Source organism: Meleagris gallopavo, chromosome 2 (genome assembly GCF_000146605.3).
Source record: "Meleagris gallopavo isolate NT-WF06-2002-E0010 breed Aviagen turkey brand Nicholas breeding stock chromosome 2, Turkey_5.1, whole genome shotgun sequence".
NCBI lineage: Eukaryota > Metazoa > Chordata > Aves > Galliformes > Phasianidae > Meleagris > Meleagris gallopavo.
The window spans coordinates 109,345,346-109,398,997 of NC_015012.2; the positions used below are offsets into that span (position 1 = coordinate 109,345,346).

Here is a 53,652-nt window from a genome sequence, read left to right on the forward strand (position 1 = left end):
CGCTGCCGTCAGAGCGCGGCTCCGGTGGGCCGGGAGGCCGGCATCCGCCTCCCGGCTGCTGTTTGCAGAGAAAATAAAGGCACGTTCGGAAAAAAAGGAAAAGGCTCCGTGGTATCGGCAGGGTTGGGCCTTGCTGTCCCTACCCGTGCTGCTTTCTCCCTCTTCTGCTCCCGTGGCAGGGTGTGCAATCACCGTTTTGTTTCCCACAAACTGGCACTCACGACAGCGCCCACAAAACACGTGTGGGCTTCTTCCAGCAGTCGCAGTGCAGGTGCCCGAACCTGCTGCTGCATTGAGGGTTATTTCTTTGTATTGGCCTTTGTTCATTAGCACACCAGTCAGGAGCACGATACAACACAAGGAGAGCCAGTGCAGATGTTGAAATGATGTGCTTTTTGTCCCATCCTCTGCCGTTTCCTCCATCTGCATCATAAATACAGAATAAAGACTGCATTTGGATGTCTGTTTTTCTCTCTCTAATTTCCACAGCTGAAACTGATATATTTTGCATGGATTGTACAGATAAAGTCCGAGCAATTAACTTCCTTTTTCCCTTGATTTACTGTGCAACCTGCTCACTACCTGTGCATCCTCAGAGTTTTCCAGAGGGAATTCTGTCCCTGGGGACACAAGGGGAGTATTTCCATTTCAGGAAGAAGTTTACTAAGTGTCTTCCTCACATTTGGGAAATTCTAGTTGCATTTAAGTCAGTATGAAAAATGCATTCACTCCTACGTGGCCAGAACTTTACCTGCAAAGAAAGCAAGCTGTGCTCATCTCACTGAATCAAAGGTTGGCTAATTTGGGTGTTAGCTTTATCTTCAGAGTCCTGTTCACAGTCTTTAGCTTTGTGCATGTGGATGGGTAGTAATCTGTATTAATATGCAATAATAACATATGAGAGAAGACATATAATCATTTCTTCTGCACTGAAATAGTGATAACCTCCATCAAAGCAAATAGCAGCTCCAAAAGGGACCATTTATTAACATGTCAGGAGTGCACAGAAGAAAGATGGGATTAGTTCACGTTCACAGCCTGATTCTGCAAACTCAAACTATATGCATGCAGATCGTAAAAACTCACTTATCCTCAGTTTGCTTTCCTTCTGATTGTTTGGCTTCTCCTGAACTCCCTGCCTCGTATTTCCCATTTTATAGGGCGTTTCCCAGCATACTCTTCTGGCAAGCAACCAGAGGTCAGCTATGAAATAGAATCATAGAATCATAGAATGTTTTGAGTTGGAACGGACCCTTATCGGTCGTCTAGTTCAACTCCCCTACAGTCAACAGGGACATAGTTGTTTTGTGTGAGATTCCCATTTACTTTCACTGGACTGAAATACCTAACTTAAATACCTGAGTAGTCTTAGCAAGTAACCCTCTATTTGAGAAGACAATAACAAGACCTAGCTCATAGCTTCTACGACACTAATAACTCCTGTGCCAGTGCTTTCCTCCTTCTATCACCTAGATTGGACTAGCTGACTTTTAGATAGTTGCAGCTGAGTTAGATTAATCCCAATGTTTTGACACTTGAGGCTTTATAAATCTTCTTTCTGTACAGCCGATATATGTGACAGTTTACATCTTTTTGCTCATTTTGCAAGCAAAGTGAGATCAGTCAGCTTTGAACTCAGCGTGGCTAATGAAGATTCATATCCACCAGGGGAATACCAGAAGTCCTAATTGTCCCACCAAAACTGTACCCAGAAAACACTTTTAAGAAACAAAGTGAAGCCTGGTGGAATAGAGCCTATGCAGAACAGGGAACATGATATGGAACTGCAGATACTTAAATACATCGTGAGCTTTTTAATTATTTCAGCCAACAGAACCAAACACCAATCTGGGTAACTTAAATTCCCATCCTCATCACTAGATACCCAAAAATCACATGAAAAAGTATTTTGAGTTTTCAGTAATTCCTGCAAAAAAAAAACAAAGAAGAAAGTGCTTATAGCAGAGGTGAAGTTGCAAGATGATCCAAAAGGCCTAAGGCTGGTGGGAAGAGTACCAGGCCAGGAGAAGTAAAGCGGGCAGCTGGGGGAGACCTCACTCATCTGCCTTCCACAGTGCCACCATTTTCACAGTACAGCGAATCCTCTGGAAACTGCATCTTTCTACTGTGTGTCAACAGGAAAGTTACAGAGCGTTTTTATCAGCAGTATGTCTCAGTGGTGCACTCAGGGAGCAGCTAAAAGCTTCTCTGAACAGTACAGATGCAAAGTTGAGCACCAGGTGCAGACTTCTTCCTGCAGCACAGGGCTTTTCTGCAAACCAAAGCCCAAAGCCGAACTCTAATGGTGCCTCGTGCCAAGTCGTGAGCACACACACATGCACTGCAATAAAAACTGGGGCACAACTACCACTGCTATCTCTGCAACCTTTACTGAAGTTTTACAAATTTGTGGCTAAGTGATTTTTGGAATAGTTGTTGGAACAAGCCCTGAAGATTAATTCCAGTCAAAGGTTGCCTGTTTGAATATAAGCAGGTTTCCATTACCCTGATGCTGAAGAACACAAGCAGGACGAAGAGGCAGACAGGCTGAGTGAGATGTCTTCGCTTTGCTAATGGTGAAAAGTAAACTTGTTTGTCTCTTGCAAGCCCTTGCTCCTGTCTAAAATCTCCCTAGAGCAAAGACAAGCTGAAATATATTGGAATTAAAGGGAACAACCTTCTCTAAGCAGGAAACATTGTGCTGAAGGCTCTTGCAGAGTCCTTAGGAGAATCACAGGATGACTGAGGTTGAAAATGACTTCTGTGTCCATCTGGTCCAACGCCATTACTCAGTCGTGGATACCCAGGGCTGGTTGCTCAGGATCGTGTCCAGACAGTGCTAGAAGATCTCAGACAAGGGAGACTCCACAACAGCTCTGAAGAGGGGATGCTCTGAAAACCGGGGCTGGTGATCTTTGACTCACATGGATTGTACTTTTCCCACCCAAACTCTGCAATCTAAGTGACACCTCTCAATTAGTGGTGTGGCTGTCTTTACTCAGCACTGCTTCATGATCTCAGACATGGGCTCTACATATGATCAGTGAGGAGGAAAAGCACTTTAGAGCATGGTTCAGCCTGAATCAAGTGTGGTTTACTCTCTGGAAGTACCTCTGTGTCCCCACTGACATGGAGCTGAAGAAAACTGTTTCCTTCTGAAGTTTCTCATTTCAGTCTACAGTAGGATAAGACAAAGACTGGTAAATGCATGACCTTCTCTGGCAATATGATCCAATGTCTCATCACTGTCTGTGCTGGGAAGCGATGTCCAAGTTCAAGGTAAAATTTGGCCAGCTTTCTTTTTCCCCCAGCAAAAACTTTACTTTTTCAGGTGTGCCTACATCAAGTGGTCAAATTACCTTCTAAAACCCAACAATAAACTAAGTAATCTCAATGGTCTTGTCTGATTAGAGCCTTTCATTCTCTGAGGCTCAGTAGCATTTATTTCAAAACTAGTAAAAAGATTTGTCTTAATTTCCAGAGTAATTTGGTCAAATAATGGTCCCCATCCTTCTCCAACAGAACACAAGACCTTTTTTGCTGACTGCAAGTAGAACAAATTTAGACTGTGCTGTTTAAAGACTTTGAAGTCGAAAAATGATGCTGTGCAGCTCAGCATCTATTATTGTTTTGAAGCACAGACCATGAGAATTGTTCACAGCTTGTCCAAAGCCAACATCCTGACTCAAACAGTTGCTCAGAGTGAATTCTGAGGCAAGAAAGTTTGGCTGTAATCATCTGTGCTTTACATTCATCTTAATGCCTTAGATCTAGAGCTGAGGAACTGCAGCATAATCTTTTCTATTCCAAATTGTTGCATTAGAGTGGGTAAATTCCAATCTTCTCCAGCCTCACTGACATGACTAGTTGAGGAATTGGTGGATTGATCAAGAAAGCCTTGTTTTCTTCTCTTTTACAACTTCCAGCAGTACTGATTACCTCACGCAAACTTTAAATACTGTCCTTGATGAAAACTGCTAAATACCAGGTGTTAAGATTTTATTTATCTTCTTCCTGGCCAACTTTTATCACATCTAAAGCAGTTTTTCAGTCTGTTGCTAAATGTGGTTGAACACACGATCAATCTCTCTTATTTCCAAGTCTTTGATATTAAAAGTTATCAGCTTTCACTATGGGTGGGGATCTTCCCTGATAAATTTAGATTCCAAAAGCAGACATCTAATGTGGACAAGGCATATGAGCTTTTTAAAGACCGAGAGAAATGGGCATCTCTGGAAAGTGTTTTCCATGTTGAGCTGGTCAGCCAGAACTTCTCTTTGAATCCCCCTCCTAATTTGCCCTTGTCACCTACCGTAAATTTACCCTTTTCACTCTCCAGAAGTTCAGTTCTGACCCATGTGTAAGTGTTCTTATTGTTCAAAGCCCTGCCTGGCAGCAGTTATCATCCTGAATGGACTCATGACTGATAAAAAAAATCCTGCATGGCGATGCTAAGAGATGAGAGATTTGTGGTGAACGGGGACATTGTTTAGCACAGGACCGTTTGGAAACTCTGAAGTGATTTCCATACACGTGCAGGAGAAACCCATTCTAGACACTGCATCTGTTATTTTCAGAAACTGAAATAGAAAGAGGTTGCTTGTCTAGATGGAACTGATTTTGAGGATTTTAAATCTCAAGAAGAGATGCTAGAAGTAAGTGTGTGGCTCTCAGAACAGACTTAAGATTTAGACTGGAAGTTAAAGCCTTTAAACGAAAAGCTCATGAATTCAGTTTTTATGGATAATAAGGCACTGAGCCAAATAAGAGAGAAGAAATCTCTGCATTTCTTAAAATGACTTTGTGGAATTGATAATCCAATAAATACGTAGCCCAATTCACTGACCTCCCAGGCCCTTATCTGCTGATCTAGGAAACCAAGTGTCTTTCCTTGTGTTTCTGGAACAGAACAAATGAATGCTGAAGCCAGAAGTATGAAATCTGTGCTGCTGAGACTTAACATTAGGATATTAAGACAGTAAGCAGTGACATTGCGGACCTAACAGTTCCAGTATAAGGTAATTGTTCTGATCTTGTATCTTATCAATTATATTTAACAATTCAGTGGAATTCTGTGTCCATGGCAGGCTCCAACATTAGCTAAGGTAACAACAGTTCTTATTTTCATATAAATTTGATTATCTTTTTCTTTGCTGATTCAGAATTGAACTTCATATTGCTCACAAGGGCCAAACTGAAGATATGAAGATAGCGGTCTACTGTTTGAGTGCAAGGTCTTATGCACTAAGGGCTGTGATTGCAAAAGATTCCCCCACTGTATCTTGGCTACGAGTCTTAAACACAGCACTGAAACATTTCTGTTGTAGAAGAAGCACCTTAGGTCTGACAAGCTAAAAAGGAGACAATTTTCTTGTAAACAAAACAATCTTTTGTTTTTCAACTCAATAGAAATGAGTTCTGTTGTCTGGTTGCCATTCCCAGTAGAACCTAGATCGAATTAATTTACATACATTATGGCTTCATGAAGGGCTCAGACAGCTGGGGGGAGGAATGTGCAGGATTTGCTGTGAAATAAGTCGCTCACACACATACGTGTTCTTACATTCTTATAAACAGGGGACAACAACTTTGAAGCATCCAGAGGGGAATTTCGTGTGCCTGGATTAAGGGTTTTAACTTGCACAGATTACCACTATGGAGATGTCGAAGTCAGCCAAGGTTTATATCCCCTCATTTTCTTGCCATTGCTTGATGCATCGCAGCTCTTGGAAGTTCAGACATTTCATGCTCTGTGTGCCACCACATGCACACCCCCTCTGCTCGTGCCTTGCAGCACCTCTCTGCTGCGGAGGATGAGGACGAAACCACACTTCTGGACAGACTTCACTGAGCCTAAATAACTCAGAACGTGTTTCTGTGAGATATGGTTGTAGCTGAGTGGGTAGTAATGGTGAGAGGAGGACAGTTGGACCGGATGATCTGGTAGTCCTTTCCAACCTTGCAATTCTATGATTCTGTGCTACAGTGTGTAACAGACTTGGGAAGTGGAAGAGCATGGAAGAGCACGTCTGCTTGTGTCTTAATGCTATTTATCAAGTCGGCCTTTTGTAGGGTTTTCAGTTCAACTGATAACAGTAACACTCAGCTACTATTCTAAATCTCATTCCTATTGTACCTAATTCTCTTGAAACTCGCAGTTGGAGGAAGATACACCAACATCTTAAAAAATACATTCAACAAGCAAGGATGAGAGGTTGTCATTGCTCATACGAGCGTTATTTTCATTTAACTTGTTTCTCATCTTTCCTCAGAAACCTCACCTGCTTCTGCTGATATGTACCAGCAAAGCTCCAGCAAATGCCAAGCAACGGGCGAGTGGAAAGAATGTACGTTGTGAAGGAACATCTAAAATGAGTGGAAAATGCCAACCCCATGCACTGAAATGGGGGAGTTCCAGCTGTTCTCCACAGTGAACGGGCTCGTTACCTGGCTCCTAGCCTCTGTTTTTGATTGCACATCACAGGTTGAATGGCCAGGAAGTACACTGAACAGCCTTAGAAGCAATAGCACACCTGTGTTCCTAAGCACTCAATCCTGTGAGTTAAATAATCCTTTTGAAAGGGAAAAAAAAAATGGTGAATTGAAGGTTTAAAGATTTAAAAATACATATTCTGATATATTACATTCTGATCGATTATTACTTGCTGCGAGCAGTAAATTCTTTCTTTGGAACTCTGCTCCTCCTGTAGAGGTCAAATCAGATCTGGAAATTGGAATTGCAGTATTTGGGTTTGTTGCTGACCAAACCACAGGAATTGTAAGAAATTAGTGGAAGTTTTAATGTGAAAAGTTTAATAAACTGAAAAAAAACCCCACCATAGATTGGATGAGATTTATTAAGAATTTTTTGTTTGATTTGCAGCAAAATTTTCATTTGTATTTCGTATGGTGCAGGGAATTGGATGTGAACAAAATGGGGACCTGGCAGAGTGACAGCGTGGGGCGGTTTCCCAATCCGTGGCAGCAGCCAACTTCTTTTTAAACAGAAGTATCCTGCATTCACACTGACAGTGGTGCCTTTGGATGCAACAGTTCAGGGCTGATTGAAAACAGGGACCTGCTCTCTTATGGCCTTTACAGCACTGGCGTCCCCAGCTGTGTCCTTATTCACTTGCAGGGCCCTCAAGGACACTGGCATCTTGGCCATAGAAAAATCAGCCTTGCTGGCCATGGGAACGGCCTTCTTTCCAAGGCATTTGTTTTGTTTCTCTGAAGCCCATCTTGGTGTTTTTGGTCAGATGCTAAAGCAAAATGGAGATGGCCATGCTGGAGGGGTCACATTTGTACCTGGGGGTGTGAATAACATCTAACAGAGCTTTGCAGTGCCAGGGGGGCGGTCAGTGCACTCCTTCCACTTGAATGCATTCTCCTCCTGAGTTTTACTTACATATTTAGACTATTACTTACCTTATTCCTTACCTTCATTGGGAACAACCTGAAGGTGTCCCACAGGAAACCTTTCAGAGCTCACAGTTTCTGTTACAGGAATACTTATGGCTCAATAACACAGCACTTTAAAAATTAACTACTAAACCAACCCCAGAGGCACCAGTTAATATATACTTAAAACGTCCTTCAAGAATCTGTGCACAGTAATCACAAACAGAAGAGTTTATTTTAAAAGTAGGTTTTATATGCCTTGGAATGAACTTTATGTGCCTTTATATGTCTTGGAATGAACACAAAACAAGCAGACAGGTGAAATTAGTGTTAAAAAAAGTGCAACGTATTTCATGTTAAATATCATTTCTTGCAGAAGCCCATGTAAAAAGCATCTTGTAATAACCTTTCATGGAAGTGAAGAAATTCTTTGGCTGTTCCAAAATTCTATGGCAATCCTGAAGCTGGGTGCTCCCTGCTAATATTAAGTCAATTGTTGCTTTAATGCTTTGTAATGGTAGTCATGGAGACCTGTGAAATACTAAAGGTATACCCATACATAACTGCTATATATAGATATTTCTTCTATATCTATCAGCCTAGAAACATCCCCCGCTTCCAAAATTGCATTATGGAACTCACAGGCAAACACTGCATAAAAGCCACCAGCTCCAATTGAGACAGACAATAGAGATGAAGAGTTCTTTTCATTCAGACAAGCTTTGGATTGCGACTACTCAGAGGAGAAGAGGCTCTTACAGTGTTTGTGTATTTCAGGCTGAGTCCTTTGAGCAGCCCTCCGAATTTGCTCTAATGCAGACCATGTATGAAAACACAGCACATCACCCACCAAAACCAGAGCGTGGATTCTGATTGTTGCTGCTCTTCAGCAGCCCAGACTGTGACCTCTAGGACTCCTGTAGGTCCTACAAATATAAAGCAAGCGTTGTTCTCCAGACAACATCTGCTCATGGACAGCTTATTTTTTTGCAAGCAGAATTGCTGGAGAGAGATTTTTTGGGAAGCGAGGTGGGTTATGCGGCCTTTGGAAGCTGTCTGCTGCAGTGCTGATGTCAACGTGGAACTGCAAGGAGCAGAATCATATCTGAGTTTTCCTGAGGCACTGCATGAACTGACATAAATACGAGTTGTCTGCTAATATTGCTGCTATTGCTGCCTGGCCTAACGATGATGCTGTCTGTCTGCAAAGCTGGCCAAAATGTTCCACCAAAGGCTCAATGCTTTACCCCTTTGGACAACCAGAGGGGTAGGTAACTGTTCTGTAAGTCCATTCATTCATTTTTATTGCTTTTGGGTGACTCTGTGTGCTGATATTTCTGGAACATTTCATTGATTCCAGAAAAATGATCTCTACGAAATTAATATCTTTCGATTTTTTCCTTGTGAAAATCATATTGCAACTCCAATTTCAAAACGAATTTTCAAAATTTAGGAGAGTCTCTTTGAATCTGTTCCCAATGGCTTTTTGCTAATAGAGGATTTCTTAAGTATATTTTACAGTTGATTCACAATCACAAACATGTATATTCTTTATTTGTTTCCTGTTGTAGTCTCAGATGTAGGACTTTTAATTTTCTTACAGAAAAGCATCTGCTTTGGATATAGGTAAGTTTTTAAAAGATTGTTAAATGATTTTCTGTTGCTAGTGTTAAAAATGGAGGAGAAAATGTAAATGATTCTTAACAGATATTTCCTTCATTTTTTACTTTCATTTATTTTATTTTTAAGTTCAGTGAAATAACTGATTTTCCACTGCACCAATATTCTGCATTAGAGTTGCACATCCTAAAACTGATCTCATTTCTCCCTTCTGGTTTATTGGGATTTCTTTTTTCTACTACCGTCAGCTGAGAGATGCCTGCTGAGACCACAGCCCATCATAGGTGGTGTATTGGCAAAGCTAAATCACAGCATGAAGCACTGATGGAGCACCTGGTGAAAAGGCAGAGCCATCCCTGAGGAGCTCAGGTGCCTGCAGTGCCACTGAGTGGGGAAGGGGTGCAGCCAGGATCCACACCTCCCCAGCCCTCATTTAGGGGCTGACAGTGAAGGTGAGAATCCCTTGCTGGAGATCCCTGCATTCCTGAGGCCTTCCATGGGTAAGCAGAACTTTTCCTTCACTTCTGTGGCTCTGCTGCATTTGGTCTTGTTCTCATTTGCTGTAATTAAAGGCTTTGCCACCCTGCTACTGTTACGGTACTTTCCATCCCATTATAGCATTGCAGGTGGGATGCAGCTTTACTAATAGAAGACACAAGCATTTACGTTGTCCATCTCTGTGATGAGGTCAGGTATAGCTACGCTGACTTATTTTGATATAAGAAAGGCTTTTGCTTACTTGATCAGTCAGAACACAGAGGAGTAAAGCCTGGGATTGCAGAGCAGATGAAGGTGGCTGAGCAGATCTGAGTCCATCTGGCCCAAGCCCTGTTCCAGCAGTGATGTACCCAGCAAGGTGCCCAGGCCTGTGTGCAGGCAGCCTTGGAAAGCTATCTCCAAAGGGGAGAGCGCACAGCCTCAGCCTTTCTCTGGCTCAGAAAGCTATCAACCCCCTGCAAGCAGAGTCAGCAGCTGCTGTTTTACCTGCTGTACGTGAAATCAGGCAGTATATATTTAGCTATGTTTGCAGTGAAGAAGCCCCAGTACAGCTTTTGATGAACCATCTCAGGGAGAGGCAGCAACCCAGCTGTGCCATCCTGGAGCTCAGGGAGGTTAATCTACCCCAAACCTCTTTTTGTGTCTTCAATATTCCTAATTTGCTTTGCAGCAGTTAGTACAGTCCCACCTCAACTTGCACGAGTTAATTAGTGTGTGATATCCTCCAGGTGTGAGAAACTTACCTGTGCTTATCAAATAAATGCATTTATTTCATCAATTTCTGACAAGGATTAGACAGTGTTTTTGTTTTCAGTACAATACCTGCATTGTTTTATTTTTCTCACTTTTTTTGTGATTATCCTGCTCTTACAGTGAACACTGCAGTAATGTTCCAGCCGTTCCTGCAGGTTACCTGACATTTCTTCTTGAGCTTGAACGTTTGAACTCCTGCAGTGTTTGCATGGGAGAGGTGGGTATTTCTGCACAGTTTACAGACTCAGTAGTATCTGGGCTTCCTGATTTTAATCCCTTTGGATGCTGGAGTGTAAGATTTGCTGAGCAGGAGGGAAAGGAGATGATTGATCACTTTGTGTGCTCGCTTTACTGTGAGCACTTACATAGTCCTGCTGAGAGCAGAAGGGAGAAGGAAGCATGTGACATTTCAGGAGCTGAATGGTTTTATTCCCAACCTGCAAATTAGTGATGGTGCATCAGTTTCCTTGAGGCCTTAATATTCTCATGATCCAAAGGAAGATGATAACCCATTTAGTGGTGCTAGGATTTAACCTGAGGGCCAGGCAGTTCTGCTGATTGCACAGACAAAATGTTTGTAACAGTGGCTGCAGGCACTGCTGGAGTGTGCCCTCTGGAGCACCCAGAACTTACAGCAACTGCACTGCAGAAAGCTTTCCAGGCTTGCTCAGCCAGGCAGCACGCAGTGGTCCGCAAGCTGGTTCTGAGATATGCATGTATACTGAAAGGGGTGGAAGATGGAGTGAGTCCACATACAGTACCTCTTTTGTCTGTTTTTTGCTCTGGAAACCAGGCCCTGGGGGTTAGAGATGCTTCTGCTCTTGCAAGTTGCAATTGTGCATCTACCTGCCAATGATGCAGTCAACTCCGATGATTAAATCTAGGAGGGAACATAACTTCATATTTCTGAAAGTCCTTCCTTTCATTATATTAAACATTAGACTCACTATTGTATTAATTTTATATATTGTACTCTGCACTTAGTTACTAACCTTGCTGGGCTCTTACTGTTTCATCCAGGGATTTCAAGTCTCCTTTCCAACTTGTTTTGAACCTCTTGCTGCTGTGAAAAGCTTTTAGGGACTGGTGCTCTTGGGATTGTTGCTCCAGGATTGCTTCCCTCTGCCATTTAGAAAGGAATAGCAATGCAGCTGATTCAGCTTTAAAAATAGCCTGGGAGTTCACTTTCAAAACAGGTATTGCTGACGTAGTGATATTGTAGATGTATTGTTGACTTCCAGAGGAGCAGAGCAGAAGGTTACTCCATTAAATTAGACATAAAAAATGCGAAGAGATTTTTTTTCTGCTTGTTTCAGAGCTACAGAGCAGCTGGTTGCATCTCTTTCTCAGCAAGCTCTGAGCACAGGGTTTTGGTGGGCTGGTGGTGTGTGTTAACCTAGCTCAGCATCATGCAGCCATTTGCTTGCTCTCCCCAGATGGGATGGGGCAGAGAATCAGAAAGTGCAAGGTCTTGGGGGTTGAAAAAAAGACACTTTTCTGGCTAAAGTGAAGTCTTTGCACTCAATCAAAGCATAACAAGGAACTAATTCACTGCTTCCCATTGGCAGACAGTTGCTCAGCCACTCCCAGGCAAGCAGGGCTCACTGCATACGCTGGTTTAGTGAGAAGACAAATGCCCTCACTTTGAATGCCCTCCCCTTCCTCTTTCTTTACCCCACCTCCTATTGCATGGTACAGTGCCATACAGTGTGGGACAGCCATCCTGGCTGTGTCCTTTCCCAGCCCCTTGCTGGCAGCACTAAACTAATTAACTAACTAAAATATCAGTGGGTTATCACTATTTTAATTAAAAATACAAAATACAACACTGTGTGGGCCTCTACAAATGAAATTAATTCCATGCCAGTCAAAACCATGACAACTAGGAAACCTCAGCCATTCAGCCTCTGGAAAAGCTCTGCAGTATTTCTCATACTCACCTCTGCTTGTCTTTAGCAATGTTGATTGAAGTGCATCAAACAAACACAAGTGAAATAACAAAGCAGCTTTTTCACCATTCAGGAGGGGGAACGGCTGTTCGTGAGGGTGGGTGGTGATAGGATAAGGGGAATGGTTTTAAAGTGAGCCAGAGGAGGTTTAGGTTGGATGTGAGGAGGAAGTTTTTCATGCAGAGGGTGGTGAGGCAGTGGAACAGGTTGCCCAAGGAGGCTGTGGATGCCCCATCCCTGCAGGCATTCAAGGCCAGGCTGGATGTGGCTCTGGGCAGCCTGGGCTGCTGGTTGGCGACCTGCACACAGCAGGGGGTTGGGACTGGGTGAGCGCTGTGGGCCTTTGCAACCCAGGCCGTTCTGTGATGATTCTATGGTTCGTTTGCTGAATGTGATCACATGCGGGACATGGCAGCTCCAGCAGAGACACGTGAGACCCTGACACTGAGAGCTGCTTCCAGCTCGGGTCTGGAAAGGAGCTCTGGCTGCTGGAGCCCGCTGCAGTCAGCCTGCCAGGCACACAGCCCTCTCCCAGGGCTGGCAGAGCTGCTTGCTGTGTTGCCTGGACCTCTGAGACATGGACAGTTTAGGGGAAAGCAGAGGTGGGCAGAGGGAAGTCTTCGGGCATGATGGCCTGGATTTTAAAAGGGGTTATGGTACATTTAGATGTCAGTAGGAGATCTTGAAAACCTTAAGATAGTCTCAAAGTTCTGTAGGTGGGACTCTCCTGTATGATTACAGAAATCTGACAGAACGCCTAGAGCCTGTTAATGAAGACAGGAGAGAAATGAGCGCTCTTAGAGGAAAATTAATCTGACTTCAGATGAGATTAGATGGGAAACAGGTCAGAAGAGTCGTCCGGAAATCATGTCCATTTCTCTTTAATGATTATGAAACAAAGGTAATGCCTTCTACTAGGATAGGAGCACATTTAAAAAGGTGTGCGTTAGGATTAGTTTAGAAAACAATATAGGAGAAGGTGACTCATCCTTTCTGAAGCTGCTGACACTGGTGAGGCCTCACCTCGAGTGCTGGGTTCAGTTTTGGGCACCTCAGTACAAAAAGGACGTGGAGGTGCTGGAGCAGGGCCAGAGAAGGGCAGCAAGGCTGGGAAGGGCTTGGAGAACATGGCCTGTGAGGAGAGACTGAAGGAGCTGGGGCTGTTGGGTCTGGGGAGAGGAGGCTGAGGGGAGACCTTCTGGCTCTCTGCCAGTACCTGAAAGGGGATTGCAGCAGAGCGGGGTTGGTCTCTGCTCACTGCTGACAGGACGAGGGGAAATGGCCTCAAGTTGTGCCAGGGGAGGTTTAGGTTGGACATCAGGAAACACTTCTTTACAGAAAGGGTTGTTGAGCACTGCAATGGGCTGCCAGGGAGGTGGTTGAGTCACCATCCCTGGCTGTGTTTAAAAGCGTTTGGATGTGGTGCTCAGGGCCGTGATGTAGTGGAGGGCTGTTAGAGTTGGGGTAGGATGGCTGGGCTGTGGTTGGACTCCATGATCTTTAAGGTCTTTTCCTACCTGAGCTATTCTGTGATTCCATGGTTCTGTGAAGCTCAGTCAGGTGCTCAAGCATTAGGTCACGGCCTGAACCAGCAATTCCTATACAACTTCCAAAGGAGGTATCTAAGGTTATGTGTCTGACAGGACATAGTGGAATAACTTCAAGCATCAGGACCTTGGTGAGCAGGTCCTATCTCTGATTTTCATTAAAGCAAGCAGGTGGTTACTAAGAAAGAGAGTGGGCAAATGGGTGAATTAAAAAGGCGTGTTTACCGAATGCCAGTATTTCTGCATCTCTTTGCCATAGAGGATCTCAGTATACTCTCTAGACTGCAGTGAGCGAATTGGTTGAATTTCAGTGAGATGGAATTAGAACCAGTTCTCCTCAGCTCACCCTGCCATGGCTTTCTGTATGAAAAATGGAAATACTGCTGATAGCCTTTAACTTTTTTCTCATGTATATCGTAAATTCTTAAGAACAGATATTGTACAGACAGGTGGCAAGAGATAATAAGGGCTTAATCTCAGCTGGAGCCTGTGGGTTTTTGAGTAATTCTGGTAATGTTGTGTTGATTTATGGATAAGGGAGCAGTTCATCTGATTCTGTTCTAGAATTATAAGAAGTCTATGTACTCTGCCCAACACTATGACTGTAAAAATTCCAAAACGTACCTTAGAAAGTGGTTGGATTTATGAGTATATCAAATTCTTTTTGGACTCAGTTGGAGCAGATATTCCAACAATAATTCAACCCCAATCTCCTCACCATTATTTTACCCTTCCAAATTTTAACAAACCTCGCCGTGTTGGAGCTGCAAACAATTTCTTAGATATATAGTCCCAGAATAAATATTCAAGGCAGTATGCTTTTATTAACTTTTTTTTTAATAAAAAAAGAAGACAGACATGAACTCAGAATTTCAGAGTTTTGGTCTTTCTAGCTTGTGGCCAAAAAGCATGTATCTTTTAAAGTGACAGAATGTGTCTCATTAATTTCAAAGACATGGGATCTCAGATAAGGATGTGTATGGAGGTCCAGGATGTGCAAAAGGTTCCAAAGAAGTTCATCAGAATCAAAATTAAATAAAAAATTTAGTCAATTATATGACTAATCAGTTTAAAGGGGGCATGTACAAATGAGGTTTGAAAAGGTAACTTTAGAATGAAGCAATAGTTCCTCAAAACATGGCTTGTCAGGTGCCAGGACGAGCGCCTTGCTGGAGGCAGCAGGCGGCTGTGGGTGCCTGTGCTGTTGGCTGAGGCTCAGTGTCTCCTGCGAGGCTCTGCTCAGCACCAGCAGCAGAAGTGGCTGCAGCCCTCCGTCTCTCCTCTCGCCTTCTCAGGCTTGATCTTCGGATTGGCAATGGCATGATATCCCTTGGGAGCTGATTGTCACCTCCTCTGCTGTCCCTGCCATGGGCACACCGCCCTTCCCCTCCTCATCCCACAGCTGCAGCCCTCCAAGCAGTGCCCAGCACAGCTCGGTACCACAGGTCCCACCCTTCAGGCCCCGCTCAGCCCTGTCCCCACGGGCGGCAGCTCCCCCAGCCCTCCTGCTGCACCATGGGCTCCTCTCCATGGCTCAGCCGTGGCCAGGCTGCTCCTGTGGGGCTCCGTGGGGTGCAGCCTTCTCCAGGCCACCTCCACTGCTGTACCTCCATGGCTGCGCGTGGAGATCTGCTCCATGTTGTGCCTGTGGGCCGCAGGAGGACGGCCTGCTCCGCTGTGAGCATCCCCTGGGCTGTGGGGAGCTTCAGTTCTGCACCTGGAGCACCTCCTGCCCTCCTTCTGCACTGAGGGCTGTTTATCTCCCATTTCTCATCCCCTCTCCCAGCTGCTGTTGCACAGCAGTTTTTCCCTCTCCTCAGTCTGCTCTCCCAGAGCACACCCAGCGTTGCTCAGGGCTCAGCTCTGGCCATTGGCAGTCGCTTAGGAGCAGCTGGAGCTGGCTGTGATCTGACATGGATGGGGCAGTGCGGGGCTCTGCTCACAGAGGGCACCCAGCCCTGCAGCTCCCTGCTACCAAAACCTTGTCACGTAAACCTAACACTATGCAGATGTATTAAAGTAATTGAGTTTGGATGCAGGGAGCAAGGTTCCCCATTACCACTGCTTTCAGAAACAATTTTCTCACTTGCAAACCTGCCTTTTACTAATGACATCTTTGCAAGGAGTTTGGCAATACTTGGGCTGCCTCAGCTCACGGCATCTCAGCTGAGGCTTTGCAATCTTTAATTTGGATTTAAGCAAAGTATATCACTGTTAAGTGCAGTAACACCAAGGATTGGACCTTACAGATCTGGAATGCACATTAAGGATGCAGCTGGACTCGTGAGAGGCTTGAAGGTTGAAGAATGCTTGCAAAATGTGCTGTGAATGGGATGGATCAGCAGGAATTGTTTATTCTTGTGTAAGCAGCTATTGCATTATTCTAAATATGAATATTGCTCTTTCAACTCTGTATGCACAATGTGTGTGGCAAAGCTTGCTTCGTTTTCTCCTTTAATTACCTGTCTACTTAATAGGAACTATAGAATTCCACAATCTAAAGCAAATACGTGGAAAAATTAATTAGCTGAAACTCCTATTCTTCAAAACAAACACACAAAAAACCTTCCCAAACCCTTAGGCTGCCATATGCACAGGGCATCAAATACCGATTTTGATTTCTGTTATGATGATGGTTTTGTTTCAGCAGTAGATGCAGATTGGCAGACAAATAAGAAAGGATTGCAAATGCAGCTTTAATTGGTGAAATACTTAATCTGGGAATTAGGGTTCTGTCTCTCTGCAATTTTCAGTCACACATGGTGAATTTCCAGCTCTTGAAGTATATTTTGCAGATTTTCTGCTGTGCATCATTCAGTGCGGGTCTCCAAGCACCTGCCACACAGCCTCGTCCTCTCCATAATGACTGACAAATTCTGAATCAAAGTGGGAAAGAAAAAACCTTAGTGTTTAAATGGGCTGAATTATTATCTGGATCAGAAGGGGGTGCTCCTCAGAGCCCCACAGGATGCAAGTGCACTGGCTCACTCTCAGCTGGTACGTTTTATCATGCTGGTTTGAACTGATGAAGAAATTATAAATGGGATATATTCTCAGCTGGTGTAAATCAATATCGTTCCAGTGAGCTTAGTGAAACCATAAAGATTTACACTAACTCTGCATCAGGTAGTTCAAGGCTAGAAAGTGCTCATCTAGCCTGCCAGCACAGGCTATGGACTTTGTTTGAAAGGATGCTGGCCTGGCTATTGCGCAGTCTGAGTGCACAGCAGCTCGAGTGCCAGACTGCTGTACTGGGATGCGGCTGGTAGCTCGTAGCTGGTGCATCCCCTTAGTGCCCATTGAGGCTTGTAGCTCCAAGCTACAAATGACTAGTACTTAATGCCACAGCAACGGGTTTTAAGGACCAACCAGCTAAGTGCTAGGGAATTACTATCTTAGTGCAGTCTGTTGGCAGATTTCTAGTAGTTTTTTAGCTATTGTTTTATTGCTTTAGTGACTCCTCAAATACCAAGTTTGGTTAGGCCAAGATGAGAACTAAAGCTTTCCATATGGACAGCATCAGTTCACAATGATGAGCATATCCTTACCAGCTGATAATGGCTAGTGCCTGTGTGGATTCTATGTGTGGTGTTGTCCTTTGTGGACTTTGAGTGATGGAATGTGCCACGTGATGAGGACAGCTCTGAGGGCAGTGGGTGCCTCTTGCTGCTGCAAAGCATCTCTAGCTAGGCAAGCAGGGAGGGGATCAATGGAGTCTCTGCTCTTGATGGTGTTAATGCTGAACAGGAGTGGAGAGCAGTCAGTTAAGCACTCACAAGGACTTTCTTTTTGACAGATGTTATCTCTGTGGCATTCATTGCTCATAGTGTCTGAGCAGGGTCAGCTGACACCTGAGGTTTAATAGGGACATCTGGACAATTGTGCAGTACTGAAAGTTCAGAGAGGAACACCCGTAGCATGCTAGGAGTAATAAAGGAGACCAGAGCTGCCAGATACAAAGATGAGAAAGCACCTGGCAGGTTCTCCTTCCATCTGCGGCCCTGCCTTGCTTCTCTTTGCTGTGTCACCAGAAGATAGTCTGTGTAAGGAGGTGAGGCTGTGTGAATCTCCCCGTGTGTCCAGGTGTGAGGGGTGATGAGAGCTCTAGTGATGGATGTGTTTAGGTAAAAAATGTGCAGAGCAGTTTGGCTATTAGGGCTGTGAGAAAACCTGCTTCTCTGGAAGCTGGCGTGGTCTCCACTGCTGGAGCTGCACAGGGATTTCAGTGGAAACCTGCCAGCCTCCATCACCTCCATCTGGCTCTGATCCTCCCTGTTCTCTACCTTCTGAGTGGTGCCACTTCACACCTGCTTGCTGAAGTTGTCAAAGGCTGGCTGAGGGAGCAGGGCAGTGAGAGCCTGTTCTAGGCTATTTCGTTGTATATTTAAATGGTTTTAATTTCAGAATGATAAAATTATAAAAAGTATGATCTTATCAAATAGAGATAGCTAACTCCTGTGCCAACAGACAGGGATGAACGGTAAATCAGCTGCCAGTGTAGCTATCATATATTGAGAGTAAGCCTGACAGAGGAGAGATTAATGGAACTGGATAGTTTGCTCCAGCTTTGCCCAGAGCTACCCATGCTACCATCTGCTCTATGTGCATCATCATCAGGAGCAGCTGATGCAGAGCAGGCCAGACACATTCACAATTCCTAGTTCCTACAGATGAAGCATTTTTTCTGCTCTCTGAGCTCCCCAGGACACAGACAGGAGAGCTGGGGCTGGAGTCTACTTACGTGGCATTGTACGTAGAGACCTCTGCTCAGGCTGGTTTGTGTTAATGTGGTTCCTTAGGTACTGGAAGGTGTGAGTAAGGTCTCCTTTATTTCCAGTTCTTGCCTATAAGATAGATCATAAAATCATAAACTCATACCCTGAATTGGAAGGGACCCACAAGGATAACTAAGTGGAAATCCCGGCTCCACACAGGACAGATGTTTATCTGTTTCTTGGAGCTGTGGAAACGTACCATACATGAGAGATTATTGATTGTTATACTGTCACAGAGGTGAAATAGAGAGTATGTCGAATCATTAAGGTTGGGAAGGACCTGTAAGATCACCCTGTCCAACCCGGCCCACGCCACCACAGCACTGACCATGGCCCTCAGTGCCACATCCCCAGGGTTCTGGGCAGCTCCATGGGCAGTGACCCACCGCTCCCCGAGCGCCCTGTGCCAGCATCCGACCACTCTTTCAGAGAATAAACTCTCCCTAATAGCCAACCTGAACCTCCCCAGGTGCAACTCAAGGCTACCCCCTCTCGTCCCATTTCGTTATCTGGGAGCAGAGGCTGACCCCCACCTTGTTACAGCCTCCCTTCGGGTAACTGTAGAGAGCAGTGAGTTCTCCCCTCAGCCTCCCCATCTCCAGACTGAACAATCCCAGCTCCCTCAGCAGCTCCTCATACAGTTTGTGCTCTGGACCTTCACAGCTTTGTTGCCCTTCTAAATTCCTGTGGTATTTTTCCCCTTTTGTTTCATTTGTTTTCCTTCAAGATACAATCTAATCTAAAGGCGTTTTTTTAGACTGTTGTGTGCTTACAACACCTTCCCAGTTATCTGGACTGAAGGCAATGCAACACTAGCCATTGTAACTATGATGACTATGTAGTTAAGAAATTTGCTTGCATCTAAGAATAAGTCTATGATTAATGTTAATTGTTCTCCAAACCTCTGTGAAGTTCTCCCGTAATGTGTCCACTTCCAATTGCTCTCAGGGATCTCAATCTCTGTGCAAATCAAACTGTCTTCCACTTCAACATTTTTGACCCAAGATAATTCTGGTTTTCATCAAATCAGAGCTCCTCAGTCTGTCTCATTACTGTGTAACATCTTTTGGCTATTATCCTCACACCCATTTTCTGAAGGCGTGTACCGAATTGTCAGTATTTCACTATGATATGTGCTAAACATTGCAATATTGCTTATTTCAGTTATATTTCTGAAGACAGCTTCACATCTCGTAGTACCTAGTTAATCTGACACTGCTCTGAACAGGTCTGGTTCTGATGTGGCCCTGGCAGCTTTCGGACTGAGATGAGAAATGGTGCTGGATGGCTTGAGGTGGCGGTAAAATCAATCCCCCTTGTACTTGATAACTTCACAGATCCTATTACTGGAGGTTCTCTTTTATCTGTAGAGTGCTTTTGGAGAAGCAAGAGAGTCTGATGTTATGCCTCGCACCTCATTTTCTTTAGGCTGTGGGCATATATCCTCTGATGCTTCACCTGTATCAGTTGAAGAGATGTCTGCTTTCAGCCCCCTCTGCTGCGTGCTGCCGTGCTCTGAGCACAGTGTGCAGCTGCTTCCTGTCCTGATGCTGGGATGAGCCGTGTTCATGATGCCCTCTGCTTAAATCACAGCTGGAACAGCTTCAAATGCTCTCACCTGATGAGTGCTCTCAGCCTGCATTCCACTGTGGACAGCAGCCTGCCTGAGGGGACGCCTACAGGCTGCAGCTTCCTCAGCTGCAGAACTACACCTGGAAGCACCTGGCTTCCTGCATTTCCACTTCTCAGGCTGAAGTCAGCCATTGGAAAGGAACAGTGTTACCGCTCATATTCACAGACCTCCCCCCCAGTCCAAACACTTTGTGACCTAAATCTTTCCAAATCTGCATTTTTCTAACAGCAAATGAACTTCTCTCTTGCTAACGCGCTCTTGTTCTTCAGCACGAACGTCTGCTGTGAGGGAAGGAAATTCTTGTTTCGATTTGCTCACTCTTACACCCTCTGCATTTAGCAGTCTGCTAGGGAGCAGAAGCAGCATCTGACAAATGCCTTGCTGCAGTTTCCGCCTCCTCTGCATCCCTTTAGCTTCTGTTTTTTAGTGGATTGATATATCCACTAAAGCACAAGCTTCCTGACAACTTGATTTGTAGTTACTAGGAGAGCAAAAAAAAGTGCTGGAGGATGCTGCTGGATCAGATGAGAATTTAGCAGATCCATCTGTAGATATAGGACACTTGTTTTTAGTGACCCTACTCTTGAATAACTGCATCACACATTAGCTAGACCTTTAAGTGTAGGATCTGTAGAGGAAACAAATTGCTTAACGGAAGATGTTAAACACTTCTATTCATGATGGAAAGAGATCTGCATGTCAGTGTTTTCAGCTGGCTGTCCTGTGTGTGCAGGAGGGGCAGGAGCTGCTGTGCTTGAACCCAGCAGGTGGTGAAGTACCATGCAGGCAGGGGGAGAGGATTGAAAAAACAAAGGAGAACTTGTAGGTTGAGATAAACCATTTATGCAGACCGAGAAAAGGAAAAGGATTATGGTTCTGGCAATAGATACATGTCTATAACAAGTGATGTGTGCCCAGTTGCTCACTCCCCAGTGAGTGGAAGAGCCAGAAGTAGTCCTGCCCCCTTCAGAACTCTCCTTCCACATGCCACATGGTTCAGAATATCCGTCTGGCCCCTTTGTCAGCTGTGCTGATTCTATCCTCCCCTCTCCTTGCACCCTCCAACAGCCTCCACTGAGAAGCTGGAACGGCTTTGGATCCATACACTCTGCTTAGTGATGGATGGCATTGGGGTGTTGGCAGTACTGCTTTTCTCCTAGAACCAAAACACAGTGTCATAGCAGATGCTCTGAAGAAAACAGTTCCATCCCAGCTGAAGCTAAGATAGGAGTGAAGAGGACAGTTTTAAAGCAAAATTAGGAAAACTGGTTCTGCTTTTCTCTGTTTTTCTTCCCTGTCCTTTAGTCGCTCGTCTGACCAAAGCTCTTTTTGCCTTGGTTTCCATTACTTCATCACTCCCAGCGCTTCCTTGTGGTGTTTCGTGCATCTGCTCCTCTTGCATGTTTTATTACCGCCTTATTTCCAGGAGATCAGGAGAACCAGGCGCCCACTTCCCCTCACACTCAGCTCCATGCTGCAGCTGCCTCTCATTTTCCTTTGCACAGCGAGTCCTCCACTGCAGGAGTCCCCTCTACAAGTCCCCTCCTGCAGTCTGCTTTGCTTGTTCTCTATGGAAACAAATACATAGGTTAGAAAATCAGGCCAAGGTGTGGATGATGGCATTGTACCACTGATTTTTCATGGTGCTTGGCTGCTATTATATTTTGGTGGAGGTCAGATATTTTGTCTCCTGATTTATTTAGCAGCAAAAACATAGGGCGTGCTTGTAAGCTTGTCCTACTGGTGGGAAGTTCTATTGGGTCACTGCTGGTTTTGTGTTGGAAATGACACATTATTGCTCTTTTTTTTTTTTTTTCCTTGCTTTTTTGTTTTTCTAGTTGAGGTTTTGATTAAACAGCTATTCTCATATACAGCTCCTTGAGTCACTAAATAGTTTTTTTTTTTTTTTCTTTATTTTTTGGCAAGATTTAGGAAGAGGCTAAGTCAATAAAACTGCATCATGATGTCTGACCCACAGCCTGTGCCCAGCAGTGACTCACAGCCATGTTGAGGGTCAGTCCTGCTAAGTGCCAGTGCAAATTGCCTTGAGCAGGCAATGCTGCTCCCTCCCATAGCCCACGTGATGCCCCTGCCTTTCTTCTGAAGGTCTCCATGTGAGCGTTGCAGATGGAGGGCTGTGAGGCTGAGGCATTTGCACTGATATACAACAGCATTACAGCACAAGAGTGGTTTTTCAGCAGTGATGCAACCTGAATGTGGTGAGTTATTTTGTGCTGTTACCAAAACCATTTGGAAGAGGAATTAAAGTACAAGCCAAATGGGGAATGCAATCTGATGGACTGAAGGCTTAGAGACAGTTCCTTTGCTCCTTTTTAGCTAGCTCCATGCTGTGTCAACAGAGGGAAAGGAAAGAGTTGCAGGAGCCTGAAAGCCTCGTTCCTGGTTACAGGAGAGTTACACAGTAAGGTTGGTGCTGAGGAGACAGCTGGGCCCTGGGCTGCTCCTTGTCCATGATGAATGTACAAAGACGAGGAGGAGTGACATGGAGCTGCCTACTGTGGGGGAAAAAAGGCAGCTCTAAGGAAATGGGATCATATTTTCCTGCTCTTAATGAATGAGGACCTGCTCTCTGGCCCAGAGACCAGCTGGCGTAGTCTGCCAATAGACCACGAAGCTCCTTGACATCACAGAAAGCAAATTTAATATGAAACTAAACTCGTGCTTCTCTTTCAGCTCGCTCTTCCATACAGTGTCTGCAGCACATCATAGAATCACAGAACAGCTCAGGTAGGAAAAGACCTGAAAGGCCATGGAGTCCAACCACAGCCCAGCCATCCTACCCCAACTCTAACAGCCCTCCGCTACATCACGGCCCTGAGCACCACATCCAAACGCTTTTAAACACAGCCAGGGATGGTGACTCAACCACCTCCCTGGCAGCCCATTCCATGTTCCTGACTCCGTCATTTCTGATGCAAACAGAATTAAAAAGAGAAGAGTGGTAAGACTGAGGAACAGGGATTTTTGGCACAGCTGGAAATGGGGGGTTGGTCAGCTTAGGTTGTGTTGCTGACAGAGAAATACCACTGTGCCTGGCTGGGGACTGCAAGAAGGCAGGAAGCTGGACTGGGAGCTGAGCTCTGAGCTTGGCTTCCCTAGGTCAGGCTATGGGGCTCTTTTCAGTCAGCAAAACACTTACTGTTCCCATTTAAAGTCTGAGGAGAAGGAACAATAATTAGAAGGCACTCTGTCAAGAAAAAAGATTGTGGTTACTTTTCTCAGTTGGTTGGTTAGTTTTTCCATTCTCAGACAAATATATTTACAATGAAAGTGCCTTGACTAAGCTGTTGAGTCCTCTCGAAGGCTGGTGGGAGCTGAGATCAGTCTGGGCACAGTTATGCAAATCTAGGGCTGATTTCCAGCTACACAAAGTGAAATTAATGACACAGATGAAAGTTATATTCTTTCTGTATGACATGTTTCCCTACTGGTAAGTTGGATGTGACTGCACTGAAGTCACTGGGGCTATATTGCACGAGGTGAAATTAAGATAAGATTAAGGGACTGGACTTCTCCTGACGCAATGCTTTTGATGGCTGTGGGTTCTTGTCTTGCAGAGCTGTGTGATGGAGCAAGGCTGCACAGCAGTCCTCACCCATTCCTACAGCAGGCTTCCAAATACAAGCTGAAATTAAAGCACCAGGACAGTGGTTTCACCCAAGTCCGGTTCACAGGTGAGAAGAAATCTGCCTTCAATAAACCCAGGAATCTCAGTGTTACATTTTTGAGCTGCAAAGATGCTCTTCCAAGATGTTGTGGCACGTTTTGATGGTTATTAGTTCAATTCAGTAACACAATTACTGCAGGCCATTTAACACAATGTATCCCCCGTTGCTCTCCATTATAATAATGTCAGTGCTTACAGCTGAGAGCCCTGTACATCATAAAAAACATGAATATATATTTATTACAGCTCAGCCATGTATTTATAGTATGAATCTTATGATAACATCTTACCTCTTCAGTATGGAGGAACGGCTGCCTTGTGTGTAGGCTGAAGCTACAGAAATCAGATGTTGGGCCAAAATGGGATTTTTTTTCATTGTCATTGGCAGCTGTTACACATAAAACTATCCTCTCCTTTTTGCATTGGATTTATGTCACCTAGGTTACTCATCTAAAAATTCATTGTTTAAATCTGAGCTGGTCATCTCAGACTGCATAGAGTCAGTAGGAAGAAATATGTATCTCCAGAGGGTGGTTTTTCTCATTGTGAAATAGATGTCAGGGATGGCACAGATCTGCCCCTTTGCAGTAACTAGGTGAATTTGCTCATCTGTCTTTAATAACAATCATCTTTCTTTCTATTAAGGTCTGTCCACCATCTGGAGCAATTACAAGGTGAATGGAAAGCCGTGGAAATACTGTTCCCAAAGAAAAGGCGTCCAGCAGTATAGGCACTGTCCATCCCGGAACCCTCACCCATACCTCCAGGACAGTGCTGTGCTTCTCCACTAAGTTGCAGAATGGAAGAGTCTGAGGACCTGATCTTAAAATTTTAAGGCAGGTATTTCTCAGGGTCCATCATGTTTCTGGCAGTATGACAGGAGAAACACCTTTGAACTCCAACCTCTCTTTGGAATTGTAACAACAGTAGGTCCAGGTTATAACAAAGTCACTTAAATGCTTAAAATAAATGTATTAATTGAGACCCAGAAACAGTCTTTACCTAAGACTTTAGCTTGTCTAACTGAAAAAGAAGTGGGAGCTGGCTGTTTACAAAACGATTTCTAGAGCTGGATACACAATTTCTCTAACAAATCATAGAATGGCCTGGGTTGCAAAGGCCCCCAGCGCTCATCCAGTCCCAACCAGGCTGCCCAGAGCCACATCCAGCCTGGCCTCGAATGCCTGCAGGGATGGGGCATCCACAGCCTCCTTGGGCAACCTGTTCCACTGCCTCACCACCCTCTGGGGGAAAAACTTCCTCCTCACATCCAACCTAAACCTCCCCTGTCTTAGTAGTGTTAATATGTATAGCTGTGGTAAGTATACTCTTCTTCTTACAGTTGTGATAAGTATAGCTACACTTTTAACAAGCATATCTGTGATAAGTACACTTGCTGTACAATACTATTTGTTAGTCATAGTAAGTCTATTCACTATCATGGTATTATTTGTTTGCTGGGCTATAATTATCCCTTAACCCTATCTGCTGCTATATTGTGTCAGACCTCAGCCTGGAGGGCTCATCTGCTTGGAGGACAACCAAGTTCAGTACATCCCTTCCCTCAGAGGGAAATCTCAATTCTCTTCCTATTTGAATGAATGTCTAAACCAAAGAACGTGCCTGCCTTGCGTGTGGCACATCCATCAAGCTGACAAATGCTAAAATGAGCAGCGGAAGCCTGTTGCAGTGTTCACAGATGGAAAATACCTGCAGTATTCAGTCAGCTACTCCATTTCCCCAGCCCGAACAAGACTGGCTTTGCATCATCTTTTCTACCATTTTGTTCTTTTTAAGGCCAGATTAAGTAAAGCCTTTCTATATGGATGTTTGCTAGTCTGAAATCAATAGAACATCTTACTGAAGACTGATGACATTTTGGCACAAGTTGCACACTTTTCTTGGGGTTTTTGGACAGCATTAGAAAAATGAGCTGTCAAAGAAAACGTGGAGAAGTGGAGAAAGGGTTCAAAAATGAAAGTTGTGCTATGTTGTATTATGAGTACAAGTCAAGGCAAAGTTCTCAGGACCTCTGAATACAAACGGCATTTTTGTGGCTTAGTTAAACAGAGGTAGGAATATGGGACTTCTGGTGTCAGAGCCAGTGGTATTCAGAGAATTCCCTTTGAAGCCCTTGTTGTTACTTCCAGATGAAATCCTAGACCAAAACAAGGGCCTCCAACACAAGAAGGACATGGAGCTGTTGGAGCAGATCCAGAGGAGGCCATGAGGGATGGAGAACCTCCCTTATCAGGACAGGCTGAGAGAGGTGGGGATCTTCAGCCTGGAGCCAGGAAGGCTCTGAGAAGACCTTATTGCAGTCTGAAGTGACTTCACAGTTTCCTGAAGGGGCCTGCAGGAAAGCTGGGGAGGGACTTTGTAGAAGGGCAGGTGGTGACAGGATGAGGGGAAATGGCTTTAAACTGGAAGAGGGCAGACTTAGACTGGATATTAGGAAGAAATTCTTTACTGTGAGGGTGGTGATGCCTTGCACAGGTCGCCCAGTGAGGCTGTGGATGCCCCCTCCCTGGAAGCACTCAAGGCCAGGCTGGATGGGGCTGTGAGCAGCCTGGGCTACACGGAGGTGTCCCTGCCTACAGCAGGGGGTTGGAACTGGGTGATCTTAAAGGATGCTTCCATTCCAAACCATTCTATGATTCTATGTACAAATCTCTTTATGCTGCTTAATGTACATATGAGGCAGAAGTAGAGCACTGCTTTCTGCAACCAGTTTTGAGATACTGCTTGTGGCAGAAGGTGAGCTTGAGGAGCACCATTCTGCTCATCTGCCCACACCCTCTGAGGGATAGCGTCTCCAGGATATCTCAGAAAGGGCTTTCCCTCCCAGCAATTAATTGATTCATTAGTCCTTCCTTTTTCCAGGAAGCATTTTACTTCCTGGACAACCATTAATGAAACTAAGTTTCAGCAGGTGACACAAAAACACAGGTGGAGGTAAAGCCCATGTGTTAAAAAACTTAAAATTAATTGCACAAAAGAGAACAGGTAGGGAAGATAAACGTATGCCTGGGATTAAAGAACACATATCAGATCGCAGATGATAACATTGTTTGAAGTATCCTTATCACATTTATAAAAATAAGCAGTGATGTTTAAATTAGGATTGTTCCCTTCCATGATAAAAAAAAAAGGCACTGAATTAGAAAAAAAATCTCCATAATAAAAAAAATCTCAGCAGTAATAACACAGAAAAATAAAGTCCATGTACACTTCTGACAGTATTAATGATCCCTTTTACAGAACTACTTTGCAAGCATGGAGAGAATAACTGCTTACATTTTTTACTAGCAGCTCTTAAAGTCAGTGTTGGTTTTGTGGGCATACAGGAAGTACACTGCTAATCGTAGAAACACATTGCTGTATTTGCAGTACTTCTACAGTACTTTTCCTGCATTCCAGCATGAGACACCAATGCTCCATCCCTGCCAGGTTCCCTTCCCTGCCCTAAGGGCTGAGCAGCGCAGCACGCACTGCTTCCAGCTGCCCTGCAGGTGCCTCTGCCCTGACACCTATCAGGAGCAGATCTTGGCCCATGCGTTCCCGACTGTGGAACAGGAACAGGCCAGAGGTGGCCAGCAGGGAGAGGGAGGTGATCGTCCCCCTCTGCTCGGCTCTTTGAGGCCCCATCTGCAGCACTGCGTCCAGGCCTGGGGCCCCCAGCACAGGAAGGACGTGGAGCTCTGGGAGCGGGTCCAGAGGAGGCACTGAGATGGTCAGAGGGCTGGAGCAGCTCTGCTGTGAGGAAAGGCTGAGGGAACCGGGCTTGTCTGGCTTGGAGAAGAGAAGGCTGCAGGGAGACCTCAGTGTGGCCTTCAGTACTTGGAGGGAGCGGATAAACAGGAGGGGGAACGGCTGTTTGTGAGGGTGGATGGTGACAGGACAAGGGGAATGGTTTTAAACTGAGGCAGGGGAGGTTTAGGGTGGATGTGAGGAGGAAGTTTTTCCCCCAGAGGGCGGTGAGGCACTGGACCAGGTTGCCCAAGGAGGCTGTGGATGCCCCATCCCTGCAGGCATTCAAGGCCAGGCTGGATGTGGCTCTGGGCAGCCTGGGCTGCTGGTTGGCGACCTGCACACAGCAGGGGGTTGGGACTGGGTGAGCGCTGTGGGCCTTTGCAACCCAGGCCGTTCTGGGATTCTATAATGATACTCCGCACATTTTCCTCCTCTTACATCCTGTCCAAAACTGGCATAACAGTTGCAGAGCAGAGGGACTTTTAAGTAGGGAAGTAATAATCCCTTCCTCTGGAATTAAAATAAAATAGAGGAAGCATCATTTCAAAGTAGTGTCGTTATTTCTAAGCAGATATTGAAATGCAGCAAGGAGCACAATCCCACATTTGCCTGAAGTGAGCAGCACATTCACCTGCAGTGGCTCCTGCCATGACAGACAGGGATGTCATCCCACCTCAGACAGCTTGTACACTTCAGAGGAACACTGATCAGATGTTTCTTACATTAATAAGGCCAGTCTGGTTCAAACCTCAACACGTGAAGTAATAACATTCATGGAATAAAGCTGAGGTAAATTATTTCTTGCTCAACAAGACAGCAACAAAACATTTCAGCTGATGGCAGGACAGGCTGAACAGCCCTCTCTGCAAGTTAACACCGGTTTTAAACAAGAGAAATTGATTTCTTTCCTCAAGCAAACGATTGCTCCCCTTCCTCTTTCAAAGCATATTATCTGCCTCCCAATAAGCGTTTCTCCCTACAATGCTGAATGGACTCTGTCAATGTAGTTACACTGTGTCAATACACACATGTTCTTCTCAGCATATGCTTATTTTCAAACACGTTGCCAGGAAGGGACAGGAAATACTGTGCTCCCAGGGACAACCCAAAGCCTCAACTAATTCTTTAAATTGAAGGTGTATCACCGAGCAGTCATCAAAGCATGCCTTTTTGAAGCTCATGGTGTATGGATCCTCCTGTACCTGTGTTTCTGGACTGAACTTGAATGGATATTTACTGATCCTCTTTGAAAGTCATGGAAGCACAGCTTCCAGCCACAGATATTAGATTTCAATTTAAGGAGCAGTTGAGTCAGGATCCAATGCTCCTCAGGAAATTGTACTCTTCCACCGATAAAAGACATTATAATTTATGAGCTTCCTTTGAACTAATGGCAAGGGAGCACTTTGTAATGAATGATTACTTCTGGTTATATTGCAGCTTTCATGGCAAACTCTGGATTGTCACCAATGCTCCTGATTGCTCTGACATGAAGTAACACCAGCTTTCCATTGTGTAAGACTAGCTGCCAAACCCCCGGCCTGAAGCTGAACGAGAAGTTTTAAATAATGTACCAATAAAGTAAATTATACAAGCAATCATTCCAGAAAGTGTCTGAACTCATCAACAAATTAGATGACAAAGAGGTCTTTTTTCAAGTAACTTAAGTAAGCAAATTGAAATGGGATTTCTTCAAGAGCTTCCTCAGCACTTTCTCAGCAGCTACCTGGGTTTCCCGAGCAATTTCATTAACTCTGGGACTTGCAAAGTCTATCATAAACACTGAAAATCCCCATTTGTTTTTTTCTCATGTGATATCAAGGCACTTTCCTTCTCCACTGGCTGCTGGGTCAGCTGGCAATGTGGGGACAACGGCCTTTCTTACATTCTCCCCTTTTGCATTAAGGGCATGGAGCAGGAGGTGAATCCACAGAGCATCACAGCCCCAGCAGACTCAGGGCTGCAGGTTGGTGCATCACTGCTGTGACCCTCAGCATCCAAAGAGGTGAGCAGGCGCTGGAGTGACCCATGCAACATGGCAAAGGATGCTTCACTGACCTTGTTTCTGCTGTCAAGTGTCATTACGTTGCCATTACCAGGGATCTCATCTCTAAAAGCCCTTATAGAGAGATCTAAGCATCTTACAGGTTTTCATTCCTATCTCCCTTTTATATTGAAGGGGACTGTCATCCTTCCTTCCATTTCAGTTAGATATGAGGAGGAAGTTTTTCAGCCAGAGGGTGGTGAGCACTGGAACAGGTTGCCCAAGGAGGCTGTGGATGCCCCATCCCTGCAGGCATTCAAGGCCAGGCTGGATGTGGCTCTGGGCAGCCTGGGCTGCTGGTTGGTGACCTGCACACAGCAGGGGGTTGGGACTGGATGAGCGCTGTGGGCCTCTGCCTTGTTCTGTGATTCTGTGATATTCAGCTATACATACATACATTCATAAAATCACCAGTACTGAGCAAACCAAACCAATCCGGGACGAGAGTGTCAGATTCATACCGACCTCATGGAAAGACCAAGATAAAAGTGTCCAAAGCCAACCATGAAGGAGACTGGCCTCTTTGAGGGGTGGAGCCAGAAGGGTCGAAACAGAAAGACAGAGTCTTATTTCAGAGTTGATCTTCGTCATGAAAATCATGAAGGGTGGTGTGTCATTCACTTTCACAGTCAGTGTCATGTCGTGCCGTTGATCTGATGTTCCATTGAAAATTCAACATGTGTGATGAGAAAGGAAAAAAGAAAAGGAAAGAAAAGAAGAGGAAAGAGAAAGGACCATATGCGGCAAAGGTGGTTTTCTTGGAGAGAATGCCCATGTTGGGTAAAAATCAGAACTTTAATCTATCCTTGTGATATAAGAGGGCATAGGACACCACCTGCTAGGGAATCAATGGGTGCTATTCATTTCAGTCTTCTTCCTGAAACAGGAAAGTCATTATATTCCTTGTTTTGCTTTATTTTCTTTAAACACAGTTTAATATCGCATGTCATTCCCAATTTCTCAGGTGATAAGTTGTCTCTCAGTTTCTTAGTTCATTTTCAACAGTGGTGTTTTCAGGATGCCTCTGCTATGAGGTATTCCTCTGCACATCAAGGATGTCCTTCATTCCCAGGCTGAGCTGTGAGGCTGTTCCAGGCTGACTTTTCCACTGGCAGACACGTTCTCCTGTGTTTATCAGCCTGTGTTCATCAGTCATTTTTGGTCACAGCTTGTCTCATTACAGCCAGGTTGCCTCTGTAAGTGCTCCCATCAAGTACGTCTGATTTGCTAAGGAGCTGGGAATTGCCTCAGCAGGCTCTCAATCATCCTCCCGATGCTCAGAATAGCACAGGCTGAGGCTATGCAGAGTGGTACATCTGAACCTGGGCACTCTTCGCCTAATCTCGGTGTGTACTCCTGCAGTAATTGCATGCATTCATCTTGTTTTGATGACACGTTCCCATTACATGACATCCTCCCAGTGTCACTGTGTGCCCCTCAGCACAGATTGGTTTGTTCTGAGGAGTAAGAGGAGCTAATAACAGTCTTCTCCCCATCACCTTTTATGACCTGGACTTTTAATATCCAAAAATGCAAGTGGTGAGGACTGTTTAGAACTACTAAGGCCCTGATCTATTTTAAAGGAAGGTTTTGAATCAGTCCAGGGCAGAGGACAATTTTCTTGTGAACTCACAATTTTGTTACGAGAAAACTTAGGATTTCTGCTGATAGAAAACCTCCTTTGGAAATCTTCCCAGCCTTCTCTATTGTGGAAAAAGAATCTGTGAATTGTAATGCAGTGAGGGAAGAGGAAACCAAACTGAACTGAACTGCTTTGAAGAGTGCAACACCCAGATCACCTTGGGGTCAACCCCATCCACAAAAGAGAATATTGAAGCACACAGCACTGAGGCAACTTTATTGAAGTCATCTAAGGACAGACACAAGCACTTGTAAATGAGACTCATCTCTCCTGTCTCTTCTCAGCAGTGCCATGTGAATTTTGAGCATCATCAGCCACTAGTTGAACACAGTAATTTTTGGACAAAGCCAAATAATAAATGTGTCTCTAGGAACTCTTCATTTTTTCCCCTTAATTTTGTGGGAAAAAGAAAATGAATTGAGCAACTGTGCTATTTGTCATGAAATGTGAACAGCCCAGGACGCGGGTGCTGTTCCTGCTGCCAGTAGACAAGTACATATTGCAAAGCCTGCATCACGTCTTAGTTACTCTGTCTTTTTTTTTTTTTTCTTCTCTTTTGTTTTTATTTTCTGTAGAAAGGGCAAATGCCAAGTGAGCCCGGAGACTGAAGTGCCCTTTCTCTTATTTGATAGCCAGAAGTTGGGCTTAGGGCTTTACACAAAATATAGAATTCTTCTACTCATCTTTCCTCAAAGACAGAAAATGTGTTCTTACTGGGGCAGGGTGGGGAAGAAAAAGAATAGGCAGGTGAAGAGGAAAATCTGTAAGTCATCTGCGGGGAAAATTTGAGCTGATGCTCTTTAGCTCAGGGATGGTGCCATGAAGATAAAGCAGGAGAAAAAAGCTGCAGTCTTTGCACCTCTGTGCCTTTTCTTGATTTGTGTCTTTGTTTCCCTGTCTGTAGAAGGGAATAATGGGTAAAATACACAAAACCCCGAACGAAAAACAGCTGACAAAGGACAGAGTAGTGCAGAGACACCTGGGGAACTGTTTGAAAAATGCTGGAGGTAGGAATAGTTACAGGGTCTGTGATAGTGCAATTGGGATCTCAAACATCACCTGGATAGAAATAGAGACTTCAGAAACGAGGCTGTGTTACTCCATGCTTCTCTGGCCATGCTCATTGTAGGGGAACTGGACAAACAATTCATGTGCTGGGCTGAATCCTTTTAAGTCACACACAGTCTGAAGGTTTGGGATTTGTTAAGAAGTTATTAAAAAGGTGGGAGCTTTTTAAAGAAATGGTAAAGTTGCATCAGTGACACTAAATTAATGTTCCTTACAAAGCAAAAGGATGAAAAAACTTTCCTAACAAAAAGTTGTAAGACGTAAAGATACCACACAGACACACAAACACAAATAGGATGTCCTGCTGATATGCACCATCCCAGCTTCACTCTAAGATAAAAAACACTGTGTTTTTTTTCCTGATGCTATTTTCTATTTCCTGTGTGGACATCAATTCTTTCTTTTTCCCCATTTAAGTTGAAAAGAATGCTGAATTTTTTTAAGTTTTCAGCACAAGTTTCTCCAGATGCATGATTTCCATTTAAAGCAGGAATATCAGAGGGCTGAATGACCAGGGATCACTGCTTAATTTTACACTTTGGATTGATATTACTGTGAGCCATATCAAATATAGATGGCAGTAAATTAGAATGGTCTGTTCTCTCTCCAAACCCACAGGTTCCACAAAGAAGGGTATTTTGTTAACTCATGAACCCAATTAGAACTCAATTAGAAATAGGTGCTGTGAATGTGTAAATGTGGTGTCTTTCTACTGGACTCTATTCAAAATTTTATACGAATTTGGGTATTTAAATTATGAATGTTCTTGATGTCCATAATAAATATTTCTTCATGAAAAGGCAAACTATAAATCAGAACAAATGCCAGGGAGATGCATTGCATACTAGAAAATTAACAACGTCTCAAAAACCTTCCTCATGAAATAATGAATTATTCAAGAGTCATTTTCTTGAGTTCAGGCTGCATTGGGTTGTACTGTCTCAATTCAGATTAGAAACTTCTGAATTGTAATGCAGTGATGTAAGTCAGCGTCTCACCCCCTGTACATAACTTACATTCGCTGTGAGGAGATGGGAACCCAGCAGGTTTGTGAGCCTTTATGGGCATTATGGGCATTTCTCAGAGGAGTGTGGGAGTAAAGATCAGGAGTGAGCGAGGATATTTTCTAAGAGCTAAGAAAGAAATACTCAAATTAGGAGCTTTGCTTATGGGTGTGATGACATAACAGCCAACACAGACTCCCTCGACGTATAATGACCTTAGAAATGAAAATCAGACTGTCTCTCTCCATGGATGGTAGAAGGAATCCAAAGGGATTGGGGAAACAAAGCCCTTAACTTGGTGATCTAAAGCTTTAGATCAGATGAATCGAGGTCTTAGTGATTTTCCAAAAGTTATGTGTGTAGTAAGTGAAACAAAACCAGGCCTTGGACCGTTTTATTGGTTCCGTAGACCCTGTAAGCACTGGAGTGATGGGCATTACACTGGAGTCTCTTTGGTTAGCACTGAGCTGGCAGAGCAGAAATGCACATTATTCTGGTGATAATTTTAAGTCTATTTCAGCAATTTCTTTCCTTAGAGATTAAATTCACAGCAGGTAAGAGAACAGCAGCTCACTGTACTCAAATGGACTTTTTTATATTGCAATAACCAAAGTATTACCTAGTTACAGCCAACAACTAATTGGATGCCATTTACCGGTATGATGGAGCTAAACTCCTTTTGATGGCTATCCATCCATCTTCTCTTGGGAGAGGCAGATGTTAACGTGCTGCAGGCAGTGCCTTGGGAGTTAAAATTGCACATCAAGAAAAAGTTTTTCTCTAAGAGGATGGAGTGGCACCTGGACTGATTGCTCAGAGAGGAGTTGACATCCCATCCCTGCAGCTCTTTAAGAACTGGCCGAGAAAGCCGTATCTGATCTGACTAGATACCAGAATGAAGAGGCTTTTCTGACCCTTGGAACAAGGCCAAAGTAGATGTCAAGTGCTATCATTTAAATTAAGGAGTAATTAAAAATAAAAATTTCTTGGCATGCTTCCTTCTACCTTAACTCTCAGATTTGTTTTCTAGCAAAGATTATGATTATAGCCAGTGTTTTAAAATAATGCGTATTTTTGCAGTTTTCCGTACTTAAGAAGGAAACGCTCATTTTCATCAAGTGAAAAGTTAAATAAATTATTGCCTGGAATTTTATAGTATTTAATGTGCCATAATTCAAAGGATACATTATCTTATCACTTATATTGCTGCACTTTGCATATTTTGCCAATACAATGTTGGACATGGTGATTTAAGAGGCGCCTACTGATTCACAGCAGAAGGAATGTTTTTGAAATAATTCCCAGCTTCTTGCCTGGTCTCAGATCATGGCTGGTGTCTCCCACTGTGTACTATGTGCCTGAAATTTGTTTGGAAATGCTCACTTTTGAGATACGATTTCCACTGCCAGTGGCTTGGAGTGGAGTTGGCTGTTTGTCTTACAGCCACAGACAGATAAATCAGTCAGGATTTAAGCAACCATGGGTTAAGTGGCATTGTTTGCTCAGTATGAAGCTGTGGCACTGCTGAGGGAGCTTTGAGGAAGCTCTGACTAACCCAGAGGGGTGCTTCTTTCTGGTAAGAGAAAACGAGTTCTGCTGGACTAAATCAGACTTCCTATGCACACGCATTTGCCTTTGGTGAAGTAGGACCATGGAAGCATCTCCCTTCCTGTCCACTTATCACATGGGTTCTTAGGGGCAGAGCAGTCATGCACACATTTTTCTGTTTCTCTCACATTATCCCTGGTCACAGTAATTCAAGCCTAAACTGAGGCATTTGGTTCTTCTCATTGTCTATGTAGGAAGAAATCAAAGTCGCACGTCCGTTAAAATCAAGAATCACATTCAAGTATTGTAGTCAGTTCTGTCCTTAAGAACATCATAGAAAGAAAGCAAATGCTTGCTCTTCAGTTCCCTTAAGAAAAATGTTCGTAATGGCTCAGAGATTTTTCTGTGAGAATACGTTTAGAAGCATCTTTTCTGTACTTCTCTGATTCCTGCAACTCTGCAGGGTTAGTGTTGGATCTGGGTTCCAGAGAGTAAAACATGTTCTAGTATATCGTACTACAGCTTGTACGAAAAATGACTTTGTATTTTATTTCAGATAACGTAAGTGAGGACCCTCTTGGTGAAAAATTTCCCTCTGGTTCGTGTTCTGCTGTCTTCTATTTCCCATCTCCACCCACTTCTGCTCCCCAGTGCATCCAAACACGCTGTTTGCAGATGTTTGAGGTTGAACATAAGTGCAGGAGGTTTTTGCCTTCTCGAGGAGCTCACTGACAGCCCGGCGTCCCCGAAGCCTGGCCAAGGGTGAGCACTTCTCTCTTTGCAAACCCCGCGCTCCCTGCAGCCTCCAGGCCCACACGGAGGGCATCATCGCAAGGTGCTGGAGGCTCCAACCCACTGGTGAGCAACTTCTGCAGGACAAAAGTGTCAAGATCGACTCTGCTTCACAAAGCAACGCAACGTGCACTTCTGTAATGTGGGGAGGCAGGAAAGAAAGAACTGATATTTCACTTTTTATGTTCGAGATTGCTAAAAACAACAAAGATTTCCATCTTGTGCAAGCTGGAATAGGGGCTGTGTCGCCCTCAGCTGACGCTGACCTGCTCTTGCTTCTCCTGAACCCGTTCTGCCTGCACACACCGTGCTGCTCTCTGAAGGTTCCTGCTCCCTTTTGTCCCCAGAAGCAACAATTAATCCTCCAAAGAAAGGACGGATTAAATAACCCACATGCTTTGGAACAGACAGCCGTGTGCTCAGCTCCACAGAGATATTTTTCATCTGTCTGTTTAATTTTTTTGCAAACATTCAGCAAATTGAAAATATAATTTCCACATTGTACAAGGTTTTTTTTTTGGCTTTCTTTTTTTGCCTAACAATCCTTGTTGTATATATAGAAAAACATGCAAATTATTCTGTAACTGCAGAGGGAGTAATCACAGAATCCCAGAACGGCCTGGGTTGCAAAGGCCCACAGCGCTCACCCAGTCCCAACCCCCTGCTGTGTGCAGGTCGCCAACCAGCAGCCCAGGCTGCCCAGAGCCACATCCAGCCTGGCCTTGAATGCCTGCAGGGATGGGGCATCCACAGCCTCCTTGGGCAACCTGTTCCACTGCCTCACCACCCTCTGCATGAAAAACTTCCTCCTCACATCCAACCTAAACCTCCCCTGGCTCAGTTTTAAACCATTCCCCCTTGATTTGTTAATACTTGTCAAGAGGGTGTGTAAGGAAGAATGTGTTTAACAGCCGTAGCTGGTATAAACAAGGGTAACCTGCTGCCCACTGCCTCACTGCCGCTGCTTCAGCAGCTCATGGCTTTGATGGCAGATTTATTGGATTGCCCCGGAGCCTGTAAGAAATCCATTTCCAACACAATCATGACAGAAAAAGTGCTTTGTATTTGTTGGGAAGTGTGTGCTGTGTGCTGTGCTTCACACTGCAAAACTGTTCGGTGGTTAGAAAAGAAAGTGGCAATCTTGTAATTAATTTCAAATGGGCAGAACCGTATTTTTAATTGACAGTTTTGTTGCGCTCAATTTTTTAACAGTCCGGTCTGTTCTGATTTTAAATATTCCTGATCAATATGATCCGATTATTTTATTTCAGTTCCCAGTTGTGATGGTTTCCAATGTCTGCCTTGGATAATCGATCAGAGCTAAACACTGAGAAGAAAAGAACTGCAGTAGAAATGCGATCATCTCCTTCAAAAGCGGTGACAGAAAACAGAAAGCCTCTATTGCTGGACTGAGAGTAAAGATGTGCTGGGTTGGAGGCAAAGCTGACTCATGAATCTGTATGCCTTCGTGATCCATAGAAACTGCTGGCCAGGGTGGTGCAGAAATACTGGCTGTAGTTGGTGTGGTAGGTGATGGGGCTTTGGTACTCACCAAAGACTCCGCATCCTTGTCTTCAAGCCAGGAGAGCTGTCAGACCAATTGGCCTGCACTAGGAGCTGGGAGCACGATGTGCACAGTTGGGCTGTCAGACATCTCCTGCCAAAGCAGCTGGGGCTGAGGAGTGGAAGATACTTACAGGGGTTGCACAAACTGGGGGAGAAAGTGATGGTGAGGATGAAAGAGGGGTTCTAGGAGGTGTGAGCAAGTGCAAGTGATATTATAGGGCAATTATTGCTTCTCATTTATGGAAAGGGCCCAGAAGTGAAAATCCAGGGAGGAGCTCCAGGCTGAAGACCTGAAAACAGGAGGATGACCTGCATTATCAAATACAGGGTTGATAGAAAGACCGTTTTAAAAACCCTTTAGTCCCCAATGTCTGGATGTCTCTCTGAAATGGATTTTCTGAGGCATTTAATACTAAGGAAGTTGTGTTAACCACTGTGCTCCTCTGTGGGGCTTCATTCTCAACCTTTCCTCCACTGTGCTGCAGAAGTAATGTAGGGGCCTCGTGAGAGCTACCTGCAACCCACTTCCCTTCAATCTAATCTCTAAACCTGTTCACAACAAAGAAAGGGGCAGAAATCTCTCTGAGAAGTAGCAGAAGGTAACAGAAAATGTGGGCAGGGACCAAGAAATGATCGATCTTACTCATTCTGGAGCTTCCATGTCTGTTTTTATCAGGACTGAGTTCAAGATGCTCAGTCTGTGCTGGGGAAAGCACTGTGTGGCTGTATGGATCCCGGCCAGCACAGCACCCATCTGCCTGGGGTTTGCTAACTGAGCTGACATCTTCCAGATGGGCACAGCTGTGCTGAGTGGTTAGAAGACTGGAATTGTTTTATTACGGTATTACTTTCCATGGGTTATGTTTTACTTCCTTCTGAGTGAAACAAAACTAACTGGATTTTTTTTTAAACTGAGCATTCAAAAATTGCATGAGTTAGTCAGAAGTCTGTGATGGCTTTAGTTCACATATACGTAGAACTGTTCTTGTTGTAGGCTCTTTCCCTGGGTCACTTAGCACGCGATACTATAGATAGAAAAAATCCACGAATTTAAGAACTGCCCAGGCAAATAAGGGAAGAGAATTCTACTGAAAGGCCTGAAATAAAATACGTAACCTTTGGCTTAGAGTGAGACTGAGTTGAAAGCGGTTAGGTGCTGGGAGGTATATCTTGGAAATGTTAGAATACATTGGCCTTCTTGCACTCTCCTTGGGAACCTCAGCTGCATGAACTGCAGTGTGGAATTTGTTAAAAGTAATATGCTTATGTTTCATTTCTTTAAAAAGTGCCACAAGAAGGTTGAGTTGCATCTAGATCTCACTGCCCTTCATGACACAGAAGTGATAGGGCTGAGGTTGAGCGAGCATTAAGAGCTTTTCTTGCTGAAGCTGTGAGATGCGAGTAGAATTCTCTGGGATTTTTTGCTATTTAATGACCTTGACCTAATGCTAAATGCACCTCTCTAATCAGGGTCACCATTCAGGGCTTTCATTAAATTCTGGGACATGAAAGAGAATAGTGAATAGGTTCATAGAATAATTCAGGCTGGAAGGGACCTCTGCAGGTCTCCAGTCCAACCTCCTGCTCAGATCTATTCTAACTTCAAAGTTAGATTGAATTGCCCAAGGATTTGCTTGCTTTCAGGATCTGAATGTCTCCAAGGACTGAGATTTCGCAGCCTCTCTGGGCACTCGTCCCACTTGAAATTTGTTTTCCTCCTATGAAGTCAGAAATTTCACTTCTGACTCTTCTACTGCCCATCTGTGAGAGTAGCCAGGTTTTCATCTTCTCTATTTGCACCCTTTCCATAGTGGAAGAAAGCATCAGGAGAACTTATTTAGACTAAAATGTACCCACTCACAGAATCACAGAATGGCCAGGGTTGGAAGGGACCTCAAGGATCATGAATCTGCAGCCCCCCTGCCACATGCAGGGCCGCCAACCTCCACATTTAATACCAGACCAACTCCAGTCCCTCGCAGATGTGGTTTTGGTAGGAATCTCATTAAAGGATGAAGTGCCTGCAGATGGGATGAACCAGCCCAGTGCTGCTCACAGGCAGCATTCAGCATGATCATAGTGCATAGAGGCATAAGGTACAGCACAGGAGAAACATGCTGAAATATTAAACTCCAAATGCAGACAGGGATGCTATGATCTGTTTGCATCTGGCAATATCATACAGCTGTGAATGAAAAGGAATGGATGTGGATGAAGAGCTGGAAGCTGCTCAGGCTGGATACGACAGGGGGAAAATTGAGATGGTTAGGCAGAAATCCTTCACTCAGAGGGCGGTGAGGTGCTGGCACTGCCCAGAGCTGTGGTGCCCATCCCTGGAGGCATTCAGGGCCATGGATGAGCCTGAGGTGTGGTACCCAGCCCACAGCAGGAGGCTGGATCTGGATGGTCTTTAAGATCCCTTCCAACCCAACTATGATTCTATGATGATGATTCTATGATGATGATGATCCCAAGCCATTCCGTGAGTCTATGATAACAAGTTTTTTTCCATAACACCAAGCCCTTCTTATTGAGAAGTGTCCACGTATTGACACCTATAAGGAAATTTAATTAGTGCTCACCTGCTTCTCCTAAGTAGGATGTGTCTATGTTGTATCTCTTACAGCTTTCGTGGAGGTTCTGTATGCTGAGGGAAACCTCATCTGAAGCCCACGCTCAGGACCAGGTAGTGCTGCAGTTGTATGGGATCTCTGAATTCTGAGTGCCTTACTGAACTGGTAAATCTGCATGTACAGACCTCTTGCTTTGCCTTTGTGAAATAGTACAAGGTCTCTCTTGTCTGTTGCAAAATGAATGCAGATAGTGAAGGATCAATACTTTATGCAAAACAGACTCACTCTTCCCTGCCTTGCTCCACTGTGCAGTCCCAGGCCTCCACTATCTCTCCGCAAGTGCTGATGTCAATAGCTAAATAATTTCCAGTAACATATGAGTAATGTCCTCTTATAATTTCCCACTTTGATCCACTTGCTTTTTCATATGTTTTACAAAAAAAAAAAAAAAAATACAAAAGAAACAAGACTAACCCTAACCCCACCACGACCCTACGTCATTTTTTTTTGTTTGCTTTGGATAAGCATTTGTTTTATTCCCTCCAAACTGGAAGAAGCTTCATGGTTAAGGATGACAGAACAACCACATGCCCATTACAAATAGATAAGAGCTCAGAAAATGATTATTCTGTTACAAAAGCTGTGTTAAATAAAGGTTTTATCTACAATGAATGAAAGTTTCCCAGTCATTCCTTTTCCCAGATTTCCTTCACCTGAAATCAGGAGAATAATTCAGTTTCCTGTACTGAAGATATGGAAACTTAACATTAAATTCATTTGCTTATGCAAAGAAGTAAGAGACATGCAAACCACACAGCTGTATTTTCATTCTCTTATCAGCATTCAAAAAATTTCAGCTCCAAGAATGACAAAAAGCACTGAATTACGTTGGGCTTCTGTTCCTCTGTACTTCTCGGTACTCCTCAGTTTTTCTGATCTCTTTTACCTTTGGAAAGATGAAAGATTTGATCCTCAGCTATAATTAAACATGGACTTTATAGAGAACTGTGATTTCATTTGTAGGTTTCCCATTTCTGAAATTTGTTTTTCCTTTTTAGTGTGAAAAGCTTGAAGAATTTAAAGAAGCAGGATAGAAAACTGTGTCTGATCTTTACATCTCTTGATTTGGTGATCTGGAGGTGACGTCTTAATGGGCTGAGCTGAACTGGGAAGCAGGAGGAGGCCTCAATTAAATAAAATCTTGCATTAAGGAAGCCCTTAATTTTCCAGTGCAGCTCCTTTTCATATTTATCACATTGCTTTTAAAAATGACCTTTCCACCAGAAAATACACATTTTATATTTCTCATTAAACCTGGGACAGTAGGATGTACCCTGCAGTACTTCGAATAAAACTATCAAACTACTGACTGCATGTTCCCATTCCTTGTATCTGCTGTCTCGTTTTTCAGAACAGATTCAGAAGTGTTGAAGAAGCTGTGGATGTCAAAGAAAGCATTTTCACTCCTGCTTTCCCCAAAACTGGGTCACATACAAGAATTCAGCTGCTACTAATTAATTTTTCTGTTAGTCTACTGTCGTGTCTGACGCATCACAAGGTGGACCTTCACTGTCAGTGCACTGCTTCTTTCTCTGTCGTGGAACTCGCCAACTTTGTCCCCAGGGTCGCTCATCTCTGTTAGCAGCTTTCCTTTACTGTACGTACAGTAAGCTGGCTCATCTGCTCTGGTGTTCCCTGATAAAACCTGATTGCAATGCCTGCCTCAAAGGTGACCTGGCATAAGGAGTGATGCACCGTTCAGTCGTGCAAGTGTCCATTCTGCTAGCGTCGTTTAAAAAAAAAATAGAAAAAAAGAAAAGACCTCCCCACCAATCGGCTTTGCTGGATGTGTGGGGATAATTGTGTAGAATTCGTCTTTTTTGCTGTCTGACTGGAGTATAGGGACACATAGACATACAGCTTTATTGGCAGCATCTTACATTCTATTACATACAGCTTCTTTCTGCCTCACTGAGGATAAAATCCAGCAGTAGGATGAGGGACCCAGCAAGAAGAAGAACACTTCTGACAATTCTAATCTTTTACCTGGCACCTGGTATACATGCCTTTGTTGCTTTTGGTCTTGTACTGCACTGTGGTATGAGTGCCTTACTCTGAATAGGGGCAGTGAAAGAGCAGTTCTCAGTGGTACCATCCATGTAGTACCCCCACCTCCTAACCACAGCACTTGTAGGGCAGAGAAAGATCTCACCGACTTCTAGATAGGCTCTGCATGATTTTCTGTAAGATGCTTTAACAATTTCACTCTACTTGAAAATGATCAGGGCACTGCAGCACCTCCACTACAAAGCCAGGCTGAGGGAGCTGGGCTTGTTCAGCATGGAGAAGAGAAGCTGCGGGGTGACCTCAGTGCAGCCTGCAGGACCTAAAGGGAGCCTACAGACAGGAGGGGAGTCAGCTCTTGGAAAGGGGAGATAACAGCAGGACAGGGGAATGGTTTGAAGTTGGGGGAGGGCAGATTTCAGTTGGCTGTCAGGGGGAAGTTGTTTGCTGTGAGAGTGGTGAGGTGCTGGAACAGCTGCCCAGAGAGGCTGTGGATCCCCGTCCATCCCTGGAGGTGTTCAAGGCCAGGTTGGATGGGGCCCTGGGCAGCCTGGGCTGCTGTGAGATGTGGAGGTTGGTGGCCCTGCATGGCACAGGGGGGTTGGAGCTTCGTCATCCTTGAGGTCCCTTCCAACCAAACCATTCTATGGCTGCACCTTACAGACCCATCTGTAACTGATGAACTGAGGATCAAAAGAATGGAGGAAGAAACAGACAGGCCAAGGCGAGAAGACAGCACGTCCTCAACGTCGGTGTGATTCAGCACAGCTGTGACTCCTCCTTCCGCTGCCGTGCCGGGTTGGTGGTGACCCTGTGGTGGGATCAGATGCACGTTGCCCCGCAGGCAGCTGAATAACACTGCCGTACGTGGCTGGAAGACAAAACAAGAGCTCGCTGCTCTCCGCTCAGAGGCAGCTTGTCCCCCGAGTCGTATTTTACTCACACATAAGTCAATCATAAAGTTCACCAGCACCTCTGAGAATGAGATCAGGCCTTTTCCATTATATATTTAATGCTCCTTCAATTGTTGCTTATGAAAAATGATAACGCGCACTACCAAGAGAGCACTCTATCAGGAGAAAGGAGCAGCACCAACCGAAAGAAAAAAAATTGTTGAATTGAGCAGTCCACTGTCCCAATGCCATAAAATTAATCCCTAAGGATCCCATTCAGCAATTGCTTTGCAATTACTGTAAGCTCTGAGATGACAAGTCTTTGTCCTTAGCCTTTGCCATCCCAGTACAGACACAGAAGCTTAGAAAAAGAAGCTGGAAAATATCTCAATAGGTGATCTAATACCTTGCCCAGCACCTTTGTTATTCAAACAAACAAAGTGCAATTTCTGCACTACGTGTCCTCTTAAAATTACTCCACTACAATTACACCACTTTACCAATATGACAGTAGCAACAAACCAAAGGCTGTGCCATTCTCTGAGCTCCTTGAAAGATTTACAGCAAAATGTATTCCTATCTTCATTTTGCACCATGAAGTATCAAGAATCACAGAATGGTTGGGTTGGAAGGGACCTCAAGGATCACGGAGCTCCAACTCCCCTGTGCCATGCAGGGCCACCAACCTCCACATTTCACAGCAGCCCAGGCTGCCCAGGGCCCCATCCAACCTGGCCTTGAACACCTCCAGGGATGGACGGGGATCCACAGCCTCTCTGGGCAGCTGTTCCAGCACCTCACCACTCTTTCTGTAAAGATTCCTCTCCTGCGGTACCAAAGCTCCAGGCGCTCCTGTTAACTAACTGCAGAAGTGCCGAGTGGTTTATGTGAATTTTTCAGCCCTGTGCCTGTCAGGGGTAGGACTTCTGTTACTCTAGCTGTGGGACTTTGTGAGAAATGAGCTCAGTACATTTTCTGTATATCCAAAAGCACCCCTACCACAGGGCAGACCTAGGAGATACCATCCACAGTTAATTTGTGTGTGAGTTTCCAGAAATAAACTGGATTCCAAAACAACTTTACCGCAGAGAATTTGGAGACGATTCCACCTACCTGCCCTTCTCTCCTTTGTTTTACCATGAAACCCTCATCCTTTTTTATGGACAACCTGTATTACGATTTTTTTTAAGATCACATCTGAAAATTGGCCAGAAAATCTCCAGAAAACTGAGGCAGTCATGTTGAAACGAAGTTTTAGGCGAATAATGAAACAGTTCTTATACATCCAGGGTTTTGGAGGAGTAAGCTTTGAAAACTTCTAAGGGAAGATCCTGTTGGACGCTTTTTGGCACCTCTGCTTGGGAGAGTGCTACCACTTGCTGGGGATCCTTCAGAAAACCTGGCTTGCTGGGCATTAGGAAGCAATTCATCTTGTATGTATTTTAGAATAGTAAATATCACCCAATAATTACTTATTTTAATTAACCAAAACAGGACATAATCTTCCATCTAGACAGCTGGCCTGTAGAAACCAAATGAGGTCAGAGAAATCCATGCCTCCCAGACTTGGCTCATCTGCCGAGGGCAACGTGAGGCAAACATTGACTATCCTGTAGTAACAGACAGGCCTAAGGTGTTCTTTCCTTTTCTATCCTGATACAGTGCTAAAAGCCCAGTGAGTTGTCACCAATGAAGGAAACACACCTAGAAGTGCAGAAGCGTCCTTTCAAGACTTTCTGAACTCTCTGACCTGTCCCAACTCACATAAAAATGAATTATCATTGGACAGAAGCTGATAAGGAGGGTTATGGCCACATATCGCACATTTTTACCCGTGTGAGAATTTTTTTTATTTCCTTTGTGCATATTGATGTTTTTCTCTAACTTCAGGGGTTCTTGGGCAAAATGCTGTCTGGAAGAATTGCATCTGTCATCTTTGCTTACTAAGGTTTGAGAAAGTAAAGGCCTCAGGCTCATGATAAAATAATCTACTATGAAGTACTAAAACTCAAATTAAAGTTCCCCCTGTTCTTCTCTCTCTCTCTCTCTCTCTCACATGCAAAGCCACTTGAATATTGAATAGTTATTTGCACTGCAGTTTGTAAGCTGTACCTTTGCTTTTTATTTCAAACCAACAATCCAACAACCTATAGCACAGAGTTTTTGAACCTTTGTCTTTTTTTCCTGTTAAAGCTGAATACTTGTTCTATTCTGAAGAAAAACAGTCACTCTGTAACAACCAGCAAAATTCATTCTGTGCAAAAATGTTGTGCAACAGATTGTCACGTGCTGAGTATTGTGATCTAAAAATAAAAGAACTGATCAAATTCTTTTGCAAGTTGTGCTGCTGAGATGCTTTAGGCTGCTTGATTAATAGCTGCTTCCCTGTATCTTCCTTTTGACTTTCACTCCTTGAACATCTGAAGAGATAAAAAGTGAGTTGGAAGTTCACTGATATTTGCCTTTAAAAGTAGTGTGTGTGATGAAATAAGAAGACTGTATTGTTTTTCAGCTTAATCTTTGGTTTGTCACAGTCATCAGCTTCTGTATGTGGAGGAAGAGAAAGCAGGTGTAAACCAGATGGGCAGACGGAACAAAATGTCACTGAATTGTGCATCTATGAAAACAGCAAGACCTAGGACAAATGGCATTTTGGATGGAAGGTGACCCAGCCAGTCAGTTCAGTCAAATTCCTATTACGAGTGAAATTAACTCTTAGAAAAAAAAGTTTGAAGATACAGGGAACGGTGCTGAATGCTTGTTAATCCTTCTTGTGTGTGTGTGTGTTGGAAAAAGGAGGATATGCTCTGAGAAGGTCTAAAACCACTGGCTTACTATACAAAAAACAGGTGAAGGCCTTTCTGGAGGAAGATGGCACTTATTTACTGCAGTGACCCACCTTGGGTTAACTAGAGTATCACTCACATTACTCATTGAAGACCTCTGGGGATTATCCTTCATTCCAGGAGAGCTCTAACTGGGAATGTTGAGCATATCTCTATTCTCCTCTAAATCTAACCTTTTTGGAGCCACTTTTTCCACCTTTCCTCACTTTGCCTTCAGCAACCCAAATCTATATTCTCTTTTCCAGCTTCTTATTCTAATCTGTGATCTGGACATTAATTGGTTGATCTTTTGCCAATACACATTGTCTGGCTTACATCACGCATGCAAAAATTTATACTAAGACCCTTTCTATTATTACTATTATATGCAAGATTTTATAAGAAGTGCCTTTCCTTTTGTTGTGTAATGACTATAGTGACTGCCTGAAAATAACTACTGCACTGAGATGCCCATTTTGGCTAGACAGCAGTGTGGAACATGGCATTCTGGCACTCAAAGCTTGCCAAGAAGACCCTACAATTGGCCATTCATTATAATTCTAAGTACATTTTTTACGTATTTAATCCTGGAAAAATCACATAGGCTATAAAAGTAACCTCAGTTTTTTTCATGCCAACCTCAAAAAAAAAAAAAAGATAGTTTTGCTTCATAATTAAAATTAAAAGAAAATGAAAACAGCAGTGACTTGATACTGGCATGAAAAAGAACAAAACAAAATGTGTTTGTTTTGGTCAGTTTGTGAAGTGAGCAGCTGCCCAATGTGGCATGACAGCAGCAATCCCACCAACAAGCATGTTAAATGTCTTCAGTTTTCAATTTAAACACATGGATGTGGTGCTGTAGAAGTGCAGCAGACCATCCTACTCCCACATGTGTCTGGACTGTACTGAACTAGAAATAAAGAGAAAGCTGTCTTACAGATTGCAATGCAGAGCAAAAAAACCAGAAAATACAAACTAGTGGCTCAGCACATATACATGTTTGATCTTCAGTCAGTCTGATTAATTTGCATTTGTGCAATTTTTATTCATACCTCTTCTGTTTTTATTTGAATTTCTTTATGCAAGATTTTTAGCAAAAAAAAAAAAAGACATATCTATGCAGAACATTTATAATGAAAAGATTCATAACATCATGGGAAAAAATGCGAAGTTATATAGGTTTTTATGTGAGCTGTTAAAAAATGTTTTCATTCTTCTTAAACATGCAGAAGATTCTTATCAGTAGTAAATACTACAGACATTTTCACCCACTTAATCCCATTTAACAACACTTTTCTTTATGATCATCATGTCAAACAGGACATTGCTGTTACCTGGTGGTCATTTACCAATAAAGTAAGTGGATTATATTTTTGTGAGAGTTTCTGAGGGCTGCAACATCTCACAGTGAAACTCTGGGATATCTAATCCTATTCTTCCTGTAAGCTTCCATTCCCTCAGTGCTGCTCACTGGCACACAGAACTCTATGTAAGCCTGCTCTAATTGATGGAAGTCAGAAACAGCTTTGGTGGAAGGTGGAAAATGATCATTCCTTTTTCGCATAAAAAGAAAGTAAGTCAATTGCTCTTCAGGGAAAGATTAAAAATCCTATTTTGTTTCCAGTCTCAACCCAGTCTTGACGTGGATCTGCTGGCACTGATGGCCATCGTGACTCTGCATATTCACTTGTTATGGGCTCGAGACCAACTCTTTCACAATGATGTTAAGAAAATATTTCATCATGATGCAGACTTGATGAGTATGAACTTCTCAGGCCAGGCATTTCCTGACACCTCCTTGCTTGAGGAGTAACCTGAACTTACTGCTGTTGCATTATCTGTTGTTTTTCTTCCTCTTATGACAGAAGATCAGACATCAAGTGAAAGCTGAGCCTACTTCAGAAAATCAGAAAGGAAGGTGTTTATTTTCTTTTTCAATAAAATCAACTTCTACAATCCAAATTCTCCTCCAGTCAGTTCCATTGCCTACAGAAATGGCATGGGCTCAATTTTTGAAACAGTCAAAGTCAATTTGTGGAGTCTTCTTCTCTGAAGATATTCAAGACCCACCTGGACGCTTCCCTGCTCAGCTTACTGTAGAGAACCTGCTTTTAGCAGGGGGTGGACTGGATGATCTCCAGAGGTCCCTTCCAACCCCTGTGCTTCTATGAGTCCGTGCTTCTGTGATTCAGTGGCCATAGAGCTATTAACAGAGACTGTCCTCTATCTACTAAGATAGCCAAGTTCCTTTGGGAAAAAGAATCTCCAAAGAACACTTTCGTGCTTTAGTTTAGACTAGTCCTGACAAAGGGCTCATTTGGCATCACCTCATCTATTTGAGTAGGGATGTTCAACTTAACTAAGGTTAGAATTAAAAATATACCCGTGTAGATACTTAGGCAAAGCAGAGCCATCTGGAATCAAGGGTTACGGTACACTTTTTAATTCTCTTGACATCTGTATGCATCTTTTCAAATTTCCCAGCCACTGAAGCACTAATCTAATAGACCTCAATAAATTAATTAACTTTGAGATGTCTGTCACACTCCCCTGAGAGTATCCTATCAGACCTGGAGAGCTCAGAGCAAGCACTAGAGGCAAAGGATGTTGAAAGAAACAGAGAGGTTGCTGAGATGTTGAGAAGTGCCTTGGTGCAGGAGGTCTGAGAGCATCCATGCTGCCCCGTAGAAGGGCTGTACCACTGTTGGTGAGAAAAGAGGTGAAAACAGCAGCCTGTCTGTACACAAAGCAGAGAGAACAAGAAACGTAGCCAATCCTCACAGAGCAGAAAGGGCCAGAGTTCAGTAACAAGTGCCCCAAGAGAGATCTCCTTCTCCAAAGCCTTCCTGAGCTGTGCATAACCAAGTAACGATGAGGGCACTTATCAAAGATATTTGTGCCTCTACGCATGCAAAGGCCTACATCCAAAAAAGCCTTCACAGCCAGTTACTGCTTTCTTGGCTTTGTGATTTGCTCTTGTTTCAGAACTGAGAGAGGGAAGAAATTTTCTTTCTGATTTTTTTTATTTCTAAGAAATCAAAACAATTTGATCGGTATGATATTGCTGTATGTTTGCATGGTGGCACAGATGGAGCCAAACTTGGCCTTTCTTCCTGTCTTGACTTTTAGAAATACTGAAAATAAAACACAAAGAAACGCTCAGAGTGCTGGGACTCACAGAGCTAGCCAAGCTCTGCAACCCAGGCTGTCCATTAATTTGCTTCACCTACCTGTTATCTCAAGGTAGGAACATAGAATTTGAAGCACTAGAAATTTCTGACGGAGTGCCCTGGTGCCCCTTGCAGTTCCAGGGCAGCGGAATGAGAACACTAAAAGCCTTCTCTCACCACTGTTGTATACATTTGTTATACTTAGGTTTTTTCAGGCAAGAAAAATGCTGCTTGTGCTTTATTAACATTTCAGTGTTGTTCATGATTGATGTCAAACGGAAACAGTGGTGCTTTGATTTCTTTATGACTTTTATTTGCACTGTTTTCTTTCCACAAAAACAAAAACAAGACCAAAAAAATTGAAGTGCCAGAAAAGCGTATTGCTGAATAACTGATTACTTTCTGTGATGAGATGTCAAGAGAAGAGCAGTGCTTGTTGTTTTGCTTCAGTTTAGTAAGGATTTTGGCACAATCTCTCTCGGTAAACTTACAGGCAAATGTAGGAGATAAGGGCTGCATGAGTGTATGATAAAGCTTGTGGAAAGTTTTCTGGACCACTGGGCGTGGAGATTGATGTTCAGTGGTACAAAACCCTACTGCCAATTGGTTATCAGACATCATGCTCGGGGTTTGATACTGGGAAAAATGTTGTTTAATGTCTTTATTAAAAATTTGGTTGACAGGGCCAGGCAGTTTAATAAGTTTTGATATCTGTGGGGTTGATACATGGACTGTATGGCTGCTATAAGACATAGGTAGGTTAGGAAAAAGGAGCTGATAGGAAATTTGACAGAGAGAGAGAGAAAGAGAAGTAGAAAGAGGAAGAGAAGACATTGCCTTTGTGATCTGATAACTGATGTCACATTATGGTGTTGCAAAAAGCCACTTTTAAAACACAGATTTAGAGTGAAAATGCTCATGCAGTGAGTATCTCTAAAAAAATTACGGCTGTTCTGACTGATTCTGTAAGATAGAAGAGCAAATTTCATGGATCCCAGCACAGAATAGACATCTCCAAGCACTGAGGAGATCTTTTCCTTTGTAGCACAGTACTGCTGGTTGCTCTGCTTGCAAATGCTTTGGGGTTTTTTTTGTTTTGTTTTGTTTTTGTTTTTTTTTTTTCCTTTAGCAATGAAGCCACTGGCCAGAGGATAATATGATTTTCATGAAGAAAAATGACATTGTCAGTTTATTGTCCTTGATCAGTTGGTTGTCCCTAACAGTTTCCTGACATGTCCAAAGAAAATAATCAGTTACTTTCAGAGACACTAGTTATTTCTGGAATATCATTTTCACATGAATGGTACTAGTAAGTTTCTAGCCTAGTAATCACATTTTGATAATCTTGCTCAAGAGGCAAAATCTATTTAAATCAATGGATATTCTTCTCTGACTTCATTAGAATTTAAATCAGACCGCTCTTTCAAACACTGATTGAGGGGGTATATATAAATGTTTGATCCTGTGCTTACCATCATTGATCGAGATGAATACTTTGCAAGTTGTACAGCTGTTTCTAGAAATTATTTGTTGGATACTTAAAATTTATCCCTATGTTAGATGAAAAGTTAGAGCTTCCTGTAAATGGTTCATTAATTAGAAAGGTGCCTAAAATCAGTAAGGTTCACAAGTAGCACAGCTGAATTTGGTCTTTCTTTACTACTGTACTTAAGTACTATGAAAGACAGTAGTCTGGATTAACTGAATCCAGATGTATATTGATGGAATTTGTTTCACTTTATCAAAAATGGGATCGTATCCATTTGGCTTTGTGTGCCTGCAGTCATCTCGGACATTGCTTTGCACAACGGAAAGCAACAGGCACTTTTGTCTGATCTGCTCTGGCTATCTTTGTAAGAGTGAGAGGAAAAGTACTCTAGATGACTACATTATTCTTCGAGTACAAAGTGAGTCTGCAGTAAATTTAGAGTCTGGACAACTAGATCCAAAATATGATTATTTACTTTGTAGATTTTAGCATATGAACATGGGAATCATAACTAAAATCTGTACGTCTAAAGTTCCCATGTAATCATTAAGCAAAAATGTACAGTCAGTAGGAGATTCATTCAATATTCTCAAGATACTTGAATCTCATCTGGAGATGCCACTTTCTTGTAAGCATACAATAATTGAGACGCATAGGAGACTCCTGCTCTGAATTACTTGCGAAAGGGGTCATTTTATTCTTCCCATTGACTGTAGAAGGAATCAAGCCTTTTTGTCTCAACACTTCTCTTCCCTGAAGGAAGGGTAATAAGGACTCAGTCTATACGCTAATAGATCTGGTCCTATTTGTCACACAAAAACGGAAATATGCCCAATATTAGGCAGATGGGTCAGAATGTAAAGTTTTGCTTTTCATACCACTGCCGCCTCTTACTCCTTTTTGCCCTTGGATAGTTAATGGTGTGTCTCCCTTTGCCAAGGGAAGAAAGATGGCTGTGACTTTACTTTGCACACTGTGTCTGTTCATGGCAGGCATTCTTCCCCCTCATCTTCTCGTGCCTCCACAGGAGAAAACGTCCGCTATTGTCTGCTCTAGTGGAGGGAGGATGAATAATAACCGCTTCCCCATTAGGTGTCTCAGTGTCTTCATGATGTTCTTGAACCTGTTTTGTTCCTGGAATGTCCTGTTTTTTATGGAATTAGTAACTGCTGATGCAACATCTGTTAAAGCATGTGCTTGTGGGAAGGTGAACTTTGCAGTTCTTTACTTAAATGTAGGCAGTGCAAGGCCAGAAATCTGTAGATGCTGACAGCTGGAGTGACCCGTTGCTCATGGCTGGAGTGACTTTTATTCTATCACATAAGAAAACAGTGTGGTAATGATGCCAAATTAAATCTTTATTAAACTCTGTACCCAAAAGACTTTGGATTTGAACAGGTTCTGATGTGTTTTGTTTGGGCTGATAATTATCCATTTTATGATAAGTATCATTGCTTGGCTACATTTCAGCAGCATTATATAGACTACAAAACATGCACCACCCTATAGCAACAAATAACATAAAGAATTACATAATTATATGGAAAAAAAATCGATAGACAACTATAGACATAAATTGAGATCAGGTTCAGGAAGTATCTTATCTGTAAATCGCAGACAAGGAAATATGTTCTCCACATTTTGGATTTTAGATGAGGCAGAAGTTGCAGCCCAACTGGTTGCTATGAAAGACAAGATGAAACAGCAATTAGTAATAGATAAACCATCTCCTGAATTTCATTTTCTTTCAGAGTAGCGCAATTAAATACGATATCAAGGCACATTCAGGTCTTCCTTTTACTGTGCTCAAACAGGAGTGGTTGGATGAGAGTTCAGATCACTAACCAGGACTTTACCCTTTCTGCAGTAAAAATAAAATAACTGCCACTGTGCCTCATGCCAGCCTATGGGTAAGAGCAAAATAAAGGAATAGCTTTTGAAATTCTTATGAAAGAAACTCATTGCACACAAATGAGCACAATTAATATTTGCATTCAGTTTCCACCAGGGTGATGCATATCTTCACCCCAAGGTTACTCATTAATTACTAGGCAAAATGAACAGAGCTTAAGGGATTTGGTTTTTTTTGCCATATCTGTTTGCAAAACTTCTATGCTTAAAGTGTGGGAACAGATAGCTGGCAAGCTTGTGCTTGTAGTAGTTAAGTTTACACTGGATATAATTTGATCAAAGATGTTACTGCTGAAGAAGATGAAATGTAATGGGTATAATACAATGGCTTGCCTTCCTATTGTACATTCATTTCTATACATGTATTTTCTCCAGATCAACCTGGTAGGTAACCTTGTGCTGAGACACATTCGTAAATAAGCTACAATTTTTAAAGAGAATTGTTGCAGTACTGTTATTAGCAGTGGAGTGGTTGGGATGCTGCTATTATGCTGCAGTGCTATTAAACTGCAATTTATGTTTCCTGTGAGCAAAAGGTCAGTGGAAATAAGGGCCTGAACTACCGTTATATATGATGAGATATTTTACTGGTGTCATGAAAAAGTAACGCCGCTGGTTTTCACAAGGATTAGGTTCACATGCTTTAAACCGAAATCATATTCAAGCTGATAAATTCCTAATGACACATAATTAACTATAAATTGCTGAATGACATACAGTTTCAATATCAAGATAAACCTCAGTATTAGAGTTCTGGCAATGCTAGGGATATAGATCCCCTATTTGCACCCCCATCTCAGGATAAATAGGAGTGCTACAGATACACACGTATTTCTGCCACACACCTAGATGTGAAACACCCTATAATGTCTCACACAGCACCTTGGGGTCCCCACTCACTGCTCCCAGCTCTTCCACACCAGCTGGGTGGGAAGACACCACAGTGGACAATGTGGCATCACAGTGGACAATGCTCGGCTCAGCCCGGCTGGGATGATGGTGCTGTAGGGTGACTTCTTGACAGCAGCAAATCACATTCAGACAGCTGCTCATCTCACTCAAAGGTCTTTCTTCCACCATAGAATCATCAAATCACAGAATAGCTCAGGTAGGAAAAGACCTTAAAGATCATGGAGTCCAACCACAGCCCAGCCATCCTACCCCAACTCTAACAGCCCTCCGCTACATCACGGCCCTGAGCACCACATCCAAACGCTTTTAAACACAGCCAGGGATGGTGACTCAACCACCTCCCTGGCAGCCCATTGCAGTGCTCAACAACCCTTTCTGTAAAGAAGTGTTTCCTGATGTCCAACCTAAACCTCCCCTGGCACAACTTGAGGCCATTTCCCCTCGTCCTGTCAGCAGTGAGCAGAGACCAACCCCGCTCTGCTGCAATCCCCTTTCAGGTACTGGCAGAGAGCCATAAGGTCTCCCCTCAGC

General features: G+C 43.5%; 1 long non-coding RNA gene across 2 annotated transcripts; it reads left to right on the plus strand.

Annotated features, from left to right (window-relative positions):
* Positions 1–9,137: 9,137 nt before the first annotated feature.
* Positions 9,138–24,911, plus strand: LOC116216370. Of its 2 annotated transcripts, XR_004159034.1 has the most exons (5): positions 9,138–9,521; positions 10,393–10,489; positions 22,871–22,924; positions 23,755–23,871; positions 24,510–24,911. It is a non-coding gene; the product is annotated as an uncharacterized LOC116216370 (long non-coding RNA). The 2 variants fall into 2 exon arrangements; XR_004159033.1 differs by lacking the exon at positions 22,871–22,924 and having other exon boundaries at positions 9,156–9,521; positions 24,510–24,906.
* The last annotated feature ends 28,741 nt before the right edge of the window (positions 24,912–53,652 follow it).